The following is a 72,089-nucleotide window of genomic DNA, read 5'->3' as shown; positions in this document are numbered from 1 at the left end:
TGAATTTTGCAGCGAAAAATCTCACTCCAATATGTGGGTTGGAGAGAAGAGATTATGGCACTCTCTATAACTTGAGGTTGTAAACCCCCTCCAGAAACTATTGGGCTTCAGCCCACTCGTCTATTTGGAAAATGTATCCCCTAATATTTAACAATTTGATTCCAAATCCTGAAAGCGCAGATATGTTGTCATTGGAAAGGCTCTATTAGGTCATTTGGATATAGTCTCTCGCCATGAGAGAAATTTTCCCCTTGTTTTGTCTACTTCTAATCATTTCAAGGGATGCTTCTTCTTTAAAAATGTTGGCCACAAGCAATCTCACGACTCCAACCTAAGAAGCAGGTCCAGATCCAGCGAGAAATTATTCTTTTGGCTTTAACCCAAGCTAGATCAGGTCTTACACGAAGTTCAGAAATATAGAACTATGTCATATAAACCAAAATGTGCTTGGCACATGCCAGTAGTATGTTAGTGTATTCTTTGTGCCTTGAATGCAGATTAACGTGAAGGAGATGACTCAATCTCTACTAAAAATAAAATATGAATCTGGGACTAGGATGGCACAGGGACCATCTGCAAACAGGCAGCGGAAGAATAGGAAAGAGTTTTGCTTTACTCATGCTGGCATTGATGCTCTGTCTGTGCCTTAGTCAAGACCAGGCACAAGAATAGCCCTCAGAAATGCACTGCACAGGCCAGGAGAACGCCATCAACTTTACGCTTTGATTGTGAATGCCCAAAGGACTCTTGCTGAAGCAGAATATTCAGCTAGATGGGCCTCAGCTTGATTGGCAAGGCAATTTTTAATTTTCTGGTCTATGTTCTTAGAAGGGACCACACTTATTAGATTGAGAACATACCTGGAGCTCTGATCCTATGCACACTTACAGATTTGTAAAGGATATTCTAGTCTGTGGAGGGAGGAAGCAAGAACATGTGCAAGTCATTCCTATTGCTCCAGGCATACAGAGTATTGAAGGTATCATTCATATTTGGGCACAGGGTCAATGATACTCAACTTAGAAGATGGTTGTTGCAGTCCTACAGATTTGTGGCCTCAGTGAGGTGCCGAACTATTGTCTTTGTACTCTTGCACATTGTTACAACAGACCAGTGTTGGTTGCTTTGCAGACAAGGCCAGCTCAGTTAAACTTACTCTATTTCAAACTTTTATTCTGCATTCTCTGCTGGAAAATTAAAGGGCCCCGAAGCATTGTAAAACAAGCCTTTAAAACAGCAAGGCATCGCAATAATGAAAACTTTAAAATATATAAAACAACGTTGTCTTAAAACTTTGCAGCAGGGTCAAAGCCTAGTCAGGTAAAGTGACAACAGAAGAGCAGAAAATATGTTATATAAACAAAATAACATTTGGGAAGAAGTTGGTTTTTCCCTCCTTCTCTCTTACGTACACATTAAAATATTCAACTAATCACATCACAGTAAGTCTCAGTGCAAGTGATACAACTTTTGCAGGACCTATGTGGGCAAAAACAAAGGTAATAAATGCATTTTTCTTCCTTTTTGTTCAGGGTAGGTGAATTATTTATTTTGCAGGCCACCCTATAACTAAAGTTCTCGTGGTGGCTTACCTGGAAGACGGGAATTGGGGTAGAATTCAAGTCTGTAGAACTTGCGACCCATCAGGCTGAACATGGGCTACCACCCAGTTATGGGAGCCTGCAAGAGACCAGGAACTATTGCCATTGATAAAGTGGGCAGTGATGGGCTACCTTTAGAGCCATAGTAGGGAGGATGGGGAAGGTAAACTTTATATGAGGGGTTATTTCAGTGGAGCCTCACTGGAGAGCCAGTGTGGTATAATGGTTAAGGTGCTGGACTATGTATGACCCGGGAGACCAGGGTTCGAATCCCCACTCATCTATGATGCGCATGGGGTGCCCTTGGGCTAGTCACTGCCTCTCTGCCTAACCTACCTCACAGAGCTGTTGTGAGGATGAAATGGGGAGAAGGAGAACCATGAACTCCTTGGAAGAAGGGGGGGAAAGGTGGTCTATCAATGAAATAAATAAATAAATCCAAAATAAGATATTGGAATTTGATGTGGAAAATGTTTTTGTGTGTTTGTTGTAAAATGGAAAACAATTAATTAATTAAATTTGTAATATATTGGCCATCACCAGTTTGAAAAAAGGTATAACCGAGCTAGGGGAAAGTACAGAAAAGAGCAAAACAAGCCATCAGGGGATTGGAGCACCTTCCCAATGAGGAAAACCTTCTTAGAGGCTTCTTCTTCGAGTGGTTAGAGTGTTGGTCTAATATGGGCACTTCCACGCAACCTGCTTACTGAGCGTCCGTTCTGATTTGTCTCTTATCATGTGACCTCTGACCATGTGACCTCTTCAGGGCACAGGTGGAGAATCTTCAGGCTTAGGGCTGCATATGGCCCCCTGCCTAATTTTGTACGGGTGCAGGGAGGAGGCCAAAAAGCACAGGAGGAAGGAGAGAGCGGGGAAACGGGGCCAAACAGAACCGAACAGATGGAGCAATGGCCAGAGGAGGAGGGGAGAGTCCTCTGCAAGCAATCAGTTCAGGCTTCTGGAAAATGCTATCTGTTCATCTCCGAGAAACCATCTGGGCAGGGAGAAAGAGAGATAGCAGAAAGAGGGAAAGAAAATGAGTTGGGGGGGGGAGAAAGGAGGTAGCAGAGAGCGAGAGAAGGGAGTGGCCTTCCCTAATCCTGGCTTCATTCCTGTCCCCCCTCCCCAGCAGTATGCACTCCTCTCCCCACCAACAGATTGGGAATCCAGCTGTCAATGGAAGAAAAAATATCCCTGCCCCTCTAGAGGCGAAGGTTGCTATGTTGGATGTGGAAATACTGGCTGTATTGCCACCCAATGCTAAAAATGGATCAAGTTTAAAAGCTGTGTATATTTAAATGTATCGCATATGAGCAATGGCTGGGGAGGCCACCTTCCTGAATATAGACAGGCTTTTATAGGGGGCTTATTGCCCCTATCGTGCAGCACAGTAAGCAAAACCTTGCTCTCCAACAGCAAAAACATCGTCTCTCGCTTTATTTTGTGAAGGCTCATTAGCACAGAGGCAAAGTGTAAATATTTACAAGCAACAATCTCATATTACTTCCTTCCTCCTCCTAATGACTATTTAAAGAAAGTCAGGACCTTGTAGAAAATCAGATGCTGTGTCTGAACTGTGTTTTTCTGGGCAAGTAAATATTAATAAAAATAAAAATAAAATTAGCATAAAATTCAGTGTACAATCTCAGCTAAGCAGCATATCACGCTGGGTCTTTGGCACATACAAAATCTCAGAGCATACTAAAGTCATATGAATGAAGAGAAATATAGAAGTTGAAGAATAATTGTTCTAACTAGCAACGCACCACAATTTCCTCCCGCCTTTTAGATTTCAGTCCTATATATCCACTTACTAGGAGTAAACACACTGGAACTTGCTTCCAAGCAAGCATGCGCAGGGCTGAGTTGTTAATGTATATTATATACTTCAGACCCTTTTCTCCTTTGTGAAGCTTAAATATTGCTTCCAGACTGACACTCTCTCACTCCAGCAGTTAAAACGGGACCAGAACCTGCTTAGGTTTAGCAACAAAACTGTGTGATACGCCTTCAGATCACAGACGTTCTACATCTGCTGATGGGGGACGCATGCCTTTGAATATAAGTTGCTGGAAATCACAGGTGAGTTGAGTGCTGTTTTGTGGGTTTCTGGTGAGCATCTGCTTGGCCACTGTGAGAACAGCATGCTGAACTAGATGGACAGACCCTCCAAGTGTCCCTATTTTCCAGGAACAGTCCTGGGTTTACAGAAGCCACCGTGGTTTCTGATTTGATCCCAGAACATCTCGCTTCTCCTTAGGACATCCCTATTTTCATTGGAGAAATGTTGGAGGGTGAAATATACTCTGAGTCCTGTAGTGATTTCATGCTCTTTACTGCAGCTTGTAAAATAGTGACTGAATTTCCCCCCAAACCTCAGGCCTTTATATACATTATTTACACAATCCTGTCTGATTGCCTGATTCTATTTCCCTCCTGTAGCCTAATTGGTCTTCTCCTGCAGACCAATCAGCTGTTGCATTCTACGATCCAACCAGCCTAATAGGCTGATTAACTTCCTCCTGAAGCCTGATTGGTCTTCTCCTACAAGCCAATCAGTTGTTGCATTCTAGGATCCTACCTGCCTATTGTTCTAGGATCCAAGCTTAGTACGTAAGAGAGGGTATGGAATAGGATGTCCCAATGCCTTTCTTTCAGCCAGAACTCACTGAAACTCAGTTCCAGCACCTCTCCATTCTAAGAGAATGAGGGAGGTGTTCATGGTGCGTTCCAGCACCATTTTTTCCTAGAAAAATAGCACATGTCCCTATTTTCATTGGAGAAATGTTGAATGATATGAATGGGCCCTTGACCTGGTGTAGCAAGACTCTGCTTATATTCTGGTGTTCTTTTAGCTGTATTCCAGGACAATGCAAAATGCGTAGCATGATTGCTAGAACTCTCTTTGTAGAGTTTCGCGTGAATATGAGCCTAAGTTCTGAACTACTAGACCATCTCATTGTCATGTTGTTATGAAACCCTGAATATCCTTCCAGTCTGCTGTGGTGTATCAAAAGGGACTTTCCCCCCTTCTGCCACCAAGTTCTTCCTTTACGTCAGTTTCTCAAATTCACTTTTTTCTTCTTCATGCAAGACCTTATAACCTTCGTTGAGGCAGAGAACAACAGCAATACCTTTTTCCAGAAGGCAGACGAGAATGGCAATATTCAAAATAAGGTCTCACGATTCAGAACTCTCTACATTTGACTGTGTTAGTTGCAATTATCATTATTATTTATTCAATCTATATATAGCCCTTCGTCTGAAGATCACAGGGCAGCTTGCAACATTATAATTTTGAATTGTACATTCAACATTTTGAATTGTAAGTCAAAAAACAGCTGGAGACCCAAGTTTGGGAAACACTGGCCTAAAGTATGGGTGGTGAACCTGTAGTGTTCAAGAAGTTGCTGGACTGCAATTCCATCACCCCTGGTCATTGGCCATGCTGGCCGGGGCTTGTGGGAGTTGGAGTCCAACAGCATCTGACAGTCTAGGAAATAAAAATGAGTATTTTGGTGGTGAGAAGCTTTGAAACTTCAACTAGTGAAGAATTCAGCAGCCAAGTTGCTCACTGGGGCAAGGTGGTTTGAGCATGTTACACCAACCCTGCACTGGCTAACAATTAGTTTCTGGGCCCAATTTAAAGTGCTAATTTTGACGTATAAAGTCTTAAATAGCTCAGGATCGCAATACCTCAACAACCACCCCTCCATATGAACCAACCCGGACCTTGAGATCATCCTCTGAGGGCGATTGTTGGTTGTCTTCGCTTTTATTTTATTTTTTTTATTATGTATTTTGTGCCCTTTTTATAATGTAATTTTATGTTGTAAACTGCCCTGAGATCTACACGTATAGGACGGTATAATAAAATCATCATTATCATCTACAGGGATCCAAAAATGCCATAGAGAGGCACCAAGAACAGAGACCAAAAGAATAGATTTGTTTCTATAGCTGCTGTTCCTTACACACAGGATTCTAGGTTAAAGATTAACAAGGGCAAGTGAACAGCAAAAGTCATTGGTGGGAGCAAACGGTTGGGGCACAATTTGCACATGTCACAGGGCAAAGACGGCTTACTCAGCTCTCTCACTACCTGAATGAGTTGACTGCGAAACGCACCTGCACAACCAGAGGTTTTTCTCAATAAGGTGATTTTGTTTTAGGGTATGAAACACAAAGCTCTCACTCATTCGCGGGCTCTCTCTTTCACACACACACACACACACACACACACACACACACACACACACTTCAGTGGATGTGGTTTGGAAAGAACTTTCTACCTACATATGATGTCAGCAGTTACCAAAAGTAAAAGGAAAAGCCCCAGGTAAAGTTAATGGAAATTCTATCCACCAGCTACAGACGTGGTGTTTTTACATTGCCCCACAGAGCTTAAGAGGTTTGAGGTGTGGTATGTGTGGATCTTCCAGAAACCTTTTCTTGGCAATCTTCAGAAATATCTACCTTATCAGCATCTCTCACTCACAGATTCAGTCTGCTGAAAGGAGAGAGAGAGAGAGAGAGAGAGAGAGAGAGAGAGATATGCAATTTATTGGGAATACTGCTATAGAATACTGCTAAGAATACTAGTCAGTAGCATATCGATAACAAGGGTGAGGGGGTGAGGGGGGCAAACTCTCTCTCTCTCTCCGACTCTCTCTTCATGTTCTTTAGGGCTGAACCTTGGAAGCCCAAACAAATTACAAGGCTGAGCCTGTCTGAGAAGAACAGGCTTCCATTTCATTCTGCCAACCTCTTAAAATGTAACATGTTCATGGTCTAGGTCTATCAATCTATGTGAGTGTACTTGAAGTCACTCTCAACTACATTTACTCTTTGAAAGGCTTCCTTGATTTCATTCCTCATCTCAAGATCTTTCTAAGCATTTTGATCAGGGGGACAGCGGTATGTCCCCAGTGCTAAATTACTCATCACCCACAATGACTCTGTGGAGGAGTCTGCGCCTTTGGGGACTTCTATCTTGGTGGACTCGAGGCCGTCGCTGACAGACAGAGAAACACTGCCTCCAGTAAACCCTTCCCTGTCCTTCCAGGGGGAGGATGCTCCAGACAGGTGTGAGATGAAGTCCTCCTGGCTGGAGTAACATTCCCATGTGTGTCCACTCTGGGCAAACAGGAAATGTTGTACTTGATGTCACATTCCACACTATGGCGTTTACATCAGGAGATAACCATGCCCCAGTGGTTCTCTCCATTCCACCAGGTTTCTGCTATGCCCACTATATCACTGTATCTAAATTCATCCATCTTGACTTGGAAGCTTCTAATATTAGTGTCAAACTACAACACCTCTAGCATTCTTTAGAGGTAGTCATGACAGTTAAAACTCGCATAAAACCAAGATTGGTTTCTAATGCAGAGACTAGATGATCCTCAGGGTCCCTTTCAATTCTACAATTCTGTGATCTATGATCTACCCAGGCAGAGGCTGTTTTAACATTCCCCATGTATATGCCTTTTTTCCACCATAAAAGATATCAATGAGCAGAGGTTAAATGCAGCAGCACAGCTAGCCGCTCGGGCATCTGGTACAGAGGTGTGTCCTGCAGCTGGGGGTGGGGTGATCCGCCCATGGGGGCGGAGTGAGCCTCTCCGCCACTTGGAGCCTCTCCGCCGCCTCCCCCTCAGCTGTAGGAAGGCTGAGGGAGAGGCAGTAGGCCAACGCAAGTCCCATGCTGCCGTTTCAGGCAGCGCGGAACCTGCAGGCGCCAAAGAAGAAGAAGAAGAAGAAGAAGAAGAAGAAGAAGAAGAAGAAGAAGAGGAGGTGTTTGGATTTGATATCCTGCTTTATCACTACCCTAAGGAGTCTCAAAGTGGTTAACAATCTCCTTTCCCTTCCTCCCCCACAACACTCTGTGAGGTGAGTGGGGCTGAGAGGCTTCAGAGAAGTGTGACTAGCCCAAGGTCACCCAGCAGCTGCATGTGGAGGAGCGGGGATGAGAACCCAGTTCACCAGATTACGAGTCCATTGCTCTTAACCACTACACCGCGCTAAGCCACCACGTCTCTCCTAAAAAGTTCTGAGAGCCCAATTTTATTTTTTTAAACTCATGTTGTCACACATACCCCAGGGCAGCCCGCATACCCCGTACCCCCCTTCCTCCACCTCTGGTTAAATACCATTTACCATGTGGCTTTTCCCTACTTTTAATTGCATCAGCGTGTTTCTGATTTTTGAGCAATCTACGTCCTATGTCACTTCAGAAGAACGAATGCTCTCTGTGCAAGTGATACAACCTATCTGGCAGGGGTTCGTTTTTTCTTCTGCAGGTGATGTCTATATTGCGGGCACCATGCCACGAGTCACATCCACATAGGAAGTAACCCACAGTCCAGGAAAAAAAGGGAATAAATGAAGTGAAAAGAATATTTTATTATAGCTGCCTTGGTCTTGCAACATGGAAACGCTTTGAGCCTTCTCAAGCATGGTCAAGTTAAAATCTAGGCAACTGAAGAAGCCTAATCGGGAGAGTCAGGCTGGCATCACCCATATCCTCAAAAGAGATTATTCATCCAATGCCAAATAGTTCTGAGGTGGTGTCACCTGCCTTAATAAAGACATTCAGCCCTTGAAAAAGCAGCTGAATGCCTGATTCTGAAAAATTGCTTCACCCATCATTCCACTGCATGACGGGATGTGAATGTGCTGACACATGAGGAAAGAATGAAAAAGCTTACACCTGGGCTTAGCTGAAGAAGTTATCCATTTGATGCAGGAAACATTAACAGAATTAGACAGTGGCTCAATTTGCATGCAACACTAAGCCAAACCGTGGTCTAGTGTGGCCATGCAGATTCTCAAAAAGGAGATTGTAGTTGCTTTGATCCTCCTTAGGTCCATAGTTTAGCTCTTGTTTTTCACCAGAAATAAGTTCAGAGTACCCTCAGCAGCTACAGTGTGATGTGGCAGGCTGTGGGCTGCCTTGGGTGCCTTAATAAGCATGCATTTATTTACCTGTATGCTAGAGACAAAATGTAAACATGACCCACTCAGATATTTCGCTTCCAGAGACTCTGGGTTGGGATCTGAGGCCTCCTGAGGAACAACAATGCTACCAACTCAAACTATTAACAAGGCCTTCTTAACATGTCGAAACTGGGAGAAAATAGGGGTTCGTTTTCCCGAAAATACAGGCACTTTTCTCAAAGACCCTGCAAGATAAGCCTCTTTGCCTAATGTCCCATGAGAATAACCCTAGGCTCATAACCCACCTACTCCTAATGGAGGTTCATTAGATTGGCCTAGACTTTAGGGGGCAGCATTCAAGCATGCACTATGACAAGATAAACTATGACACGGAAGAGACTGGAAGTTCTTGAGCTAAACTCTACAGTTTTTTTCTTATGCTGCTTTGAAGGAATGGGAGTTGTTCAGATTGCACTTTGCTTCAACCAGCCATGCATACTGTGCTGACTCAGGATCAGCTATTAAGAGGAAAGAGCCATGAGGGAACTCCCAGACCTACTGCATCTCTCCCAAGAAGAGCCATTACATCTGTTTCAAGGAGGCCTTAAGTAGGAGGGATGAATAAGTAGAGAAAAGGATTGTGGGAAATACAGGGGAGGGAGAGAGCGAGAGAGACTGAGAATAGCAATACTTGGTGAAAAGCTCCTGTTAGCAATTATCCCATCAGCACCAAAACACTAAAGCCTTTTTTTGAGGGGAAAATAAAATCCCTGCTCCTAACTCTGGTTTCACGTAGATGCGGTGATATGAGATGTCAAGAGTTTAACAATGATCAGCCAGAGAGCGTATTAAACCACAGCAGAACTAGACAGCCTAGAAGCTGTTGTTTTGTTAAGTTCTTATTAATGTTGATGGTGTGTTTTGTACTGCTTTCTTGTTTTAATATTTTATCCATAAATGTCAAAGGCTCAGCTTGAAAGACATGCACAGATCTTAAATCAACAGCAAACACTACGGTCAAAAGTAAATCCAGGCATTTTGCGATGTTAAATTACTTGGTTGCCATTTGCTTCTTGTTACAAGTTTATGGCCAGGTTAGAAACAACTGGAAAAACAAACAGTCACATAGCTATTAACTAACTGTTAAAGGACAGGGGAAGACAAGCTATAGAGTTCAGCCTTTTACTAACCCTCGGCATGGGCAAAGTATTACCTAGAGGTCAGCCTTGGAAAGTGATCGTTCTGAATTGCAGTTATATTATTCCCCACTCACAGAATAAAATGTTTTTACTTGCTATGTAGTAAAGGCTCGCCACATGTCTCCCCGCTCTGAAAAGCTGCAAGGCAGATCTCAGCCATTCATATTTTGTGGATAATAGTTTGTACTGCAGTTATGGAATGTGATGGAAGGAAAACACTTCAGTGCATAGCACTAAGTTATTATGTGGAGGCTGTAGCCATAAACCAGAGATGAGAAACCTGTACCCACCCACCCTGTTGATGGACTACAGCTCCAATTATCCCTGCCCCTTGTCAGAGTGGTACATGCACTGGTTATCCCCGGTTGGACTACTGCAATGCGCTCTACATGGGGCTATCTTTGAAGGTGACCCGGAAACTACAACTAATCCAGAATGCGGCAGCTAGACTGGTGATTGAGAGCAGCCATTAGGACACTATATCACTGGCCCTGAAAGATCTACATTGGCTCCCAGTATGTTTCCAAGCACAATTCAATGTGTTGGTGCTGACCTTTAAAGTCCTAAATGGCCTTGGCCCTGTATACCTGAAGGAGCATCTCTGCTTTTTAAGCAGAGGTTGGATAGCCATCTGTCATGGATGCTTTAGTTGAGATTCCTGCATTACAGGGGGTTGGACTAGTTGCTAGATGAACCTTGGGGTCCCTTCCAACTCTACAGTTCTTTGACTCTATAATCAAAGGTAAAGGTAAAGGGACCCCTGACCATTAGTTCCAGTCGTGACCGACTCTGGGGTTGCGGCGCTCATCTCGCTTTATTGGCCGAGGGAGCCGGCGTACAGCTTCCGGGACATGTGGCCAGCATGACTAAGCCGCTTCTGGCGAACCAGAGCAGCGCATGGAAACGCCGTTTACCTTCCCGCCGGAACGGTACCTATTTATCTACTTGCACTTTGACATGCTTTCGAACTGCTAGGTTGACAGGAGCAGGGACCGATCAATGGGAGCTCACCCCGTTGCGGGGATTCGAACCGCCGACCTTCTGATCGGCAAGTCCTAGGCTTTGTGGTTTAACCCACAGTGCCACCCGCGTCCCTATAATCAAAGGTACCTGGGAATATTTATGGCAAAGTTGCAGGTTTCACAGCAGTAAAGCTGTTCATAAAAAAGCGCCCGATCTTCTCTCTCCGTTTTAAACCGAAAGCAATCCCTGACTTTGCAATCTGTGGTTCTCATATACAAAGTGTTAGTTCAATGTCAGATCTTCAGTATTCTCTTCTTAAAGAGCATCAATGCAGTTTGGTGCTGGAGTGTGACACAAGGGCAAGATAACCACATTCTGCCGAGAAACATAATAGAAATAATGGAAAAGTACTCCGTGCCATTTGTTAGGAATGCAACTTGAACACCAGCAGCCAAAACAAACTAAAAGCAAAGTCAGTATTCTGAAATGATCTGAAAACGCGCTAGAAAACATTACGGCAATGTAAAAGGCCATATTTCCTTCAAAGTATAAGCTGTCCCTGAACCACGTTTTTTGTGTGCGTTCTGACAATCCGTGTTCTTTATTTTCCTCCTTTCCCCCTCCTTTCTTTTCCCTAGAACAAATATTTACCCCTGATTTATGTTTGCATTCAATAAATCCATCTCTCCTTATAGTATACGATATATGCCTACATGAAACATATGTATATAAACAATATTTGTAGACTAGTGTCAATCAAATGATTCACTGAGAATAACAGGAATTAAAAATTTGGCAAGGCTGGGGTTTTCTGAAGGAATTTGCCTGGCTCAAAGCAAGAAACAGCTCTTATTAAGAAAGTTATTCATTTACATACTCCTGGCTGAAGCATAGCTTAAGGTATGCATGCTTGGCATGCTTATTAGGCCTTTTCCCCACAGGAGAAAGAAACCTCAGGCCTGGGGACCAAGTGCAACCCTGCAAGCCCGTCGAACTGACCCCAGGTCATGCCACTCTCTGGCCTGCTTTATACGTTGAGTGTTTTTTCCTCCTGGAGTGTGTCGTTGAACTCTGCTTATGCCTCTTGCTTGTCTGGGTTGAAAAGAAGAGAGGGCTGTGCAAGCATCTGTTGAAACTAGCATTCTGTGCGAAGGTAAAACTCAGGTCCATTTTTGTGTCCAATTTTGCCTCTGCTCCCCCCCCCCACACACACACACACCAAAAGGAACTCAAAAAGTTCCCCACCACCACCGTTTAGAAATATCATGTGGTGCCACTCATCCTGCTCATCTCCCACTCCACTTGGCTTATTCAAATTACCCAGCCTGCCCACCTTGTTATTAACGGGTGAAAAGCTCCAGATTTTGATCATTTGTGTCATGCTAGTTCCTCATAAGAGGTAAAGGGACCCCTGACCATTAGGTCCAGTCGTGACTGATTCTGGGGTTGCGGCGCTCATCTCGCTCTATAGGCCGAGGGAGCCAGCGTTTGTCCGCAGACAGCTTCCAGATCATGTGGCCAGCATGACTAAATCACTTCTGGCAAACCAGAGCAGCATACGGAAACGCTGTTTACCTTCCCGCCGGAGTGGTACCTATTTATCTCCTTGCACTCTGACGTGCTTTTGAACTGCTAGGTTGGCAGGAGCAGGGACCAAGCAACGGGAGCTCACCCCATTGCAGGGATTTGAACCGCCGACCTTCTGATCAGCAAGTCCTAGGCTCTGTGGTTTAACCGACAGAGCCACTCGCGTCCCTTTAGTTCCTCATATTTTGCCTAAACTTACCACCCGCACGTTTCCTCAAATCAAGAGATGCTCCTCAACTTTGGAATTACCGCTCACCCCCTCCAAGAGGCGGGCGGGGTTTGCAACCCAGCGCGGGGCTTCCTGGGACCAGGGTGCCACCCACCTTGGCTACAGGGTGGCCATCACCCTGCCCCCATCCTGGCAGGCCAATGGGCTGCGGGCTGTGCGAGGGCAGGAAATAGGGCCGGTGCTCATACTTTTTCTTTCCAGGTTCTCTCTCCTGACCCTCCCTAAAACATAACATGGTCTTCTTTTGCAAATGAATGTCTTGCTTCCTAGGTCAGCGGGCGCTGCTATGGTCGTAAGATGCTTGCTGTGTTCCAGAACCGAGAAGGAATTTCCCTGCATTGGCAGTTTTTGCCTTCCCTGTAGCAAATCGTCACAACTTTGGCGGTTTTAGGCCTTGGTCAGTATTCTACAGCAGGGGTAGGCAACCTAAGGCCCAGGGGCCGGATGTGGCCCAATCACCTTCTCAATCCGGCCCACAAACGGTCTGGGAATCAGCGTGTTTTTACATGAGTAGAATGTGTCCTTTTATTTAAAATACATCTCTGCTTTATTTGTGGGGCCTGCCTGGTGTTTTTACATGAGTAGAATGTGTCCTTTTATTTAAAATGCATCTCTGGGATATTTGTGGGGCCTGCCTGGTATTTTTACATGAGTATAATGTGTGCTTTTATTTACAATGCATCTCTGGGTTATTTGTGGAGCATAGGAATTCATTAATTTCCCCCCAAAAAATATAGGCCGGCCCACAACATGGTCTGAGGGACGGTGGACCGGCCCACGGCTGAAAAAGGTTGCTGACCCCTGTTCTATAGTCTATCTTTGAGAAGGGGGGGTAGCATCTTTATGCACCCCCATGCAGCGGCGTTTGCAGGGCCCGTCAAAGGGTTGATTGCGGGAGTCACTGGCCCACATTTTGGATTTTAATGGGCTGTTTTAATGCATTGGCATTTCTGAGTTACAAACTTCCCTGGAATTTTTTAATGAAGAGTGCTATAAATAATGTTTTCAATCAGTAAAATTATCAATTGATTTCAAAGTACCAAAAACCATGAGGCCATCATTTGAAGTAGTGCTAGGACAGGCTTACTCAACCTCAGCCTGCCAGATGTTTTTGGCCTACAACTCCCATGATACCTAGCTATCGGGACCAGTGGTCAGGGATGATGGGAACTGTAGTCTCAAAACATCTGGAGGGCAGAGGCTGAGGAAGCCTGTGCTAGGACTTAACTCATCTGGTCACACAGTCATATCTGATTGGTTAACTTTTTTACTTTTTTCTGATTGGTTAATTCTTTTAACATTTGGAGTTAATGGCTTACAGACCTCCTGGTTTTTGAGTATTTGGGGTTCCTGTTATCCAGCACTTTTCTTCTTCCCCGGACTGGAAAATTCTCCTGATAAGAGGGAAATTCAGCCAGCTGACTCCAATAATATGCAGGGTTCTGCAACGCACCAGTTCCTCACATGGTGCTTGTACCCACAGACTGCCTCCTTGCCACTGAGAGCCAGGTGCAGTATATAGCACATCAGTGTGAAACCACCATCATACTGAACTCAGCAAGAGGATATTGGCTTTGGCAGCCATGCAGACCACATGGCTTTGCCCTGAACTTTAAATGACCTTGAAAAAGCTAGTTGTTGATCAAGGATACTGGTGAGAAAATAGATGGCAAGGCTGCCTTTCAGACTTGGCAATTTATGCTCAGCCCCAGGATCTAGTGTAGAGCAATAAAATCTGGAAGGTTCATAGGACAATGTCTAAAATGGAACATTTCGTAACCTGCAGGGTTCCGAACTGGTGACAAATCGTACCTGATTGTGGAGCTGAACTATGATTCATGAGCCGTCCTATCTCTGAGTGACACGGAGGATTTTTACTCAGAAGTGAACTTCAGAGCATTCAAGTGGGCTTGAAATTGTGTAGAAAACAACTTGGTATTTAGAAGCTGCCTCATCTTTAGAAAGTATCTGTCTTATTCACATGGACATCTGTCCTACCCACCCACGATGATCTTTGTTTTCTTCTTCATGGACAAGGAAGAGAGCTGACTGTACTTCAAAACTCAAAACACCACTTCACAATTTCAGACGTCACTTTGCTCTCCTTCCACCATTTGCAAGAATATCAACATTCCGCTGTCGTCATTCTGTCCCTCCACCCACCCTCTTCCCTGCTCCTTCCTTCCCCATTTCCTAAGGCCCATTCATCTCATAAAAATACCTCGCAGAATCGTAGAGTTGGAAGGCATCCCAAGGTTCATCTAGTCCAACCCCCTGCAATGCAGGAATCCTGACCACAGCCATCCCTGGGGGGGCACAAACCACCCACCTTCTGGTGAACAGCCAGGCACAATGACCCCTTGCACCACAGATCAGTTGGGTGTGTGTTTACCCTCACTATAAAAATCACTATCATCTCACATTTAACCTGGCAGAATGCTGTGGCGTGCTGATTATGAGGTTGTTTTCGAAAGCACTGAAACTTCAGCGAACTTGGGTTTTGCAGCGTATATCTCTGTTCCGAGCCCTAGTTTCTCTTTTCATGTCTTTTGTTACTGTTTGCTCTTTTTTTTCCTTTATTCACTCAGCATCGACAACCACAAGAAGAAAGTAGGTACTCTTGCTCTTTGGTTATGTCGCTCCTTGGCATAGCTGTCAACTTTTCCCTTTTCTTGCGAGGAATCCTATTTGGAATAAGGGAATTTCCCTTAAACAAAGGGAAACGTTGACAGCTATGCTCTTTGGTTTGTCTACAGGAAGTTTACAGAGCTTGTCTTAATGGTTCGTTGACCATATTAGCAGTTCCAAACAAGATGTACAGTAGTAGAAGAACACATTGAGGTCATGGAATAGTGTAAGGGAATTATTCAGAGATGTGGACACGAAATCCACAGCCTACCCCATTCTGAAAGCCCCTTCATTTAAATTTTCTGTACTAAGATATGATACCGGAGTGGAGAATACACATGTCATGTATGACATCTGCATTGCACATGTGGGAATTGCATGCCAACTGTCTTATTTCTTACTACACACAAGGAAGGATTAGGTCCCCTATCTGTACACATTCTTAAAGGGCTAAGGGCGGGTGAGAAAATGCACACATGTGTACACATCTGCGGCTCAACTCATATTTTGTCATCAGGTATCATATGCACATCCTATGTACTACATCCTATGTACTATGTACATCCTATGTACTACTATGTGCTACATCCTATGTAGCAGTTCGAAAGCATGCCCACCGCAAAAAAAAGTGCAAGTCGATAAATAGGTACTGCTCCGGCAGGAAAGTAAACAGCATTTCCATGCGCTGCTCTGGTTTCGGTATTCCGTTGTGCAGCTTAGTCATGCTGGCCACATGACCCAGAAAAACTGTCTGAGGACGCTGGCTCCCTCGGCCTGTAAAGCGAGATGAGCGCCGCAACCCCAGAGTCGTCCACAACTGGACTTAACTGTAAGGGTTCCTTTACCTTTTTATGTACAAAAATAAATCTTGCTTGAGGCGGCTCAGAGACTGGCTTCCAGAAAATTAAAGCTGTAGGGTCAACTCTTATTACAAATAATATTTGATTTTTATATATATGGCTCTCCAGGACTTGAACTGGGAATCTCATGGTCTAGGGATGTTCTGGGGGAGAAATGCAACTGGATCTCCCAACATACTTTCCATCTTCTGAAAGAAGCTGTGGGTCCACCAGTTTAAATCAGGGACATGGCCCAAGGAGAAGGGGAGCCCTAAAAGACTTCGGACCCAGATACCTGAAGGAAGCCCTAAAAGGCTTCGGCCCTGTATACCTGAAGGAGCATCTCCACCCCCATCATCCAACCAAGACACTAAGGTCCAGCTCCGAGGGCCTTCTGGTGGTTCCCTCATTGCAAGAGGTGCGGTTACAGGGAACCAGGCAGAGGGCCTTCTTGGCAGTGGGGCCCTTCCTGTGGAACGCCCTCCCATAAGATGTCAAGGAAATAAACAACTATCTGACTGTTAGAAGACAGGTCCAAATCCCATCCCCAAGGTCTATTAGCCATGGGGATGAAAACATACAAGCACCAGTCATGGCTGCCTGTTTCCCATCCATGGTTAACAGCAGTTTGGGGATGGTTTGGATTAGGGCTATAGCATAGGGGTGCCATATTTCAGGAAGTGAAAATCTGGACACAAAAGTTGTTTAACTTCTTTTGTTTTGTTTGGGCCAATGTTGTTGAGCTATTTTTTGGGAAATTCGCCAAAAAGTCAACACTTCCAATATAGACTGCTATACACCTGGACGCTATTTTCAGTGGACAAATCCCAGATGTATGGCAGCCCTACTATAGCATGGAGCAGGAAATTTGGGAGGCATGTGCACAGACCCCTGCCATGCCAGGGATGAGGGGGGGGGATACATTTGCAGGCTTCTTTCAGACTAAGGACCACTTTCCATTCTTGGCAACTTTCCAAGGATGACCTGGCAGTGGTGGGTGGGGCCAGAGGCAAACATGGGAGCAGCAACAAAAGTGGGAGGAGCAAGTGTTTACCTTTGACTATCCTCCATCCATATGAACAAGAAGCATCAACAGAGTTCAAGAACACATTCCAGCCAGGCAAAAGCACATGAACTGCAAAGCAAGGACTAGTGAGGCCTGCAGTGTTATGAGGGCTAGACAGAGAGGTCTGGAAACTGTAGAAACAAAATAAGTGCCGATTCTGTTTGCTTTTCAAGTGCAAAGTTAAAGTGTTTCTATTTTTTCTAGGTATTTCAGTTGTTTACGTTTTTATTGCCTTTTTTAAGCAAAAAAAAAAACCCCACATTGTTTTGCTTGCATTTTATGTTTATATATTATGGTTTCAAGACCGTTTGTTGGGTCTTTTCTTTCATACACTGCCTTCCATATCTGACTGATGAAGGGTGGTTTAAAATATTTTAATAAACGAATTAGTTTAGATTTCAAAAGTGATGTTTTAGGAAGCTAGCACCCCTTGCTTTTCCACAAGCACAAATACACACACACACACACACAAAGATAGGGGAGAAATTTGTTTCAGCTGACATGTGAATATGAAACTCTAATTAACACTTCCTGAAACAATATGCAAACTGAAGTGCAGCTACCCTTTGAAATTCACACTTCTCTGAATTCTGTGGTGCAGTTTTCCAACCAAATAATGCATGCAAAATGTGTATATTAGAGGAAAGGGTGCATAAAAATGTGTGCATCGGTGAAACTAACATACAAAAATGCATGACACGAGACAGTATTGTTTGCAAAAAAAAAATGTGACTGTTGGACAAAATGACACACAAAATGAGTTCATCGGGGGGGGGGGCGGATTCCACTAAATGCTGACAAATTTGTATGTGGCCTTTTCTTTTCTTTTAAATAAAAGCAAACTGGTTCAGAAATGCAGAGAACTGAGTTTAAGACTGGAAACATGAGAAACAGAAAGAAACCCAAACTGGCAGAATGATCCATTTCTCCCACTGAAAGCGACACAGAACCCTTTCCATCATGACTACTCAATCAAAGATACCAGTGCATCTCCAATACTCGCAAATACACCTTGCAAGGGCCGCCCTGAACCTCCTAATGTTTAAAAAAATCCACCCAGGACCACTAGGCTATACAGAGAGAGTGTTGGGGACTATTGTATTTGATGTCTTTTGTCAATTGTTGCTTTATAATTAAACCCGTTAAATGAGTCCCGAGGAGAAAGAACATTCAAAAGAAACAATTCCAGCTGTGTTTTGCCTTCTTGAAGCCGGAAAACAAAGGCCATTAATTCACACCACATTTTTTCCCCCTCTCCCAGCAAAAATCTTTGCAAATTGTATGGAAAATATGATTTGATATCAAGCCATGCAAAACTTTCAACAAAGATCAAATGTTGAGTCTAGCCTATAGTATTTTACTCACTGTTCCAGTATGCTGGGGGGACAGGACACAAAAGCTTTTCGAAACATGTTGACCAGAGACTCTCAATCTCTTCTCCTGTACCTTCCATCCCAGCCTCATAACAATATGTCCATGCCTCTGTGGGTGACAGACTCTCTTCCCTCAGCCTTGCATATATGTTGTCTTCTGCTGGAGAGGGGTCAAAAAGAAAATAATGTAGCAAGGTAAGAAGAGCTCTTCTGGATCATGCCAAAGACCCATCTTGTCCTCTCACTTGTTCCCAAGGGGTCAACCCAATGCCTAAGGGTACAGAGAAAAGGGTTTCTCAGAACTATGCTTTTAGGGAAGAGAGCTGTGCCAGGTATTGCTAAGTTATGTATCTCCAAAGGCCAGAAAGTCATGTTCTAAAACATGGCACACCTAACTTCATTGCAATCATACAAATCCAGGAATTGGGGGGGGGGGAGTGCCCAGATTCTTAATCAATCTGTTCTTTCAAGCATCTGGGAAAGGAGCCAACGTTTTTAGACATTGGGTGATGTCTGAGGACAGGCATCACCTCCATTCAAGTATTCTTTGCAGATATCCTGTGAGCAAGGGATTTGATGGTTTAAGCAGATTCTTTCATATATAAGCAAATAGGTTTGAAAGTAGGAAACAAACTTCCCTGCCCCCTGTTTGGATTAGCACCCAAAGGAGGGCCATATAAGCCACGGATGTCCTCCAAGAATGAGCATACTGTAAAAGCAAATGTGGCTTCTTGGATATCTCTGCACCCTTTGTTTTATATAGTTATAAATATATAAATAATGAATATCTGCTGTATAGTCAAAAGATGAAACCTTGGGAACTGTTTTGGTCTTCAAAAACACTTTTGAATTGCCAAATGCCGGTGTTAAAACAAAATGACTACAACACAAGCTGTAGCCTATTTCCTTCAAAATTGAGCCGGAGAGGGTCTTATAAAACTGTCAGCTTAGATTTGTGTTGCAAAGCCACTGCTAAAACAGAATCGCACTTGATACCACTGATCTACTACATGCTGTATGTAGGTAAATCAATATTAGCCTGATTGCCACCGCCTCTGCCATCACTACCCAGGAGTGCTGGAGTCAGTTGAGGCACAGTAATCAAAGCAGACTGGGATTAATAAAACCTCAGAAATGCTTATGGCTTCCTTAAAGACTCAACAATCTTTAAAAAGTTAGAATGGATGATTCAAGGTGCAACAGCAGCAGCCTGACAGCAGAAGGGGATCTTTCTCACGGAAACAGACTCAAACAACCAAATCTGAGAGGGAACAATATTTCAGCATTTTGCTAGGGCTGCCATACGTCCAGACCTTACCAGGATTTCAAAAGCGGAATTGACATCCATGGAGAATTTCAGGTTTTTCGGGTTGCCCTGGTTTTGGCAAACTTAATTTTGCCTATTTTCTGTGGGTGTGGTAAGTGGTTGCAGGCATGCAAACTATTGTGCCTGTTCCATCCAGTGCATCGTAAAAATATTGCCAGGGAGCAGCAAATGGTACGTCATCTCTGACGTACAGAACAAAGGATGTAGTAAGCTCTTTGGGAGGATTCCAGGTGTTTGGCCATCTTTTAAATTGGGGAAATGCTGCTCAGAAAGCCCAAAGAGATCTTGATGCCAGTTTGGAAACTATGATTAATCCAGAATGCAGATGCTAGACTGGTGACTGGGAACAGCCGCCGGGACCATAGAACATTGGTTCTACATTGGTTCCCAGTATGTTTCCAAGCACAATTCAAAGTGTTGGTGCTGATCTTTGAAGCCCTAAACGGCTTTGGCCCTGTATACCTGAAGGGTGTGTCTCCACCCCCATCATTCAGCCCAGACACTGAGATCGAGCACTGAGGGCCTTCTGTTGGTTGCCTCACTGCGAGAGGTGAGGTTACAGGGAACCAGGCTGGCGGCCTTCTCAGTAGTCGCACCTGCCCAGTGGAACACCCTCCCATCAGATGGCAAGGAAATAAACAACTGTTTGACTTTTAGAAGACATCTGAAGGCAGCCCTGTTTAGTAAAGTTTTTAATATTTGATGTTTTATCAAACTCTGTTGGGAGCCGCCCAGAGTGGCCGAGGCAACCCAGTCAGATGGGTGGCATACAAATTATTATTATTATTATTTCAATGGGGAATTCAAAACATTAATGTTTTTGAATTTTGGGAAGCCTCTGTGGCTATCTATCCAGGTGGTGTTAGCCTCCAAGTCTCATCAGCTCACCCAGCTGAGACAGGAACAAGAAGAGTCATAATTCAGCCAACTCTGAAAGGCCACAGGTTCCCTATCTCTGCATTAAAGGGAGCCTTCCACTGACTACTGCTGTCTGATCCAGTGGATGCACCCCATTTGCGACAACTTCCGCCAGACCATGTGACAAACTTCCTTCTGCTGTGTTGATGCTTTCCCTCTTCCTGTTCACACATACAGTGGTACCTTGGGTTAAGTACTTAATTCGTTCCGGAGGTCCGTACTTAACCTGAAACTGTTCTTAACCTGAAGCACCACTTTAGCTAATGGGACCTCCTGCTGCTGCCGCACCGCCGGAACACGATTTCTGTTCTCATCCTGAAGCAAAGTTCTTAACCTGAAGCGCTATTTCTGGGTTAGCGGAGTCTGTAACCTGAAGCATATGTAACCCGAGGTACCACTGTACTAAGGTTTGCTCCTTAGGGATTCGAGACAGCCATTATAAGAGGCATTTATAAAGATGAAAGAGTAGTACGGCGAACTTTTCCTAGGTGCTCAACAAGAACCGTATTTGGGGGTCCAAATCAACTGAGGTGAAAAGCTCATGCACTGATCTGGGGCCATAATGGCACTTATTTATTCATCACAATTAGGTATATGAGATCCCCAGAGATAGTTCTCTCACGAAAAAGATAGCAAGTTTGTATAAAGTTAAAATTACTTTCCCCTTTTATTTTACTTTTTATTAACTAGTCAGATACTTATTATGCACTCTCTGTGTCACATCAATATAGACCATCTGCCGGGACCATATTTCAATATTTAATAGTTTGCACAAGCAGCCCGATCCTAACTGAAGGTTTGTGATGGCTAGATCTTACTAAAAAGCATTGGCACTTCAGTGAGTTTAGATCTTCAGAGCCACTGTGGTGTAGTGGTTAAGAGCGGTAGACTCGTAATCTGGTGAACCAGGTTCGCGTCCCCGCTCCTCCACATGCAGCTGCTGGGTGACCTTGGGCCAGTCACACTTCTTTGAAGTCTCTCAGCCTCACTCACCTCACAGAGTGTTTGTTGTGGGGGAGGAAGGGAAAGGAGATTGTTAGCCGCTTTGAGACTCCTTCGGGTAGTGATAAAGCAGGATATCAAATCCAAACTCCTCCTCCTCCTCCTCCTCCTCCTCCTCCTCTTCTTCTTCTTCTTCTTCTTTCTTCAATACCATCGGTTTCAATAGGATTTGCAGCACAATCCTACATATTGTTATGAACTGGGGGCGGGGGGCGGAGCCCAGCTTCCTAGTGAGGTAATGACCCTCTAAGTATGGACCATTAAGGTAACAAAGGAAATGGTTCTGTGCCAGAGTTGAGGCAGAGAGAGGGGGAGGAACCCAACATTTGCTAACATGATGCAGTTTCAAATGTGGTATATTACAAACAAATGCTCCAACACAGTGATTACATCACATAACTTGTAACTTTCTACATGCATGTAGAAAGGGCATGTGTGCATATGCACATGTATCTATGCACCAAAACTCATATTGGAGCCAGTCAGGTACTTAAGTGATAATCGGAGAAATCCCTGATCACGTGTCACTGCAGTGCGAGTTTGCCTTGCGAGGATGGAGGCATGCAGATGTTACCCAAACGCTTCTATTAACTTAATCTTCCTCAGAAGAGCCCTTCTGCTGCCAAGTGCTTAAGAGTGACATTCAGGATTTAGATGCCATTTTTGTTCGCTGCCGAGGACTAGTCATGTGTAGGAATCTGCGGGCCAGATAATAGGGCTTAGAAGAGAACGCCATGATAACAGATTACTTGCTGCAGTTGATGAACTACAAGGCAAACGCGAGCCAAAAGAGTGCCTAATCTCAAAGTGCCCTTTCTAACAACTAATTCTTAATTATTTCATTTGTCAGGGGGGCGCTACATGTGTGTTTCTGCTTTTAAAAAGCAAAACTAAAGTCAAGCGAAAGCCTCATATGCTGCTAAACGACATAGAACAATCTGTATTATCATTAATTGGTTGTGCCATATTAATATTGATTGGTTATACTATTAGAAAAAAGACAGAGAAATGCATTAAATCAAACAAGGGGAAGTTTTTCTTTAAAAAAGAAAAAAAAAACCCAGTCAGAAATAAATAAAGTTTTAAAAGATTTATACCTTAACACAAAACTTTAAAACATATTCAGCACAACAAACGTTATCGGGCTCTGTCCAGTTGTCTTGGCATATGGTGTTGTCTAAGTAATGAAGCTTGCCTTTATATGTTTTTAGCTCAGTTGTTACGTGGGAGGAAATAATTGTACAAGGGGAGGAAAATACCCCAAAGAAAGAATGTTAGCAAATTTAACTTGTTATGGTCCAGTCCTCAGTTTTAAGCCTTCATAACTGATATGGTGGGAAGTGGAGCTCTTCACTTCCACCAGTGCGGCGGAGAATTGCAGTGGAGAGTTGCCATGGGGTGGGGCAAGCGCATGTGAAACTGGACAGTGAACATGTGGCCCTCTGGGTGCTGTTGACTCCAAACCCGCCCCCATAAGCTCCAGCCAGCATGGCCAATAGTCAGGGATGATGGGAGTTGTAGTCCAGCCACATCCAGATTCCCCACAGGTTCCCTGCCGCTGCTGTAATGCGACTAGCCGCCTCACTCAGAAACTTTAATGTCATCTCCCCACATAGACCAACAAGGAAGACAAATAGAGAGGAAGACAAATAGAGAAGTGAGAGGGGAGGGGAGTCCAACCACCACCACCCCCAGAATGTTTCTGACACAAGTTTCAGACTCAGTTCTTTTTCCAGAATTAGTTGTAAGGTCACTGCAGTCACACACAGAGGCAACAGAAAAGGTGTGGTTCTCCTATGCCATTTGACTCCTGCTTTTTTAGATCCCTACTTTGATCAGGGTGCATCATTCCTAGTTTACAAATGGGAACTGAGACTGGGGGCTCATCCACACTTAACTTTTGCTTTCTAGGCAGTGTCTGCTGAATCAGTGCAAACAGCAATCAGGATTCTCTGTGGAATTGTTTTCAGCAGTAAAGAGCAGGTTTTTGTGGGGAAAGTGCCAGGGCACTCAGACACAGCGCTTTGAAGCACAGACCTGCACCTAGAAAGTGTGGATAAGCCCTGGCTTTGAATCAAATCATGGGTGAAATATGAGTTTAATTCAGTTGTCCAATGCCTCTCTTTTTTAAAAATAAAAAAATCCCAATGGACTACCAAGCTGAACCATACAGGTATGTAGCTATGGTCCCCCTAACTCCATAATAAAAGACATCAGGTTATCTGGATGATCTTTTATCCCCTGCTGAAGACTGTAAATAGTTTTTTTTTGGGGGGGGGGGTTAAGTGCACTTTGCCACATGCTTTTCTCATCTCAACATCTACAAGCAAATTTAGATTTCCAAAGCTAACATAAAGTAGAATCCAGTTTCCCCACCTGTGAATGATCCTAATGTTTTGTGAATGGGTCTTCCATGTGCACCCCATCTGTGCTGTTGTGGGAGGCTTTTAGGCAAAACTGTGCAATAACAAAACAAAAGTGAAGATATAGGCTATACACTAACTGGCATATCTTCAAGTTACCATATAGTCCCAGTCCCAGTCCTGCAACTGTTTTCGCATAGTACCAATTTCATGCATGCAGGTATGAGTGTTAAACTCTGACCACACACGTTATTCTCCATTCACAGGCTCTCCCTGATCAGATAGGACTTTTTGCTGCAGGGGGTGGGGTGGGGAGGACAAGATTGTGCTCCCCATTCCACTCAGGGTAGCCAACCAGACTGGCTATTTGATATTACTTCAACACAGGCAACAGGAAGCTTTCTCTGCCACACCTGAGCTCCACAGACTACCTAAGGAAGACAGCTATGTTCTCCTAGTGCCTTGATTCCATTTTCTGCTCTCCAACTTATGCTGCCTGAGACAGTTACGTACCTCACTCTTCCTAACGGTAGGGCTGGCTCTGCTTCCTGACACATGTTTCACAGAATACAAGTGTTAAGTTGTGGGTGAACATATCAGACGACACAGCGATTCTTCAAACAGCTCTTATTTATTCGGAGGCCAGAGCAGAACTGAACTGAAGGGCTCAGTCAGCCTGCTTATATAGAGCTCCACTACAACGTTACTGTAGCAACTTTCTAAAACTATCCAATCACTGAACGTCACTTCCGATCCTTCATTTGCATAACTATCTACAGTATCCCCCTGCTGGCCCAGGGTGAGAACTTCAGTACATAACACCAAGGAAACTAATGGAACCATGAATATTTCTTTTAAGGCCCCTCAACAATCTGGGTTGGGTGGATGGCCTTATCTCTTCTTAAGGTTCTGCAGGGCCCTGAAAACTGGGACTGAGAATGCCTTTTTCATAAGGAAGTGGGGAAATAAATATAAAAGCCAAAGCATGTCTTTAAGCCTGTGTTTACACTTGCAGAGTGACCATCCAATTTCTTTGGCACAGGGCAACTGTACATCGGCAGCACCTGGAAAGGAAAAGGGTGGGAGGGAGGAACATTGAATTCTATGTTCCTTTCCATACATTTCCCCCTGCATAATAAATTCTCTATAATATATTCTTGGTAAGCCATCTTGAATCAAAATGGTGTCCGGTTGTAACCGAACAGAGAGGAAAAACCCTGCTCACAGTAACCCTCGCAGAAAATTTGGTCAAAATATCTTCAGAGGTGCGCAAATGCATAGCAAACAGGCAGCTTTCCACAATATATAGTAGATGAACGTATGAATACCTTTGGTTGGGTGGATTCTAGCAGCAGGGTTGTCCCATTCCTTCGTCTTGGCAGGACCCTTCTGTCCTTAAAAGTTGCATGAAAAGCAGAAAGTGAAGCATGAGGATTACTCCTACTACTACAATTTATTACCTGCTCTTCACCTAAGGTCCCAGGCCAGGTTGCAACAATTAAAATACAAAATCAATATTAAAACACAATAATACACAATATTAAAAAAAGCTTAAAACAACTTTAAAATGGGAGGGTCTTAAAAATATAGATCTTAAGTGTCAAAAACTAGGAATAAAGAGGTGAATCTTCAGCTGTTTCCCAAGCTGCACCTGCCTGGTGAATTTCAAGCTATATCATACCTGTTAAAGGCACAAGAGCACTATCAGAAAAGTTGCCAACACCTGTCAGGGAATTTGTGCCAGTTGTATATCATGAACAACCCACATGAAGCCATCATGCTGATTTTATGAAAGCTTTAAGGGGTGGGGTATGAGCTGCAATTCTATTTTTTTTTTTTTAAATAATTTTTATTAGTTTTCCAAACATGTATTATACACAAACAACAATACAAAACAAAACATACACACAAATAAACATGTATAATTTCATAAACTCATGAGCTGCAATTCTATGCACATTTATGGGGAGTGAATCTCAGCAAGGCTTTTTTTAAAAAAAAGTTAGGATGTTAGGCTTCACAATGGTATAGTATATCTTTGGTATAATGTTCACTATCATAGCAATTTCAAAACTGCAACCCTGGATGAAATTCTGCATTATTCCGAGTTTAAGGCATTGTAAAAAGGAGCAATCCTTAATACAAATTGTACCTATAATATAGGGCAGCCTATTCCTCTCCCTGCTTGCCCTATAATATTTAATCACCATCTTTCATTGGTGTATCAGTTTGATGTCCTCCAGAGATTTTGGGCTACAACTCCCATCATCCTTGTCCATTGACTGATGGGCACTGAAGTCTGAAACATCTGGAAGACACCAAGTTGAAGAAAGTTGGTTTACTGTGGAAATAATATACCAGCTGAGCCTCTATAATATAGTCTATATTTAAAAAAAATCAAACTAGCATCATATTGGGAATTTTTATCTTCTGCTGATTTTTCTAAATTAATAACTTTTATAATTAAAAAAAAGAGGAAGGATATAATGGGAACAGTCTGTTGCATTTCGTCGACCTCAGCGTGAGAGTTGATTTAACATTAGCAGTATACAGAGCATCCACACACACACACAGGAAGAAAATATCATACAGGCTGAATCCTGAATTCCAGTTTAATTCAAAACGACTTGGCAGAAAATCTCTAGGCCACCAAATGCTATTATAAAGCACTGCATTCTCATTAAAGGTCTGAGTCTCTCTCCCCGCCCCCCTCCCCGAGGGCAGGCTCCTCGTGAGGCTGTCCCTCTGGCATAACATGTGACAGAGCTAATCTGTCTTCACTTGGACAGCACTGCAGATATGCAAACCCAGGTGGCACTAATAGGTTTATGGAATTGGATACAGTATGTTACACTGTGAGAAATTCCCATAGATCAATTCTGCAGTGAAGGTTAACCGACAAACAAGGGACCGTAATATTCTCCCCTCCCCTCCCTCTCTCCCTTTTCATGGGCCTGCTAACAATTTTATGCTTTTAAAAATAAAAGCAGGGAGATTCTCCCATTCTAGAATAGGGTGGGGGTGGGGATTATTCGCTAGCTTTTGTGTGTGCGTATGAAGAAACTCGGAGAGAGAGGGAAATCCTGCTTTCAGGTATTGTAATTCTAGGACACATTCGCCCCCAGTTAAGTTGACTAGCAATACAACTGTTCTCTCTGTTCTCTAGGATTGCTGGAAAGGGATAGATAGGGTCACTTGGAAATCTCCCCTCTTTCAGAGCGGAATCGGGATTTTTGCTGCTGTTCCGTGGCACAGAGATGCTACTGAGAACAAAAAGAGTGCTGGTCACATTCTGCTACAATGCAGGCAATCTCCTGGACCAGGAAGGCACCTGATAAGCAAGGAACAGTGAGATCTTCTTATTTCTTATGCACATGTGTGAGAGAGCGGGGGTGAGCGGGTTGTGGACTATGTAGCATCCTATAGGAAAGAGCCATAGCTGAATGACAGCACTGCACAAAATAAACAAAAGCTCTGACTCATTACAAGGCCACGCTTTATTGTCGTGATCACCACATATGGATTGGTGCTTTCTATACATGGCTAATGGGAGGGGCATTGTTAGTGTGAAACCACGGAATCGTAGGACTGTAGGGTTGGAAGTTGACCCCCCCAGGGGTCATCTAGCCTAACCCCCTGAACACAGGAATCACAGCTGAAGAATCCATGGGAGATGGCTATCCAACTTCTATTTAAAAACCTCCAGGGACGGAGAGTCCACCACCTTTCAAGGTGGTCCATTCCACTGTTGAACAGCTTTTACCGTCAGAAAGTTCTTCCTAACATTTAGTCAGGATCTCTTTTCTTGTAATGTGAATCCACTGGTTCAGATCCTACCCTCTGGAGTAGCAGAAAACAAACTACCATGTGGTACTCCTTTAGATACCTGAAGATGGCTATCTCAGTGGTTTACTAACCCCCCCTAGAACATCTTCACATGCACTGGTGTCAAGCCAGGTGTCTCCCACCCTACATTTGTGCATCTGGTTATTCCTGCCTAAGTGTAGAAGGAGGAGTTAGCACATTGTTGTTGTTGTTGTTGTTGTTGTTGTTGTTGTTGTTACCCTAGCCACTCTTTGCAGCTTCCAACATATATAAAAACATTATAAAACATTACACGTTAAAAAGCTTCCCTATACAAGGCAGCCTTCAGATGTCTTCTAAAGGTTGCATTATCTCTTTGACATCTGATACCAGGGTGGGTGCCACTACTGAGAAGGCCTGGTTCCCTGTAGCTTCACTTCTCACCATGAGGGAACCACCAGAAGGCCCTCGGTGTTGGATCTCAGTGTCCCGGCTGAACAATGGGGATGGAGATACTCCTTCAGCTATCTTGTCTCTTGTTCCCATAACTGTTCCTGTGCTTTTTTCTTTGCTGCGGGAAGTACCGAAGATCATGACTATGCTATGCTAGTTTGAGACCAGCCTAACAGCAGCTGGCACAGAGGAACTATAGGCTTGGCCTGCCTGTTTATCCTGATGTAAACTCAGACGACATCAATAAGAGACCCACAGACAAAGGCAACAGGTGAACAATATATGAAACACCTCAGTGGGAAATCTGAATGAGGGCCTTATCTAATTAAAGAGGGCATTGCCATGATTACCTGAATATCAGTCTAATTATTATTAGAAAGTGCATATTCACAGTGGAGGATTTTAGGCTAAAAAGTTGATGAGCTGATCATTTGCGGTCATTTAAAAATCCCAAGGCACCCTTTGTATGATGAGTGGTTTTAATCTCAGTATCTTGGCTGGTTTCCAAACATTGGTAATAAATTACATTCCTCTCTTCCTAAATTCCCTGTATTTTACCCCAGAGATGGACAAACTTCCACTGACAGACGAAGGCTTTCATCCACATGAATTGCAAACCTTTAATATTGGTGTTGCGGGAAATGCAAAAAAATATTCATGGCTTTGGGGGAAGGGTAGCAACTCAATAGTCTAAGAGTTCAATCCTTCAATTCAGTGTGGGAATTCAAAACTGGGCATAGAGTTTACACTCCCCACAGTCATTGCCCTGTTTATTTAAATAGAAAAAGTTGTTCTACACACAGGTAAATTTGCATACAATATTGAGCTGCCCCCTCTACTGGAGTTAATGAGGCAGTTTCTGTGCACATATATTCTTGTGTTCTGGGCTAGGGGGTTGGCCTAGGAATTGTAGAATTGTACAGTTGGAAGGAACCCACTAAGGGACATCTAGCCCAACCCCCTTCAATGCAGGAATCTCAGCTAGATCATACATGACAGACAGCCACTCAACCTCTGCTTGAAAGCCTCCAAAGAAGGAGAGTCCCGCCACCTCTCACGGGAGTCTCTTCCACTGTTGAACAGACTCACTGTCAGAAAGTTCTTCCCCATGTTTAGTCAAAATCTCCTTTCTTGTAACTTGAATCCATTGGTTCGGGTCCCATCCTCCAGAGCAGGAGAAAACAAACTTGCTCCATCTTTCATTTGACAGCCCTTTAGATATTTGAAAATGGGTATCGTATCTCCTCTCAGTCTCTTCTTATCCAGGCTAAACATACCCAACTCTTTCGACTGTTCCTCATAAGGCTTGTTTTCCAGACCCCTCATCATCCTGATCACCCTCCTCTGTGCATATTCTAGCTTGTCGACATCCTTCTTAAATTGTGGCACCCAGAACTGGACACAATTCTCCAGGTGTGGTCTGACCAAGACTCTTTACAAGATTTCAAATGGACAGGTCACCTGACACATGGGCAGAGCAGTAAGATTGCGGTCTTCAGTTTTCAAGTACACAAGGGTATGAGAGAAGCGGGAAATCTGGGTTCTCAAAAGAAGTGAAGAACCCGCTGTGGTGATAATTGTTGAAGGGGACTGTCTTTCTTCATCCCTAGTTACACTTTGAGAATGGCTGAACAATGAAGACTGTTTCCCTCTTTCAAGGCTAACAATGCCACTGTTGGAGAATGTCCTTTTCTTTAAAAAAAAAAAAATGAGGGGGAAGGACAAAATTAAAATGTGGGGGAAACAACAAGTGACTATGCCGCCATTCAAGGACTGTTATTAATCTGAGAGATAACTACAGAGACCACAGTGTCACAAGCTTCCCGCTCACCCTATTTCCCACAAGATGGAACCACACTGCCCAGTCATACACAAGGCCAAAACGATGCACTTCTCGCTGTAAAATTCTCCCTGTTTTGTCATTCCACAGAAGGGAATGTGCCCACCAGCTTCAGCCAAAAACATGTGCCTCTTCTGTAGACAAACAAGTTAAGATTTTTCAGTCCTATTACCAAGAGGAAGCTGGAGAAAACAATAACAAGAAGAAGAAGGCAATGTGAAAACGCCACACACAAATGTAAAGACTTCATAACAGGGTGTAACAGCTACAGCTGCTCAGAGACTGAAGGGTCCCTGCCATCCTGGATCATGAACTTCTCTTACACAATTTTCCTTCCATTGTGATGCCTCCCACTTTGAAAGCCTACTCATCTTCACATTCGAAGGATGGCATATGGGAAGAGGGAAGTGGGACAACGAGCTCAGAATAACTTATGTGGCAGCAACTGATGCAAGATGAAGTCTCTCATAGAGCGATCGTTATTCCCCCCCTCCAGGTTGTCCTGCAGCCGGCGCCTCAGAAAATATTTATGGGGCTTTGCCACAGCTGCTGTTTCTGCCCTCTGGTAACTTATCACTGGCAGCTTTGCTCTGAAAAACACCTTTGGTTTCAATCTTCTGAGGCATGGTCTACACCAGGGATAGGGAAACCTCAGTGATGCTCAGCGTTGGGGAACACAGGTGCACAACAAACCTTACTTATGACACCCCACTCAAGAGAGAGCATAAAGCCACACAACCAAACACCAAATTGCCAGCAGGGCTGCGAGTCGGGGCAGAATGTAATGGGAACAGTCAAATGGCCTACTAAGAACTGGATTTGCTGTGAGGGAATTCTATGAGCGATGTCAGATGTTGTGGGGCATAGAAGCTGCCTCAGTATGATTGTATTTCATTTCCTGTAGGATTTGGGGGTCCTTCTGAATTAAAAGGCAGGATAGGGATCGAATGAGCAATAACAAAATAGGCTGTTCAATGTATCAGGACTCTATCACCTCATTTACGTGTGTGTTTGTGTGTGTGTGTGTGTGTGTAAGAGGGGGGGAGTGAATTTAGCATGAGGCCTATGGAGAAGTTGTTGATTTCTAGTCTCTTTTGTGTGGAGATGAACAACGTGAATTAGATTTTAGGATAAGAAAGATTTACCTTAAAAGAAGAAGCAAAACAAGCAAAGCAAAGCAAGAATAGCCTAAAACCATCCCAAGTAAAAGATATATTTTTTTATTTTCTTACTGGGGTGCCATCTTGATTTTCCTCCTCAAGCACCACAATGTATTGGACCATCTGTGGATATATGGAGGTACCCTATGCTAGCCCTCTGCAGATAAACAATCTCCGCCAATTTGATCCATCTCTCTCCGAAAGATGCTGACAGAGAACATTAAACAAAATATCAGAAGAAGAAAAGGCAACTGAAGAAAAAAGACAGGCTTGCTTCACATCAGCATCAATTGGCCATGCTCCTTTGACACTTTCTTATTTTCCAACAAGCAATTTGATTTCGCTCTACCTCAAAGCAAAGTCATGGGGTTTCTTGAAAAGAAAAAAGAACAACAAAGATTAGTTATTTTAATGTATTTAACAATGATTTCAGTGAACAAATGAAACAATGAATTCTGACTTTCCATGTCACTGTTGCCACACACTTCCATTTATGCATCGGAGGCTCTCTCTTTTTTCCAATTTATGTGGGAAGGATGGGGCAGAACAACATCCATAGTCTCTGCTTCCAACCCTACAGAAAGATCACAGGTCTGTGGGTCAGGTGAGACCCCTATCTGGACTGAATGAGACCCCCTATCTGAAATCCTGGAGAGCTGTAGCCAGTCTGTATATACAGACAATATGGAGATAGATGGACCAACAGCCTCACTTAGTATTCCAGCCTTCTTATTTGTTTTATTTAACAAAACTAATATGCTGCTAATATGCTGTGAATAAACCTCTAAGTGGCTGCAGCCTCCCCATGTTCAGCTGAAGGTGGTCTGACTGCAGCCTAAATTGGGGACCCCAAACACACAGCCTACACATGTACTTTCTCTGCTTGGGAGTCTTACGGTGCAGAGTAAATTTCATTAAGCTCAATGGGGATTGCTTCTAGTAGACAACTATAGGATTGCACTCTTAATTCATCAAAATGCACTGATCTGAGAGGCAGGGAGAGCATGCATAACCCCAATGCCACACACATTCCATGCACACAGTATTGTGATGTGCAGAGAGCCTGATTGCTAGTATTTTCAAAGTTTTTTGCTTCAGTGGAATGAATGTGGCAAACTGAAGATGCCACTACCAAAACAGGGTAGCAGAGTCCAACTCAGGGGTCAGCAAACTTTCTCAGCTATGGGCCGGTCCACCGTCCCTCAGACCATGTGGGGGGGCGGAATATATTTGGGGGGGGGATGAACAAATTCCCATGCCCCACAAATAACCCAGACATGCATTTTAAATAAAAGGACACATTCTACTCATGTAAAAACATGCTGATTCCCAGACCGTCCTTGGGCCGGATTGAAAAGGCGAATGGGCTGCATCCCCCGGCGCTTAGGTTGACTACCCCTGGTCCAGCCCTATATAAGAAGACACAAAATAAATACAGTGGTACCTCGGGTTACAGACGCTTCAGGTTAGACTCCACTAACCCAGAAATAGTACCTTGGGTTAAGAACTTTACCTCAGGATGAGAACAGAAATCGTGCTCCGGCGGAACAGCAGCAGCGGGAGGCCCCATTAGCTAAAGTGGTGCTTCAGGTTAAGAACAGTTTCAGGTTAAGAACGGACCTCCAGAACGAATTATGTTATTAACCCGAGGTACCACTGTATTTGCAGCTTTTAAAAAAAGTATTTATGCAAAAGTGTTAGTCAATAAGCTTTTTTGTCCACATTCCAAAACAGGAAGGCTCATAAGAATTATAAAGCCACCATTTAAATTTTCCACAATGTCCCTGATGCCACACCTCTCAGTGATATTGTGGGAGATTAAAACAGCGGTTAGGCTCAGCTGCCGAGTGCTGCATGAAGCACTGCCACCATCACGAGGGAAACCCACCAGGCCCACTGACTGAGTTAACACCAGCCATCGCTTTGCCTATCAAACCTTGTCCATCAAACTCAGAGCTGAAACCCTGAATAGTATAAGGAGTACCATGAAATAACACTTGCTCTTGAGGAAGACACACTTGTTATGCAGTTTATCTGTTGACCTGAGATTCCTTTTTAATTGATATGTTTTAATGGGATTAGGGGACGTGAGTGGCGCTATGGGTTAAACCACAAAGCCTAGGACTTGCCGATCAGAAGGTCAGCGGTTCGAATCACCGCGACGGGGTGAGCTCCCATTGCTCGGTCCCTGCTCCTGCCAACCTAGCAGTTCAAAAGCACGAAGTGCAAGTAGATAAATAGGTACCGCTCCAGCGGAAAGGTAAACGGCGTTTCCATGCGCTGCTCTGGTTTGCCAGAAGCGGCTTAGTCATGCTGGTCACGTGACCCAGAAGCTGTACGCCGGCTCCCTCGGCCAATAAAGCGAGATGAGCGCCGCAACCCCAGAGTCGGCCACAACTGGACCTAAAGGTCACGGGTCCCTTTAATGGAATTATTTCATTGAGTGTTTTAATTAGGGAAGTTTACATGAGATTGTTTTATCGTGTATTCTAACCATGGTATATTTTACTATTATTCTTTGTTTTAATAAGAAGCCATTAAACAATACATACATTTCTAGCAACAACAACACCAACTTTCCCTGAGGTTTTTATTATTATTTTTTAAAAATGGGGGACTACTCAGTCTCCCATCTGCATTCTTAAGAGACTGCAGTGGGGACAGGGGTGCTAACTTGAATAAAATATGGGGGGGCAGGTAAACCAGGTGAGCCCAGCGCCGCATAATCTATCACATGCACACCACTTGAATGTCAATGCCCATCAAATTTGGGGGGGAGCAGTCCCCTCAAATATTTTATTGGGGAGAGGGCAAAGACCCCCCAGGCCCTAGGAGTTGTCTACTATGAGTGGAGGGTATTCAATGTGCTTTTTCAGAATGTGCAAACTCATCTTCAGTGAGTTTCACAAGGTCAGGAGGAAGTGTGACACAGAAAGAGGTGCGGAATAAGCCAGGTCGCCATCCTACAGGTCGACACACAATCACCTTTGTCTCTGAGTAATTTCCCTCCACTGACCTTTACATCTCTGAAGGGACAATTGTGAAAAGCAAATATTTGGGACAGATTTGTTCCAAGGACGTAAGATGCCTTGCTTTGCTTTCTGTATTCTTCACTCAAGCTTTTATCAACATAATCTGAAGGAACATGAAAGTTTCGCAAAGGCTCAGACTGTGCCAGATTTGGTAAGGATTTTATCTGAAAATGGAAAAGACAATGGCGTGTAACCAGTAAGGTAATTTCCTAAAGGTGGTCTGATTCTAGCAGGAGATTTCCCGCCCAGGCGTTCCATTTAAGGGAAGAGTTAGGGCACCCACATGGGTGGGCTCTAGATATGTGGGGCCCTTAGCCCTCCCTATCCCTCTCCTATGTCAGTGCTTCCTGGGTAAACTTCAGGCTTAGCAACTGGCCTGGGCTAACCTACCATTGTAAATTTCCCACAATCCCCTGGGGCGATGCTATGATGAACATTCCAGGGCATTGTGGGAAATTTTAAATGATGGCTTGAAACCACCCAATGCAGGAGCCCTAGAGAACCTATTGCCGGTCGACCCTACCAGGGCGACAGAGCCCAGGCAGTTGCGCAAAACTGCCAGGTAGCATCAGCAGTCTCGATACCCACTTAACTTCCATGCCACATAAGCAGTAAACACATTCTTCAACAGTCTTCCACAACCTGGCACCCACAAAAGTTGTTTGAGGCCATCCACACAAGCCAGAATGACTTGGGTTACCATATTTCAAAAAGTGAAAATCTGGGCACAAGAGTTGTTGAACTTTTTCTGCCCAGACGCTGTTTATGGGGGGCAAATCCCGGCTATGTCTGGGACATTCCAGACGTATGGCAGCCCTAATGACCAATCAGGGATGATAGGAGAAAGTTTGACCTCCAAGCACCCATGCATTACCTTAGCCTTTCCATTTCACTTTCTCTGGACCCTGAAGTTGGGGGTCAAAGGCATGCCAACCTTTAAAAAGGTATATACTTTTAAAATTCTGAACTGATACACCCTAGACAGTGCTCACAGTTCTTAAACCTGCAAATGAGAAAGTTCCAACAGTTCATCTGAGCTTTCATAATCATACCAAACAAATGTGTAGGGTACAAATAAATGTTGTTGTTGTTGTTGTTGTTGTTGTTGTTGTTGTTGTTGTTGTTGTTTTGTTGTTGTTATTATTATTATTATTATTATTATTATTATTATTATTACCTACTGCAACCTTGACACCAGTGTCACAACAGCAACACCAGTGACTAAAGCATGAAAAATAGGGACCTGGTTTCATATAAATGAATATGAAAATGAAAGATTTAAAATTGTAGATAAAGGAAAATTTGTGCATTTCCCCACCTCCCCACACCGACCTCCCAATATAGTCTTAAGGGGCCAGATATGAAGCCCTACACATTACTTTATAACAGAAAATGATACTTTTTTTAAAAAAATCAACTTTTAAAAATACCTTATGCATAATGATTTCATTTGACATCTACAAGCCACCATCATAAACATTTAAATACTCATATAATCATAGCCATATGTGGAGCTATTCTCTTTGCAGCTACTTGGGAGACATTTTACAGAAGTCCCTACACATTATTTGCATTAACGTCAATTAGGTGAACAACCATAAAAGCAAGTGACATTTTGAGAAAATACACAGAAGCCTAAATTAATAACACGGGGCACAATACAGCTTGAGTTAGCAGCATGGTACATGAGGCCCATTGGAAAGGATCAGAAGGCACTGCCTTGTGCTGAGTTAGTCCATTGGCCCAGCTCAGTAGTACCAACACAGGCTGGCAGCAGCTCTCCAAGGTATTCCCCAGCTTTACCTGGAGATTCCAAGGAATGGACCTGGGACTTATGTCCTACCTCTGACCCTTTCGATGGGAGAGATTCAAGCATATAGAACATAGAATTGTAGAGTTGGAAGGGACCATGCCATCTAGACCAGGCATCCCCAATTGACAGCCCTCCAGATGTTTTGGCCTACAACTCCCATGATCCCTAGCTAACAGGACCAGTAGTCAGGGATGATGGGAATTGTAGTCCAAAACATCTGGAGGGCCCAAGGTTGGGGATGCCTGATCTATTCTAGACCCCACCATGCAGGAATATGCAGCCGTCCCTTACAGGGATCGAACCTGCAACCGTGGCGTTATCAGCACCATGCTCTAACCAGCTGAGCTATCCAGGCTGGTTTAGCTCTTCCTTTTTTTATTAGTGGGACTTTAAAGTGCACAATTCTAGCCGCATCACACTGAAACATTAAATTAACTTACAAAATGTTGTAGGCTGATCCAGCCTCAGAGAGGCACAAAGGGAAGGCTAGCTAGATGTATTGATATTATTTTGTGCCCTGGGCCTTATTCCTGACGTGTTGTGAATGATACATGAATTGCTTATTACAGGCAACAACTACTATTATTCTTATTTATTTGATATATATACCCTGCCCTTCCTCCACAAGAAGTCTAGGGCATCACCCAGAGCAACTATAGGTTAAGGAAGAGAGACAACCTCATCCCTAAATGATAGTGTGCGGGGGCTGTCCCCCACATTTTTTCCAACGCATTTCGTTCCCTCCCGCCTTGTTCCCTCTGATTTTCACTCATCTTCCCAACATTCCTGTCTTTTTCTTTCGTTCCTTCTCCGTTATTTCCCTGCCTGCCTGTTCCTGATTTCTCTTGGTTTCTGAAAGTCCAGGGGCAGGTGAGGGACAAACTGCTTGTGCAATAAGAGAGGGGCAAGAGAAAATAAACCCTGCATTGAAGGCTCACTGTTGAGTAGCCCTTGCTTGTCCCCCCCCCCCCCCCAGCTGTAAACGGATGCTTAATCCACTGGGATTAGGAAATCAAAAGGCGACTTCACGCGGTGAGCCTCAGTATACTGCCTTGTGTTCTGCTACAAAGTCGTAGAAACTGTCTACCTTAAAACAAATTTGCCTCATGAGCTGGAAAGCATTGACCTTTGGTCTGATGATATAAGGAAGAGCACATAGGTTTCAGGGTAAAAGATATTCACATGGGAAGTCACGTCGTCTGAAGGCTGCAATCCTAAACACTTACTGTTTGGTTTGCAATCTGTTTATTAGCCTGCAACAACGCCTTTGGACTTTAACCCAAGATCTTACAAGTTTTTAAATATCGAGAGCCTTCGGTTCATCAGTTTTAATGGGTGTACTCTTGAGTGTGACATGTGGGTGGGTGTATATTATTGCCCTGCCTTCAACCCACATCAACTGTTTTCAGTTCCTCCTGCAGTGCGGCACCCAAGGCCAGTCCACATACGTTTTTATGGTTGTTTACAAGCCATTGAATCACCCTCGGTTTCTACTTGGAACAGCTTTCCTCTCCTCAGCTACGCCCTGCTCTAAATTATTCTCAGCTCCTTCATATGTACTATTTCAGTGGCGAATGGGAATGTTCTTTTAAACATTTTTACCAAGGCAATTTTGTAATAGTAAACAAGCAAGATACTTTTGCTGTCGCCGCAAAAGCTACCCACCATGGCCTTGCAGACAGTCCTTGCATTCCAGCTCAGCTCTGCATTTACTAGCAACTTCAAAACAATCCTTGAACCATTCGAAGAGTTCCCATTTATATGGCTTTTGAAAAATGTCAGCCGAGCCCTTGTCTGGTGTCACCCAAGAATGCCAGTCTTTCTATTACGAGTAGCCTTTACTCATTTCCAGGAAAGTCGCCATGTTAGGGCCCTTCCACATAAGAGGATGATTGTGGAATTAATTGGTGTCACTCATGGACTTGAGTTTTTTGCACCATCTAAATGATGCTGCCATCCTCAAGATGCCAGTCATTACTTTTTAAAAAAAGTAATCTGCCTCTGAAAATTATAAGAATTACCACTCCTTCTCCACGTACACACACAACTGTCAATGCTGGAAAAAGTCCAAGACAGCGGCTTTAGCCCAATACATGAGTTAACAGTCATTCCATCTTCTCAGATATATTGTTCCATGAGCTGTCAAGACCAGACCTTCCAAGTGTCCCTATTTGCCAGTGACGGTCTCAGAGTTACAGAAGCTGTCCCAGTTTCTGATTTCATCCCATAATGTCCTGCTTTTCCTCTGTTGTTGTTTAGTCGTTGTTTTGTCCGACTCTTCGTGACCCCATGGACTAGAGCACGCCAGGCACTCCTGTCTTCCACTGCGTCCCGCAATTTGGTCAGACTCATGCTGGTAGCTTCGAAGACACTATCCAACCATCTCGTCCTCTGTTGTCCCCTTCTCCTTGTGCCCTCCATCTTTCCCAACATCAGGGTCTTTTCCAGGAAGTCTTCTCTTCTCATGAGGTGGCCAAAGTATTGGAGCCTCAGCTTCAGGATCTGTCCTTCCAGTGAGCATTCAGGGCTGATTTCCTTAAGAATGGATAGGTTTGATCTTCTTGCAGTCCAGGAGTCTCCTCCAGCACCATAATTCAAAAGCATCAATTCTTTGGCAATCAGCCTTCTTTATGGTCCAGCTCTCACTTCCATACATCACTACTGGGAAGTCCGTATTTTCATCAGAGAAATGTTGGAGGGCATTGTGTTGTGTGACACACACACCCCAAATCAAGGAGATAAGTAACTTTACAACCTTTAAAAGGCAACTGAAGGCAGCCCTGTATAGGGAAGGTTTTTTTTAATGTTTAATGTTTTATTAAGTTTAATATATGTTGGAAGCAGCCCAGAGCGGCAGGGGCAACCCAGTCAGATGTGTGGGTTATAAATATTGTAATAATAGTAACAGTAGTAGTTGTAATAACAATAATAGCAATAATAATAATTGAATAGGGTGTCCTTATTTCCATCAGAGAAATGTTAGAGGGTATGCGAGACTCAGGAGACATAACTGAAAACCTGATGATCTCTGGCACATATGCATGCTTGCTTACAACATTAAAGGAAGAAACCTCAGTAGCTCTCCAAAAAAGCAAAATGAAAACCCTCCCAAAATACCTCACCAGCACTTTAGCGGTGGAACGCACCAGGGATAATGACTGCTCTTGGTAAATAAGGATGGTTGGGACATATGTCAAATAGCATTTCAATATACACGTCACCTCACCCTTAAAAACGACAACAAACATTTCGTTTAGTTTTCATGAGCAATTTACATTTCAGTTGAAGTTTCTGAAGAGGAGCCCTTTGGCACAGAATTTGCAAGAGAAACGCTGCAAAAGGTATTTCTCCCTCTCTCAGGGAACAGAGGTACAGGAGCCTCCTCTGTTCTGCCACTCCAGAGACATATGTTCTGCTATCCCACCAGTTATGAAGTGATTATTAGAGTGGCACAAACAGATTTTTTTTTTAACTAAGTGAAGGTGCTATTTTCTCAGGTTCTGCGAGAACACACACACTAATTCTTACCCATCCAATCTGTTCTCTAGGAGCTCAATGTCCGCAGGGTTTATGAGGCCATTTTAGGTGTTGGAGTTTTAGCAACTTTTATAGGGTGCTACCTAACAGCAGAAGTTTGAAGGGTGGGGGGAGAAGTGGAAGAGAACAATACAAGTTTTAAAGTCTGCGGGGGAAATAATTTTAATACGAATTCAAAGTTATTCACCCAGACTTTGCCTTGATAACACAAACAAAGCCATACTTTAAAAGATAACTCTCTGAGGAAACCATGAATGGTCAACTGAAGCAGGGCCTCAGGTTTATTATTTCAGATACAGTGGTATCCGTTGACGAACATTTCGGTTTTCGAACACCGTAAACCCGGAAGTAAATGCTTTGGTTTTCGAACACGCCTCGGAAGTCGAACATGTCATGCGGCTTCTGCATTGAGTTTTCCATACTGAGGCTTCCATATTGAGTTTTTGGTTTTCGAATGTTTCAGAACTCAAACGGTCTTCCAGAACGGGTTGCGTTCGAAAACCGAGGTACCACACTGTATTTGTATAAACCTTAATATTCAGAATTTCTAAGCAGTGTGTCTAAAATCGTTTTTTATAAGAAAGATGTTGACTGAGAATTTTTGACATAAAATCCAGTAAGAATCAGACTAGTCTACAGAACAAGAATAGAAAAAGCAAGAGGAGAAAGAGAAAGAGAGAAAAAAGGAGAAAAAATTGTAAGGCCCTTTATCATATTTTTATCATATATATCCTATCATTTAACCACACACAGAGACCCTCCCATCTCCCACCTGGGACCCTACATCTTCTCGCTGGGAGACCCTTTCTATCCTGCATTTCATGCTAGGACCCCCCTTCTCTCTCTGACTGTTCCCTTCCCGTGTGTGTCCTCTTCAGTCCAATTTAAAGGACTCCTCTCTCCCACCCAAAAAAGCTTTTTATAAATGTTTAATACAGAGAATATGAACAATTAAAATTCATCATGCCAACAAAACTGAACTACCTTAACATGCCTGTTGAAATAAAGTCTTTGTCATGCACCAGAGGTTCAGCAAGGAGGGTGCCTGTTTAATCTCAGGTGGGTGGGAGTTCCACAGGCTTGGGCCCGCTATACTGAATGTACAGCTTCAGGTGCCATGCAGCTGAACTGGGGGGAGGGGAGGGGACCCACCAACAGAGACCCAGAAAACCTCAGAGTTTGGGAAGGGGTGTTAATTCAACTGTTAATGAATTTCACATTGACCAAATGAATTAAACAACTATTTGTTAAGAAGCTGTGGAATGAGTTAAAGAGGCTTGTTTTGTTTCTATGTGATCTGGTAGTTTATGAGGGCGCAGGAGCAGAGTAAGTAAATAATAATAAAAAAGTTGGCAACATCATTTTTAAATGCATGCTTTGACCTGTCACAAAGGTTTGGTTGGAGTGGTTAACAAATGTGTCCTATAGCTGTAAGACCACCACAAACCACCTTTCTCTGGACACCCTAGCATTTGTAAATTTGGTGCATGGACCCCTTCAGAAATGTTAGAAAGGAATCCGTTGTTTAAATGGGCATTGGCAAAAGTCTCTCAAAGTTCTCAGAGGCCCTACTGCACCATATTTGATGAGCCGTAGGGAAATGTGCCCCAAATTGATTTTTCGCTGGGTCGCAAAGTTAAAAGTCTTGTCGTTTGCTCGTTTCTGTCTCCAGAGAAAAGACAAAAGTTGTTCCAGGGGAGGGGGACACACACCTAACTTTCTGACTTTTTAAGAAAACAGTGTCAGTGCGTCTGAGAACCGTCTATAGAATGAAACATCCTCTCTGCTAGAGGAAAAAGTATTAAACCAATGTTTCCAGAAATAGGTATTGGTTTGCACTGAGACAAATATACTTACCACTTCCTAATAAAGAATGTGCAAGGAGCCATTCTCTCTCTCTTCTGTTGAAACACCTCCGCAACATCTTCTTAGAAAATGTAACCACATGTGCTATCAAGCTTCTTGAACTGGGGTTTTAAATACAGTGATGGAGCGGTAAGTTCTGAAGTGCAGAAGCTCATCGTGACGCCCCCATAGCCACGTTCCCAAAGAGAGTCCAAAAGATGCAGGCAGCTGTGTTGATCCAAATACACACACACACATATATGTATACATACATACATACACACAAATATACACCCACCAAAAAGCAGCAGTACGAAGCATAATAGGATCAGCTCACAATCACCGAATAGATGTTTATAGAAGAAATTCAACTCGAAAGACAAATGGAGCTTTAACAAAAGCTGAAATGAAACCTTTTGATTTTAATTAGAAATGGAGACAATCTTGCAGAGCGGTGTTGCCATTTAAACAGATAGCCTGAAGTAGGGACCCCATCAAAGGAAAGGAAAAAGTATCTAGCCTCTGCATTAATGTTTTCCTCATTCTCTGGCTTCCCTCCATTCTGAAATTTACTAGACTAGTCTAGCAAACCGCTGTGACTTGGTGCAACTGTGTGAAAGAGAAGGATCCAATGGAAATACTTTTCATGAAGGTCATGCTGTGGGCACATTTAGCATTCTTAGATAACAAATGTTATAGCGCTGGGCTCTTGCTAAGCCCTCAGCATGCTTGCTGAAGACGAGAGCCCATGAAGTTATTAGCTGCTATCACTGATCAATGACCAGTGGTGGTACAGTGGTGGAGACTTGGGCAGGCATGAACCTTGAGATTGTTCAATGGGATTTTCTACATCAGCATAGTGCCTGAGGATCCCCTGGGACCTCTTGAGATGGCTGGAAGTTATTGTGTGTGACACTGATGTTGGAGAGAATGGCCTGCTAATCTAGGCACTGTGAAAGCAGAACCCCAAACAACAGAATAGGCAATTTGTCCCAGAAACTATTTGGATGGGTGCTGCAATATCAGCCCATCATTTACTGAACTTCATGAAGGTAAAAAATAAAATGAAATCCAGCATTATAGCCACAGGTAGTTTCTTGTTCTACTAGCAATCCTAGGGATGGCAGTGGCTTTTGGATAGGTTCACAGGCAGACAGTGGCCATGTGCATAAAGTCAGTATGTTTGTGGAGGGTCAGTTCCAACAGCCAAGTGGACATGGGGTCAAGAACAAGGGTTGCTGCCACAATCCTGCTCCTTCAGGTGTGTTCAGTGTGCCTACAGTCAGTGCTTAAAGAAGGCTTAGCATGTGCACCTTTAAAATACTGTGATGTGTTTGTGGATGCTAGACTATTCCTAAATCCCTAGGACCAATAGGTGCTAGAATTCAATTAAGGCTTGGGTGTCAAAAGCTAATTGGGAGAGGCTAGTCTCCTCTGTGAGATGATAGCTAGACCTGTGTGTATTTGGGCTGTGTGTTAAGCCTTTTTAACCCTCCAGAATTAGCACGTGTGAAAAGCTAACTTACCAAACTGTGTATTAAAGGTAAAGGGACCCCTGACCAGTCGTGACCGACTCTGGACTTGCAGCGCTCATCTCACTTTATTGGCCGAGGGAGCCGGCGTACAGCTTCCGGGTCATGTGGCCGGCATGACTAAGCCGCTTCTGGCGAACCAGAGCAGCACATGGAAATGCCATTTACCTTCCCGCTGGAGCGGTACCTATTTATCTACTTGCACTTTGACGTGCTTTCGAACTGCTAGGTTGGCAGGAGCAGGGACCGAGCAACGGGAGCTCACCCCGTTGCGGGGATTTGAACTGCCAACCTTCTGATTGGCATGTCCTAGGCTCTGTGGTTTAACCCACAGCACCACCCGCGTCCCAAACTGTGTATTAGGCACTTCTAAATCTTAGGGAATCAGCATGGCTTAAGAACTGATCAAGACAGATTAATTTCCTTGTAGGTGGTTGCCTGGAGGTAATGACCCATCAGCACACAGTAATGATATATGTGTAAATAAACCATATGTTATTAAGACATCAGTCTCTGCTGTGCCTCACTTTCCAAAAAGAAACATAAACCCGGGTAGGCGTGCCTGGTATCCCTGGAATCTTGCACTGCTGTCGATATTGGGGTGGCATGTAACAATACTTTTGCGGGAAATTTATTGTACTTAATTTCACTTTCCCCAGTATCTTCCCTGTAACTTTAGAAATATTTCTGTCACAGCAAACATTTTCGACTGAAATTTACCTGTTGTACAATCTGAGGAATAATATGCACGGTCCTTCATTTCAGACACTGAACAATGGAACCAAACTTGTTCTCTGGGAAGTCTGTAAGAAAACAGAGAGTGGTTTTTCAAGCCAGTCAGCATTGTGCTTTGATGTCTGAGAGCACACAGGCGCTGAACAGGAGCTCAGCATCACTGATATTAAGCGAGTGCGGTGTCTCTGGTGGGTTCTTTTCGTGGAATCAAACAGACTCCTCCTCAATCTGCCAGGACTTTAAATACGGAACAGCCTGGCCTGCAAAGGATGCTTAGCCAGTCTTGAATTATCAGATTGCTGAAAGAAACAAGACTGCAAAGAATTGGAATATTGAGTAGGAGAGACGGGGGGGGGGGGCAACCCACTGAGCTGTTTCACTGTGTGTGTCCTCTGTGCAATAAGAAGGGGGTAAAACATATTTGCAGATTCAACAGAGCTATGATACATGTACGTCGTATCTTATCAAAAAATGTTCAGCAGTTTGTGCGTATGTGTGTTTGCAGGAGATTGCTAGAGAGAGATCTGTCTCTGCACCACTAAACGTGCTTTGCTGTTGAAGCAGCAGATATCCATGATTAATAACAAAAGGGTTTTCTCTTCTCTTCCCCCTGCCTCCCCCCCCTCCGCCTCTTAGGGATCAGAGCCGTTTCCCACCCTCTATATGCAAACCCAGCAACACAAACTGTGTCCATTAGCATTTCAAGGAACTTCCTACTAAAGAGCGGCAATAAAGCTCCTCTCCGTGGGTAAAATCCATTTTGTCCTCTCTGGTGACATCTGTTCTAACTTCTCAAGCCAAAAAGGAAACCAGATAATGCCACAGAGTCTTTTGATTTACTGTATTGGCACTTGCAGCAATGTGTCGAACTCTTAAGGCATGTAACCCTACTGGACGTACATGGCTGTGTCAATGGGAACATCTGCATATTCCCACCACATAGTGTGAACGGAAGGAATTCCAGAACTCCCTTCCCCGGCTTTTTTACTGTCACATTTCCATTCTTGCTTGGTCTGCTGTTGGTCAAAGTGCATTTTAAAACACCACCACCACCACTTTTGCTGTGTATAGGCTGCTGGTGGTTTCCATACCCTTCAACATTTATCCAATGAAAATAGGGACATCTATTATTATTATTTAGTAGTAGTAGTAGTAGTAGTAGTAGTAGTATACCCCGCCCATCTGACTGGGTTGCCCCAATCACTCTGGATGGCTTATAAAAACATAATAAAACATTAAACATTAAAAAAACTTCTCTATACAGGGCTGCATTCAGATGTCTTCTAAATGTTAGACATTGGTACCTCAGGTTAAGTACTTAATTCGTTCCGGAGGTCCGTTCTTAACCTGAAACTGTTCTTAACCTGAAGCACCACTTTAGCTAATGGGGCCTCCCACTGCCGCCGCACGATTTCTGTTCTCATCCTGAAGCAAAGTTCTTAACCCGAGGTACTATTTCTGGGTTAGCAGAGTCTGTAAGCTGAAGCGTATGTAAGCTGAAGCGTATGTAACCCGAGGTACCACTGGATAGTTACTTATCTCCTTGGCTTGTGGGGTTGTATAAGAAGAGGAGGAGGAGTTTGGATTTGATATCCTGCTTTATCACTACCCGAAGGAGTCTCAAAGCGGCTAACATTCTCCTTTCCCTTCCTCTCCCACAACAAACACTCTGTGAGGTGAGTGGGGCTGAGAGACTTCGGAGAAGTGTGACTAGCCCAAGGTCACCCAGCAGCTGCAGGTGGAGGAGTGGGGAAGCGAACCCGGTTCACCAGATTACGAGTCCACCGCTCTTAACCACTACACCACACTGGCTCGCCATACCATCCAACATTTCTCTGATGAAAATATGGATGTTCTACCATTTCTCCAATGAAAACAGGGACGTCCTGAGGAAAGTGGGACATTCTGGGATCAAATCAGAAACCAGGACGCCGTCTGAAAATCTAGGACTGTCCCTGGAAAATAGGGGCACTTGGATGGTCTGGCTCTGAACCCCTCTTTTCCCACAAGTTGGCTTTCATTCATAATACTAGTCAAGCAGACAATCAGCCCAGATGACCAATTACCAAATGGTAACTTGCTACAATACGTATGCAGATTTTACAACATGTTGGGCTTGAATGGTAGCCTGCACCAACCCAGAATTATTATTTTTTGGTGGGGGGGGCGGGGGCAGAGAGACATGGGAATCTTGGTATTTATACTTCAGTTACAGACGCCCGAACAATGCAGGATAAAAGACCAAATTTAAAACGTGCAGGATTCTTACTCCTTTATACCATCTGTGCTGTATAGGCCTTAGCTCTTTTACATTGGTCATCCTGGGAACAAAAAGCTGAAAGCAGATTCCAGCAGTTTTTCCATTCACTATTCATTCAGAGGTTCATCAGCTCCATATGGATTCAGCCAACTGCTGTGTTAAATCAGAGGCCTTTCCCAGAATTGACATGGTAATGAAGTCATGGTATTGCTTGCAGAAAAGGCCTCTATAGGTATTCTACTCTTGAACAAACCCAGCCTTTTCACCCTATTCAGTCCCCAAAATAGACTCAAACCGTTCCAACATCTGTGAACTGGGTTCTGGCCGTTGGGTGAGCGATATGTTTTATGACACCAACATGTTTTAAGCGCTGGTTAACACGACTCCTACATGGTCCTCGGAAAACGCAACAGATTCCAATATATGGGGCACTTGCTAATACGTACTGCATCCCCTTTTTATTCATTTGCACTCAAAAACATATTTAAAGCTCGCGCTTGATCTGTAACCCGAGATATTCGGTGTGAGTCTTATAAACATTGTCTTTGCTAAAGAACACGCTGAGGGTTAAAAAAATAAAGCTGCCAAATAGTTTAAAGAACAAATAGTTTGAATGACCTTCTAATAGCTAATGAACCAGTGCCTTTTTCATAGCTGTCAACGTTTCCCTTTTTTTTAAGGGAAATTCCCTTATTCCGAATAGAATTCCTCGAAAGAAAAGGGAAAAGTTGACAGCTATGGCCTTTTTATCAAGTTGCAAAAAAAGTTTGCATTCAGAGTGATCAAGGAAAAGGGAAATGCCGTACATGATTTCGTAGTACACCATCTACAGATCAAGCAGACCCTGATCAAGAGATAGTGATTATTAGCTTGTGAAAGCACATTTCTGCTTATCCATCACCCGCTGGATTAGTAGCGGCACATGCAATAGCCACATGCGCAAAACCATGTGAATGTGGTCCACAATGCTAGATCTCTCCCAAGAGTCAAGCAGGTGCCTGGGTCTTAAGGCACTCGGGATTTTAAAAGGTGAGCACCGGCACTTTTGAACCGAGCCCAAATACTATGCAACAATTGCAAAAATGCAAATGTAACATACAGGCAGCTGCAGATTATGACAACTGCTTACTGCTGCACAAGTAAGGGCTAATAAGCACAGACGTTTCTCTCTCCACCCCAACTTCTTTTTCTTTGCTTTTACAAAGTCAGTGAGAGGTTGGGAGGAAATGCTCTGGCATTCATGAAAGGAAAGACACATGCACACAGGTGTGGTCGACAGATGGATCTTGCATAGTAGATTACTCAGAAAAGTTTACTTCCCATGATGTAATTCTACTGCCTGAACATTAAGATGACAACTGCTGAGTCACACAGAACTGGCCGGTCCCATGTGATCCTGCGCTTGCAAATTCTTTGAAGTTTAAAGCACAACCGGATAGAAAACTCAAAAGAACTTTGCTTTAAAAACACAGCAAGGGACAGAAGAGATGGTCTGCGTGTCACGTTAAACCACAGTTTACTCTAAAGCAGCCTTGGCTTCCCCAACTGTGGTTTGCTTGAAAGAAACAAATCACAAATGCTGCATCATGCGCCATGCTAAGCCAGCCTCTGTTTTTCCTCTTCATCCACCTTACTTTCTGGTATAGCACAAGCTGGAGCAGGGAAGGAGCGAATCAGGACACTGCTCTCACACATTACACTATAATTTAAAATAAATTCTGGTTTAATGTGACATCTGAAGCTGGTCTCTGTCTTAAATATAATGAATTATACTGTATAGCTGTTTTCCTTATTAAAAGAGGAGAGGAGAGAGGGAGAGATTACATATCAGAGACAACAGTTGCATACTAGTACATAGATTTACCCTGCATAGTTAAACATTCAAAACAATTCTGTAAATTTTTGTGCGGACCACATAAAAGTTGTCTGCAATACTCATTCCTGGCTTTGGTGCCAAGAAAATCGTGATGAAGGGCGAGTAAAGATATTGGGTCTACAGCAGGAGATTCTTTCATGCAGTCTTGGTGTGTGTGGCAAGAAAAAACCTTCTCAACCATAGTTTCTTAAGGGGCTTAAAAAAAATAATCCTATTGTACAATGTTGGCTGAATTTTCTTTCGAGTGTTAATAATGCTACCTTTACATAGCTAAAAAATAATAATTGCCACTGCCGTATTTGGAATTAGTGAATTAGCCAACTGAGGGCATCAGAGACTGTTTGTTTAAGTCCCGTACAATATTCTGGGAGTTTAGCTTCTTTCAGCAGCTATATTTTAAACATGAACCAACCAAATGACCTTTGTTGCTGTGCCCCAACTTTTACCTCTGGCTGTACCCACCAATGCAAAGTGGCCCCTGAAAGGCTGATCAGAAAGAAATGTGGCCCTCAGGATGAAAATTTCTACCATAACCCAATTCCTGAAAAGCAGGAGTCTCCATTATGCCAACTGCCCATGAAATATGTTGCAGATGGCATTGTATGAGATCTTCAGACATCACAAGAGGTGAACACAGTGTGGATTTGAAACAGGAGCGTGGCATCCCAATGGTTGGTCTCCTATTAACTGTGGGAAGAGAGAATGAGGTTCCTGTGTCCTCACCCACATCCTTGAGAAGAAACCAGGATCTTCCGTGTCATCACCAGTTTTCGTAGCCTTTGTCAATATATAAAAACACTCGGGTCAAACTTTACAGGCTCCTTTGATAAACAGCAAGGCGGCTCTTTCATAGAGCGTTGCAAGTTTCCAGGGATTAGGGTGAGTAATTCTCCTATTGTTGTTGAAAGCCGCCATCAGTCATACTCAACGTTAGTCAACTGGTCCAAGCACATTGCAGAGCAAGAGCTGGGATAGCGGTTTGATCATAAAGAACCCAAATAGAGGCTGAAAGAAAGAGAAACAAGGTAGTATTCATAGGCAATATATATATAAGCTTCTCCTCCCCCAATTTTGCTTAATTTATTGCATTGTTTTTTGAGTTAGGGTACATTTTCCATCCATTTTCTTTCGGCATTCTTCGTCTCCCTGATGGCCGACCCCTGCAGTACCTCCCATGCAGATCTTTTTAAAATGCTAGACATTGACTTAACAGAGAAGGATGTTTGAGAGTTATTAAATGGAACAGTCTCCAGGATCAGGAAAGGAGTTGGATCTGACAGAGTTCCCAAGCTGCTTATACATGTCCGTGTGAATAACATTCTTATTAATCTGTTAATTCTAGACTCAAGATGCATTAGCACGGAGACAAAGAAAAAGGTTAGCCCTCTCCTCGCGCAGCCTCGGGCCTTGTTTGCTTATCACAGTTCGCTGCACCACCTCCGTGAAGACAGACCAGTGTGTCTTCATCTACCGCAAACATAAATAATCACTTGGTTTCGGACTTGGTTGTTAAGAGAGTTTGGATTCTCTGCTACAAATTGATGCTGGTTGAATCCACGTCCATCATGCATCTCACGTGCATTGCCTGCTTTTTGAAGGCAAAGGAAGCTCATCTAGCTCAGTACTGACTACACTGACTGAGAGAGGCACTTCTCCAGATTTTCAGGCATGGTTCAATCCCAGCCCGACCTGGAGATGTTGGAGATTGAGCATAGGGTTTTTCCAAGCAAGGGAGATGGTCTGCTGCTGAGCTAGTCCTTCCCAGGAAGGCATGGCTTCCTGAAGCATAGCATGTCAAGGTTGAAGGTTCGATCCCCCTAATGGGACAACTGCACGGCAGGGGGTTGGACTAGATGATCCTCAGGGTCCCTTCCGACTCAACAGTTCTATGATTCTATTATCTCTCTCTTTCAAGAGAAATAAAGTGTCTCGAGGTTTTTATTTTTTTAGGTGTAGAAACAAAGCTCATGAAAAATGATGCTGTTCCCTATCCCGTCCTTTTTGCCACATTTGCTTCATTGTACGTGCCTAATCTAATAGCTGGGCAATATCCATTCAGTGGTAGACACACATTCAGAAGGGAAACTTTTTTGCCAAGGGGATTTAAGACCTAACTTCCCCATGGAATTCCTGCCTTTTCTTCCACAGTTATGTATCGCTCTGTGGAACTCTCGGCGACCAGATGGAGAGGCTGTGGCCTCAAATTAATTTGCAGTGGTGCTTATTCTTCTTGGGTTACACAAGCGCAAAAAGAAGGTCTTGTTCTGCATCTGAAAGATTCTGGGGCTTTGGCAAGCCACCTAAGGAAGAGAACATCAGGAGCATGGCACAAGGATGTGCACAGGAGTTAACAACAACAACAACAATTTATTATTTATACCCCGGCCATCTGGCTGGGCTTCCCCAGTGACTCTGGGCGGCTTCCAACAAAATATTAAAATATCGTAATGCATCAAACATTAAAAGATTCCCTAAACAGGGCTGCCTTCAGATGTCTTCTAAAAGTCTGGTAGTTGTTGTTCTCTTTGACATCTGGTGGGAGGGTGTTCCACAGGGCAGGTGCCACTACCAAGAAGGCCCTCTGCCTGGTTCACTGTAACTTGGCTTCTCGCCGGGAGGGAACCGCCAGAAGGCCCTCAGCGCTTCTCCTGCAGGTCTTGCCCCCATTGAAGTACAGTGGTACCTCGGGTTACATACGCTTCAGGTTACATACCTTTCAGGTTACAGACTCCGCTAACCCGGAAATAGTGCTTCAGGTTAAGAACTTTGCTTCAGGATGAGAACAGAAATGGTGCTCCAGCGGCGCGGCGCGGCAGCAGCAGAAGGCCCCATTAGCTAAAGTGGTGCTTCAGGTTAAGTACAGTTTCAGGTTAAGTACGGACCTCCGGAACGAATTAAGTACTTAACCCGAGGTACCACTGTAGTTACTGAGACTGAAGGTTTTGCAGTCATCGTCCCCCAATAATGAAGAAAAAACCTTGTTTACCAGAGAAGTAGGCCAGTCACTAGGAGCAGTGGCAGCTCTTTCAAATCTCCTTAACCTCCCCGCCCCAAGAAAAATATATATATATATGTATATGTGTATATATATATATATATGTAAATGTTTATGCATCTATCAAAAAATGGTGATTGGATACTGACAAAAAGAGCCTAATTGATCTTTTGCAACTATTGTACATTTAAAAAAACAAAAACTCTGCCATTCCCAGCAGACTACATACTGAATTAACTTCAACTTTCCATCGGTCTAGCCTGGAAGGATCAACTGAAAAAAACAACACATTAAAGTAGACTACTGCATTGTTCCATTTCTGCAAATAATCCAGTTATTCCACATCTAAGACAGGAATCGTTTCGAATTTGTAAGCCCGAGTTTTAAACCTCCTGGAAATAATTGTTTCCTACAGAGCACCCCTGAGCTGTGCAAGCATGTTGCCATGAGCCAGGATTGTTGAAATTATATGGGAACCCTGCAGGCAACAGCTGGGTCCTGCTACATATTCGAAAATGACCGATAATAAGCACCATGGAGATTCCCTTAATACCAGTAATAGCAGTGTCAGTTAAGTCACCCCGCAGAAAGCATGTGTTTTACGTTACTCTCCATTCCTGACTTGGTGGGTCAGAATGGGGAGCAAGCAATGCCAGTACAACAAACTTCCAAGTTTACTGAGAATTAGCTCATATATATAATCTGGAGATCTCAAACTTCCCCTAAAACTTTAAGCTGTGATGATGATGATGATGATGGTGATGACAGCGACATAAATAATGCAGGGCACTTCATGCAAATCCGTCTTAACCCCACCCCTGCTGCTAAGAAAGAAAGGCTGGCTCCCCGCTCAAACAGTCACCTGGAACATATTTCTGAGATCTCCTTGCTAATCCAATTTCCCATCCGCCACCCCAAAACCCTCCAACGAAATTGAAACGGCATTCTATGATCCTCATTCACTGGGGTCCTGCCCCTTGAAATCTGTCACTGAGGCTGTGGTGAACGGCACAGAAAGATGCTTTTCGAAAGAATCGGGAGGTATTATTTTCAATTTAGTTTGTCCTATAATTCCACGAGCTGGTATCTGCAAGCAATTTTCCAACAGACTATTCCCCTGCCTAAAAAGCAGAGACATCACCTTGCCAACAAAGGTCCGTATAGTTAAAGCTATGGTTTTCCCAGTAGTGATGTATGGAAGTGAGAGCTGGACCATAAAGAAGGCTGATCGCCGAAGAATTGATGCTTTTGAATTATGGTGCTGGAGGAGACTCTTGAGAGTCCCATGGACTGCAAGAAGATCAAACTTATGCCTTTAAATGCCTGCAGCAAAACCTCAGAATTGAGTCAGTAGCTAAAAGGAAGCCAATGCAGATTTTTCTCAATACGATGTAATATGTGTAAAAGCTCAGCATCCTGAGTTGGTAGAGCACAAGACTCTTAATCTCAGGGCCACCGGTTTGAGCCCCACATTAGGCAAAAATATCCCTGCATTGCAAGGGGTTGGACTAGATTGATGACTCTAGAACTGTGAGATTCTGTCCTCGCAACTGCATATTATTGCTATTACAGTTTTTGCCATACGGTTGGTATGTGGGTCAATCTTAAGGAACAATTTGATGCATTTCAACAGACAAAGATCTTGTCCATCATCTCTTTTAGACTGGTCTCTGCCAGCATGTTGGAGAATTCTTTAAAAGTCATCCATTGGTGGTATTTTTTCGCCAGTGTGTTTGGTTCTTATTGCAAGATCAGGATCTCCCTTGTGCTGGTGGGGCTGTGGAGACACATGGTGGAGTCCATTTTGGAAACAAATTATTGCAGAAATCAGTCCACTTAATGTGATTCTAGGCCCTACTCTATGTGTTTTATCTGTTTTTGGTAAAGGCAATGTGGATCTTATATGTAAACAGTTAATTGTATATCTGGCAGCTGCTCATTTATTAATCGCTCAGGCCTGGAAAGATGCTTCGTGTCATGCCTAGATAACTGGTTCAAGAAAGTTATGTTCTCTGCTATTTCACAGACATTGACATGTAATCTTTGTGTTGCTAGGGGTTACGCCAGGTCAGGCATAGGCAAACTCGGCCCTCCGGATGTTTTAAGACTACAACTCCCATCACCCCTAGCTAACAGGACCAGTGGTCAGGAATGATGGGAATTGTAGTCCCAAAACATCTGGAGGGCAGAGTTTGAGGAAGCCTGGGTTACGCTGACCCTTCTGATTTCACCTCTGTTTTGGGGGTTATTTATTAAATGTATGACATCTGCAGTGACACAGTTGGCAAATTCCTTCAAAATATGATAGTTTGGCAGCATTTGTAAACAGGCAAGACCCTTCTTCCCACCCCCCTATTTTCTTCATTGTAATTTGTGTTTTTATACCCTATTTATAATTTTATAGTTTTATAATTTCATAATTGTACCCAGTTGATTTACTTCCTGGTTGTTGTTTTTTTAAAAAAAATCTTTTTACTTTATCATCAAAATTTCATTGTGTTGTATACATATGATTTTTTGTTAATGTCCATTTTTCTTTTTGTGTATATCGTCTTTAGAAAAACAATGTAATGTAATATATAGATCACTGTCACAATGTGTCAGGCCTCAGGGAATCCGATCCCCCTCTCCCCACCCCCATGGCAGGCTGCCAGGGATTATAGAATAGAATCATAGAGTTGGAATAGACCACAAGGGCCATCGAGTCCAACCCCCTGCCAAGCAGGAAACACCATCAGAGCATTCCTGACTTATGGTTGTCAAGCCTCTGCTTAAAGACCTCCAAAGAAGGAGACTCCACCACACTCCTTGGCAGCAAATTCCACTGTCGAACAGCTCTTACTGTCAGGAAGTTCTTCCTAATGTTTAGGTGGAATCTTCTTTCTTGTAGTTTGGATCCATTGCTCCGTGTCCGCTTCTCTGGAGCAGCAGAAAACAACCTTTCTCCCTCCTCTATATGACATCCTTTTATATATTTGAACATGGCTATCATATCACCCCTTAACCTCCTCTTCTCCAGGCTAAACATGCCCAGATCCCTTAGCCGTTCCTCATAAGGCATCGTTTCCAGGCCTTTAACCATTTTGGTTGCCCTCCTCTGGACACGTTCCAGTTTGTCAGTGTCCCTCTTGAACTGTGGTGCCCAGAACTGGACACAGTACTCCAGGTGAGGTCTGACCAGAGCAGAATACAGTGGCACTATTACTTCCCTTGATCTAGATGCTATACTCCTATTGATGCAGCCCAGAATTGCATTGGCTTTTTTAGCTGCCGCGTCACACTGTTGGCTCATGTCAAGTTTGTGGTCAACCAAGACTCTGGGCGGCTTCCAAAAAAATATTAAAATACTATAATACATCAAACATTAAAAGCTTCCCTAAACAGGGCTGCCTTCAGATGTCTTCTAAAAGTCTGGTAGTTGTTGTTCTCTTTGACATCTGGTGGGAGGGTGTTCCACAGGGCAGGTGCCACTACCGAGAAGGCCCTCTGCCTGGTTCCCTGTAACTTGGCTTCTCGCAGGGAGGGAAGCGCCAGAAGGCCCTCGGCGCTGGACCTCAGCGTCCGGGCAGAATGATGGGGGTGGAGACGCTCCTTCAGATATACTGGACCAAGGCCATTTAGGGTTTTAAAGGTCAGCACCAACACTTTGAACTGTGCTCGGAAATGTACCATTTAAATGGCAATGCCCATCAACTGGGGGGGGCTGGCCCCCTCAAATGCTTTATTGGGGGGGAGGTGAAGGGACCTTGGCCCTTATGATAGGAAGGTTTTTCGTTTTGGTATCCATTTTCTAAAGCGTTCTGGTAAAGTACTGGTTCACTCTGCCTCGAATAAAGATTGTCTATGATAAATGGGGAGGGGGGGAAACATTGGAGATCTCAAGTTACCGCAAATAGCAGTAACAAAACATCAACATATTCTGCATCTGAACCTTGCTTCTTTTTCTGCAGGGCAGCCAAACCTTTAGAAACGAAAAGCGCCGCGGTTTAATACGAAACCCAGGGTTTCTCTTGCAAATTTACACACACACCCCCTGCACACACATCTGGCTCTTCTCTGCCCGTCAGCCTTGCATCCGCTCGGGCGACGCAGGCGTCTGCTGCCCGCCGAGGAAGCCGCGGCCTGGTCCGCCTCCCCTCCCCGTCGCGGAACTGGAGCCACCGGCAAAGTTTACGCAGAGCAGCACGCGACCGGCGTGTGGCGGAGAGTTCGCAACAGCGGCGCCTGGTGTTCCGCAGAACCGGGCGCAGAGGCGGAGGGAGGAGACACAGAGGGCGGGGAAACCGGGGGGGGTGACGTGGGGGGTGGGCGGTTGGCGCGCTTGTTACCTCGGGGATAGGCGGCGTGGAGGAGTCCAGAAAGCTCGAGCAGAGGCTTTGCTGTGCGGGGGCAAAAGGGGAGCTGGAAAGTTGGGGGGGATCAGCCGTGAGCATAGTAAGCGAAGGTGTAAAAATTGAAATGGAATATAAAGAGAGGAAATGAGTCAGCAGCAAACTTCGAGGGAGACGAGCGTGAACGAGTTTGCACATCTAAGATCACCAAAGTGAAGCGGGGCGAGGGGGGAGATACCATTTGTGCATGTAACTTGGTAGCGACGCAGTATTTCTATCACCACCCCTTAAAAAAAATTAAAGCAATTAAGTTGATGGTGAGAATTCTGAACTGTTTCCGATGGCGAAGTTTTCGAAGGTGCCTTTGCGCCCCTTCCCCACTACTCTGCGCCCAGTTACAAGAGGCGGCGGCGAACAGCAAAGAGCACAATGTGTTTCTTGTTACGCAGCCCGGCCCGGCTTTCCCCTTTCTCTTTTTCTGTATGGGTTACATCGTAATATTAAGCTGCAAGTTTAAGTTCTGGACAAACAATCTCTTGTTGCATCTCTAGGGCGCGGGGGGGTTGATGAATTCCCACAGATGATGTTGCCCAAACAGTGATCGGCTTGTGACTTGATTTCAAGCATGATGATGGCTGGTTGGTGCGTATGTATGTGTGTTTGTGTGAGTGTGTGGAAATGGAAGGAGGGAAGTGGGGCGGGGAGGGGGAGGGAGGAGAGGTCAGTACAGAGAAGAGCTTTGAAGGGAAAAGGCTGCCTACAGGATTGTTTCTACAAGCTAATTGTACTGAGTGCAGCTGCACAAAGCTGGATCAACAGTAATAGAAGGCGGCGCAGACTTCCTGACGCCAGCCCTGCAGAGCTCCCACCAACACTGGCAATTCCAGATTGTTTTCCAGACCTTATCTCTCCCTAGTTAATTTCTTTCGCTCGCTCCAGTTTTGTGACCGGAACAAAAGTAACAGCAGGATCCTTTGTGGAAGCAGGAATAAGAAAAAGAAAAAAAGGGGGGGGGGAATGCTGTTCGAGATCAGTGCACTTCACAGATTTCTGCAGCAATATTTCGCAGGCATCCCTCTCTCTCTCTCTCCTTCCCCAGCCAGAGTGCGCGCGCCTCCATGAGCTGTCCTCCCCCCGTTTTCTAAAACTTTTCTCTCTTTGAACAGATGAGCAATGCGATGGGCAAACAACAGTTTAAAAAAAAACCCAGTTTGCAAGCCACTGCCCTGGTTATAAGTCGGACAGGGTTCACCCAACCCCTGCCCTGTGCAATTCTCGATCTACTGTATTTACAGTGCAAATTCTATGGCATGTATACATGCGCAAGCAAACCTTTCTCCAGGTAAGCGCGTGTAGCGACTCGAAACACAAGCATGTGGGATTCTGTCAAGAACCAGAAAATGCTGGGATCCTGCAGGTTCTAATAACAACACCTTTGCATTGCATTGTTGCGGCACTATAAGAACTGGTTTTGAGTTTGCAACCCCCCACCCCGCTTTTTTAAAAAAATTGAGTGCTTCATCCCCGTCATTCGGCTGTTTCCACATTAAAGCCACTCCCATAGAGGTTTGTGAACCCCGCGAAGCAACGACTTCAACCTTAACCGTTCATCCAGGTAACATGTTCCTAAGAAAGCAGAACCCCTTGTGGCAGCCTTGCAATTAAATCTATAGGTAGCTGGTTAACAGCACGGTGCTGATAACGCCTGCCTTGTGGGGGGCTGCGCTAGATGATCCTCAGGCTCCCTTCCGACTCTACAATTCTATTATTCCATGTAACCTTAAGGACATAGACCTGCTTTTAATACCCCTCCCTTTCTTTTGAGTGTCTTTAGGATTTTGGAGAGTGCGCCCAAAATGGATTGGGGAAACAGGAAACTTTTCAAACATCCGCGAAAGTCACCATTATTCAACTCCCCACCCCACGCACGCGAAAAAAATACATTTCCATGATCCTTATATTGGACACATATATATACACACGCAAATGCCTGTGTAACCTGTGCCAGAAATTATCACGGGACTAGGAAAATAGCCCAGCCACAGAAGCAGTTTAGGGGTGCAACCGTGTTGCGGCGGTGCAGAGTAGCGGCGAGCGCTGTCTCTCTCTGCGCGCTGCGTCCGCAGAAGGAAAGCCTCCCGGGCCCGCTTCGCTCCTTCCGCGCGCGCGCACCAACACACCGTTGCAAAGAACAAGCAAGAGAAGGCGGGGGGGGGGTGGGAAGGAGAGCGCGAGCTGCACTGCAGGTGCGGGTGAGAAAAAAGCGCGCCGCGGCTGCCAAAGCCTGGGCCGGGCCGGGCCCCGCCTTTCGCAGCCTCCCCCAGCCCCGGGCCGAGCCCCGGTCTCCATGGCAGCCGCCTGAGAGGCGCCGCCGGCCTGGACCGGGAGGGAGGGCAGGCAGCGGGGGAGCGACGTCACGGGGCTGGCGCCGCCGAGTCGGGCCCGGCCTCTGGGTGGGAAGGAAGGAGGGAGGGAGGGAAGGCAGGCGGTGGGAGGCCTGCCCGGAGGAGCGGGAAGGGAGCAGCAGGAGGAAGGAGGCGCTCGGCTGGGGCGCGCACGGCGGCGCTAGGGGAAGCCCCTTCTGCAGCCGCCGCTTGCTGCCCGTGCCAGCCCAGGTGCAAGAGGCATGGATTCGGAGGGAGGGAGGGGGCGGGGCGTCCTTTTTATTGCACACTTATGGGGGGGTGAAAGGAAGTGGGTCGTGAAGAGAGAGGCCGGGCTGAGGGGCTTTCCCCCGCCACCCCTTTTTTGAGGCGCAGGAGCTCCTAACCGAGATTCTTTGCACACTTAGCCCTCTCCCCCCCTTGCAAGAAACAGGAGAAACAGCCTCTCTTTTTTCTCACCCCCCCTCCAATTGTGTACCTCCGCCGCTTCCCTGTAAAAGGAACCAGAGGCGGGTATTTGAGTTGGAAGGGACCCCAAGAGTCATCTATACCGACCCATAGCTGTCAACGTTTCCCTTTTTTCAAAGGGAAATTCCCTTATTCCGAATAGGATTCCTCGCAAGAAAAGGGAAAAATTGACAGCTATGTACCAACCCCGTGCTAGGCTGGGATCTCTTTGCCTGCGTGAACCCGCGACCCTGAGGTTAAGAGTCATGGCCACACACTCCTCACGCCCCGGTGAAAGAGGAAGAAGATGGGCACCCATTCATACATAGACGGCTCCCTCGCCTCGCCCTCGCCCTCAAACACTTTTTCCTCAAGCGGACTGTTCTCTTTCCTGCGACAGAAGAAGAGCCGAGAGGGGAAATGTTGCCAGGCTCTGAAACTTGGATGGGCGGCTTTTACATCAGGCCCTAAACAAACTGTATGAATTCCCAACCAATTTAACTCTGAAGCCATTATTAGAAAGGACTTCTTATTCCAGCTTCCAATACGTTTCAGAGCCCTAAAGAGGACGTTCTCAGAATGCACTGATTTTAGTCTTCAGGACACCACACAAGGATTTGGGGGCTTTTTCCATCTCTTCCATCTCAGCAGTCTCCTGAGTATGGGAAGCCAGCACGAATAACTCTGGCTTAAAAGTTAAACTAGTGCAAACCTCCGGATCTGATCCAGGTCAGGGCTATTGCCATTTGCGTTGGCCTAAACCTGGCAGAGGAAAACAAGCCTTTAACAGAGTTTGACTTACACCACACTTTTTGCCAGGCTCCTAAATTCTGGCAGGTTGCCACGCCACATGACCAAGCTGAACAGAGTTAGGATACAGCTTAAAAAAATCCGGCACGATCCCACTCTCCTGGAACGGCCATTTTTCAGAGCTTACTCCAGCAGAAGTTTCACTGGTCTCAGCTCAGTTGACTTGAGGCTGGCAAATCTCCAACTGAGTTGGGGTTGGGGACTTGCTGCCAGCATAGCCCAGCTGAGCTGGGATTTAGTATGCTGAGCCAAATATCCGCTGCATCTTAACTCATCCCAGCAGACCTATGGCTAGGATTGTACCCAACCTAGCTTGATGAGGTAGAAACAATTGAGCATTGAACCGGAGCACTGGAATGCAAATAGGCTTGCAGAGCTGTACAATCCAGTTTAGATTTAGGTTGCAATGAGAATAAACCCCTCTGAATACACCACGACTTCTGAATAAGCATGCATGTGACAGCTTAGTTTCTGGAGAACACTAGTGCACAGTTTCTCAATAAAATACAATTGGATATTAAAGTGGCTTCCAACGGAAAAGAAAATGCTGGAGAAGATAACATAGCCCATGGTTCGCCTCAAGCACAGCAACACTTCAAAAGTATTTATAGCAATGAATTGCTTACAAAGGTTAATACAATAGTAATTGTGTACATTTGGTAGTGGAAGTGGTAAATGTATACTAAAGTAATTTTTATCAAAGAGTGTCCATCCACAATTAAGTTCTTCTCTAGCACTGATTTCAGTGGAAGAGATTTAAGCATCAGTGGAAGAGATTTAAGCATCATAAATGTCATGTGCCAAATTAGTATGGCTTTAACAATGGTTTTGGCCTTCTGTTTAAGATGCTTTCCTCTGTATTTCAAAGTGACTGCAGTATATCCTGCCAGCCTACCTGTTGTTTTTTTTATCTTTCCCTACCTATGAATGTTCTTGGTTATTATTTTTTTCCTTGAGCATACAGTAACAAACCAGTGATAAATGTCTGTTCAATTTGCATACAGTCTTGTCTGAAATAAAAACATGAAGTGATGAAGTCTGACATAGCCAGAAAAATGTATCTCAGAAGACCTCAAACATAGGCTAAGAAATCAGCTAATCATAAAGAAGTATTGTGGGGGTTAAGTCATTGGGGCAAAATCATGTGTTTTGGTGTGTTTTTTTACTAGCCATCATACGTATTTAAGAAATAAAATTGTCATGAACATTATTTTGTTGCTAAAAGATACGGCTGTGATCTTGCATGTTGCTTAAGGCTGAAGTCTCAAAAGCACTCTTGTTAAGTAGCAACTCTCACTGAGCTCATTTACTTCTGAGTAAGCATACTTAGGGGTCATGCTGCATGGATCATGGCCTTCCACTGGATTTAAGTAGCCTAACAGCTGGATTGCAGTTTTAAAGTGCAGCCCTGTACTTTGTTACTGAGAAATCTTCGGTAGAACTTCCATATTATCTGCGTAGCATTACAGGGTCAATTAATCTTTTCTTTAGCATAAGGCATAGTAAAGCTTCAATTAAATGAGTGGCGAAGTACACAGGAAACACTACCAGGTCAGTTCCTTAGTCCACCTTGTCCTGCATTGTCTACTGGCAGCCATCCTCCAAGGTTTTTCAGCCTTGGATAGGGATGCTAAACACTGAACCTGTGCTATAACTCGGCATTATGGGCGTAGATGGGGGGGCACGTGCCCCCCTAAATCAAGTAAATAAATAAAAATACTTCATCATTGGCCAATTGTGTTGCAGATAACTCAATTCTGCCCCCCCCAACAAAAAGCCTGTCCCCCTGGCCACACCCATGCTCTGTACCCAGGTACCCTGATTAGGAATGTAAGTGTAGTCTTGTGGGGAGGAGGAAGAAGTGGGGAAAGGGTTGAGCGAGAGCAAGTCCAGGGTCATATCTTGGTTGGTTGGTGGAAGCAGCTACTGCCCTTCAACCTATTATATTCCTTTCCAAGAACATGTAAGCTGGCACTCAGTGATTACAGCCACTTGCGTGGAGTGCAATTTTATTTCCCTTGCAGGGTGGGAAAAGAACGTTTACAAACAATAACGCCACATGAGGAAATGTCTTTGGGATGTTAACAATCCACATCTTTTTTTTAACAACAACAAAAAAGATATATAGGGGAGGAGCACCACCTGTACTCATTATGGGAGAGAGTTGCTCACAAATTATGAGCTGGATCGAAAGGCAAAAAAGTGGGAGAGAGGAACATGAGGGATAGCAAAACCTGAAGACCTTCCAGTAGCCCAGAGAGGTCAAAAGGCAGAGGTGCCAATGTCTGATCTTACCTGCGCAAGTAATCTCCCTCAAAGCTAATTTCAAAGTACAGTATATATAGTTGTGTATGTGTATACACACACACACACACACACACACACACACTGCATTATAGGCAGCATAGAAATTGCAAATAACCTCAAAACCACCCATGCACCCCTGAATCTAATGTTTACTGGAGGTATATTTATTTTCAGTGACAACCCGCCATGTCATAATTAAGTATAATGATCTATATGGTGTAGTGATTTGTTTTGAGCAGGCTTCCGCCATAGTTATCTTCAAGAAAAGCTTCCCACATCCAAATAAAGTAAGGCATTCATATTTGTCCTGTGATTCATTTATATCTATTTAAATGCCATGTGTACATTAAAGGGGCACAAGCAGGAGTCTTACATGAACAATATATGTCTATGGGTACTACATATGCACGTTAGCCTAACGCTCTGAAATTTATAGCGTCGCTTAGCTAGCGTACTTGCGAAACTAAACAACTCCATCACCTCGAAAACTTCTGGATTTCTGCACCGCTGGCAGAGAGGGAACAGTTCCATTTAAGCCTTGCATGTTTGACAGATGTGCTTGACTAGGTTACAGTTACCCCCCCCCCCCCGCGGTGCCTCGGCTTCCAGTATCCAATAATGTCTTTTCACTAAAATAGCCACAAATAAACTATTCAGTTGTTTTAGCCAAATAATTACAGTATCTGACCGTGAGTGAGATCACACACACACACTCACATATCTCAAGGGAACTGCTTCAAAATAAGTAATCTGTGATTGCAAGTCTTGGGCCAATCAGGCTTGAAACAGACTGCCAGAGAAGACTGGAAGTTACTATCACTGGTTTGCTTATAAAAAAGAACTTGTATGTTCCCTTTTTGGTAGGCATTGCATCTAAAAACCACTCTTGCAGGTTCTTTAAAAATATATATTATCATACTAACTCTGTGGCCCGTACATGGAAGAAAACTAACTTGTTACACTCATGGTGACAACTGTATATGATGCATCTTATGTCCAGTTGACACGCAGGAAGAGTGAGGTAGCCACAGCCACTGTGAGAGCAGGATGGAATCTTGTTGGCCTGATCCTGCAGGGCTCTTCTTGCGTTCTTTTCTCAGGCCTGCCTCTTGGGAACCAAGCTGCAAAGAGCAGCCCTTTCCGCGCCTTCCTCTCCCTCGGAATGCTCTCGGTTTGACTCCAGGCTCGGCTCTTGCCTGTGCAGTATTTACTACCCACAGCTGTGCTCAGGGCCCACCCCCGCTCTGCCAGGATTGGCTGCGAACGCGGAAGACCCGAGCCTTCTCTTCAGCTGCCTTGGCGCCAGTGAGAAGTGCCTGCGCGCCTGACGGACGTGTCCAGGGTGCCCAATCGCAGCGCGCCCAGCCTGGATTTGTCAGCTGCTGGACGTGCGGTATAAAAGCAGGGACGAGGTGCCTTCGGCTTCATTCTGAGCGCAGATCGGGCAGCTGCAAAGAGCAGGAGGAGGAGGAGGAGGAGGAGGCGGCAGCGCGGAGAGAAGAGACGCGAGAGCCATTTCCTCCCTGCGGCGCGTGCGTTTTTGCGTTTCGTCTCCAAAAAGGCAAAGCCGGCTCTCTTGCTCTCTCCTTTCCACCAACATGAAAGCGTTCAGTCCGGTGCGGTCCGTGCAGAAAAACAGCCTCTCGGAGCACAGCTTGGGGATATCCCGGAGCAAAACCCCGGTGGACGACCCGATGAGTTTGCTGTACAACATGAACGACTGCTACTCCAAGCTCAAAGAGCTGGTGCCCAGCATCCCGCAGAACAAGAAAGTCAGCAAGATGGAAATCCTGCAGCACGTTATCGACTATATTCTAGACCTGCAGATCGCTCTGGACACGCACCCCAGCATCGTCAGCCTCCATCACCAGAGACCGGGACAAAACCCTTCCTCCAGGACCCCGCTGACCACCTTAAACACAGACATCAGCATCCTGTCATTACAGGTAAGCAGTGGCGTAGCGTGGGGGGTGCAGGGGAGGCCGGCCACACCGGGCGCAACTTCTGGGGGGGGGGGGCGCTCGCTGCCTCTGGAGTCGCCGAAGAGCCTCGGGCGCAGGCTGTAGCAGAGCCCCGACGAGCTGGCAGCGGCTCTCAGCGCTCGCCGCGGTCCCCGCGCATCCGGGCCGCGGAGGGCGCGCCAGGCAGCCCCTCCTCACCGACGGGCAGCGTTCGCCTGCGGGGCTCGGCCAGCGCGCTGGGCTGGCCGCGTGGAGCCGCCTGCCATGCCGCCCTGGCTGCTTCAGCCGCGTCGGACAGCCGGCTCGAGGCTCCTTCCGGCCGGGTCTCCCGACGGGGCGCTGCGGGCGGAGGCTCCGGCACCAAGCGCCGCGCCGCCCAGGCTCGGGTCGCTGTCTGGACGCGCGCAGCCCGCCAAACGCGCCACCGGCGGCGAAGGAAGCGCCCAGCCGGAGCCACCTGCGCTCCAGTGCCTGCGCGCCAAGACCGCCCACCCGCCCCGACGGGGCCCGCCCACCCGCGCCGGAGGCCGGCCGACGCACTGGCCCCAGAGGCGCCCCCTCCCCGCGCCAGAAAGAAGCCCCCGCGTCGGGGCTAGCCGGGCCGGGGAGGGAGACCGAGAAGGCTGCGCCGCGACGCGCGTCTTGGCGCAAAGGGGCCCGCGGCACCCAGACGCGGAAGGGACCCTCTCCCCCTGACCCGCCACTGAACTGCAATTCCCAGCTCCCTTAGCAAATCCCAGTCCCCAATCCCCAAGATGCCTTATTTGAGGCAGGGGTCCTTTAATTGCAAAAACAACACCACGGAGGGCAGTAGTCACCACGAAGTTTGCCCCAGAGTAGAGCCGTCTGCAGGTAAGCGCCCTGACCTTGGCTTACTTCTTCCTCCCCGGCGATTTCGTGTATCGCATCTTTAATAGGATTTGAGAAAGCGACATTGTTCTGAACCTGCGCGGTTTTAGATCTCTATTTTTTAAAAAAAAAAAGTGGTTGGATTCAAAGGGAATGCATAATGAGTTGGGGTTCCTTCTCCATTCTAATGTCCCCCATTGTGGTCAAATCGGAATCCTTGCCCGTCACGTTTAGTGCCTTTTGTAATCTGGAGTGTACTTCATTTGCTTTCTTGAACTGTTAAGCATCTTAACACCACACTGCCTTCCCCCTTCCCTCCCCCGTTGCAGGCAGCTGAATTCCCCTCAGAGTTAATGTCAAATGACAGCAAAGCACTTTGTGGCTAAAGGAATTGGTAAGTTGTTCAGGTTTCTTTCTGTTTTTTAAGTATATGATTTAACAGTGTCGCCCATCAGAAATGTGGGAGGGTGTGTGTGTTCAGAATTGCCCTTGGAACTGTCTTAAAATTACACAGAACCGAGGATCCTATGAAGTGGCAGTTTAAGTCATAAAATGCATGTTGGCTTCTGCATATTCTGTACCCAAAACGTGGATGCTGTAAATTCAGGGACAACCTCCAGAAAGCTTAAGCAAATGGGGCAGTGAAACTTAACATGGAGATACAGAATCGTTCCTTGTTAAAGAACTTGTAATCAAAGGATAATTGCTCAGAGAAGTCTCTTGTCACCGCAAATAGAGATTCAAATAGTTATTATATAGAGAATTTGGGGGCAGGGGGGAGGGTGTTACCAGGAGTCTCTTCATACTCAAACCCCAGACAATTTTTAAATTTCCTATGTGGTGTCTGTATCAGAGTGTGTGTTTGTGTGCGCATATGCTGCATCTGGGCGCCAGGGTTTGCCCAATCTTTGAGTGTTTGGTTAAATGTTCAAACTGTGGCTTCCTCTCTGGCGCCAGTCTGTCCGGATCTCTGCCCTGTTAGCATTCTTCTAAATATGCCTCTCTTCAATCTTTTGCAGGTGTTTGCTGGCTTTTTTTTTTTTTTTTTTTTTGCACAAGAAGACAGCCTCTTTTTCCCCCTTTTTTTTGGGCGAGCTGCTGAATCTGATTTTCAGCTGTATCTGGAGGGGGAGAATCCATATCCAGTTAAATGGACATTTTAAACGAAATTGTGGACACCCATCTCCCCTCTTCTGCAACATGGACTAATCTTAATTATTTATGAAGAGACTTTAAAAAATGCCCTTTCTCTAGTTGGAAGGCTTCATTTATATAATATCCCCACAACGGGGAGCAAAATGAAATGTAAAAAACGAAACAAAAACTCATAAGGAATTGCCCGTTTTAAATGCAGACTTTGCCTTTTTTCCTCCAAAGGTGGAGCGTGAGTACTAGAAGGATTTAAGTGTTCAGTTTTTCGGTGAAGTCTTTGTCAAAAATTATCCTCTTTTGACACAAACGTAGGACTGAATGCTATGTATATATTTATATATAAATATGGGAATGAAACTTTGAACTCTTTAATTAGAGTTTTCTTGTATAGTAGCAGAAATGTGCATTTCTGCAAAAAGTGTAATGATGTACGTAATCATGCTAAACTTTTTATAAAAGTTTAGTTGTAAACTTAACCTTTTTATACAAAATCAAAATAAATAATGTGTGTTTATTGAACAGTAGTTTGCTTGCTTTATTCATAGGGACCCAACAGTTTTCTGGGTGTGATGTGGGGGGGGGGGGATTTGTAAAACCTACACAATAAAAAAGTACCTGAAATAAATGTATGTTCCTAGGTTGCTTTTAAAAAGAGGGGAGGGGGTACAGTAGATATCGGATAATCAGCTTATGAAATCGCCGTAGGAGAAACTGCTTAAGTTGTTCATTACCTAGAGAATGATGTTAAGCTCTGGCAAAATCAAATTCAGTTTAGCCAGAGAAATTCCTCTGGTCTGTTTGCTCTTCATCCTGGGTTGATTGACTTCCATTAACTTCTCGCAGGAACTACCTCAACTCCAAGCAAACTTGCCCTTTTGGATAATTATGCCTAACTAAGATTAGCATAGAGCTGTTACATTTCCCCAGCCACCCAGCTTCTGCAACACATTTTAACGGAGAAGCTGATCTGTAGCACTAAACTGAAAACTTTACCTAAATCCATGCAATATTTCAAGGCAAAAGGGTATTAGTTAATCAGTTGCAGCAGCTTCCCTATATGACTAAGCTGTTGAGAAATGAAAGTCACCCCTCATGTTATTGATTAAACTTTGGCTGCTCTAAGCATCACCCTCTCCCTGCAAAAGAAATTGAGTTGTATTTGTAGTACTGCCTTAAGGCAGGCAGCAATCCTGCACAAAGTTCGGATGTTGCAATACAGTGATTCACATGGAATTCAGGCGACGTAAATATGTGTAGGTTTCTCCTGCTTCCCCCCCAAAAAAATTATGCACCTTTTTTCCTGTTCTGCATGCAACCCCAACTTTCTAGTGCAGAAATACTCGTTTGTAGCAGCTATACTGTACCTGCCTATTGGAAATTAATGGGATGTTTCTACCACCAGCAACAGCCAGTTCTCAGCACACTACGTTAATTTCTGACTTTTGGCAAAGCTGCTCAGCAGAAGCATCTGCAGCAGACTGCACAAAGTTTTGGGGAAAGAGTCCTGCTGAAGAATGCCTCCGTTTGGCACCTGGGCGTGAGCCTGGGTATTCTGTGCTCTGGGGACTCTTACACTGAAATGCAGAAGCCTCACCTGGGGCCTGTAACACTTTCACCAAAGAGAACAGGTGTGTGGGTGGCGCCGCACAGTCTGCCGCAGCTGTCTTTCCTCGCCCTTGACATCAAATCTATCCACAGAGACCGGGGGGGGGGGGGGGGGATGGAGCCAGCTCAGATCAGTTTAGTACAGAAGCTGCCCCAACCAATCAGCGGCCCAGCCTTCTCAAAAGGGATCAGAGCAATCTAAGCGGGAAGAGAGCTCATCTTCTCTGCCTCCTGTGTTCCGTCACTATTTCCGTCAAATTAATGAGGACCTCAAGCCTTAAATATACGATAAATATGATTTGATCTTTCACCAAACAGGCAAAGTTCTGTCGACAGCAGATCGCTAGGAGTTTAGAGTCGCATATCTGAAGTTTCCACGTGCTCTGGGATGCATATCTGCAAACTGGAATTTAATTTGCAGAGGGTTTTATTCTGTAGAGTATTTTGGCTGCTCCCAAGAGCAACCCGTATGACTCACTATCCTGCTTCCTCTTTCAAGGCATTTCATCTTAATATTCAAATTCGGGCTCTTTGGCATAGGCAGAACAATGTGTCATTCATGCCACTAATGTATTTGACTCCTCCCCAGGAGTAAAGTAATAAGAACACTGAAAACTTTCCACAGTTACTTACAACTTCATTTTTTAACGCTTGGGCATCAGCGGACACTACAGAATCTAAACCCATAGCTGCCTCCTCCCTACCAGTCAGTTTTAGTGTTTGCATGTAACAAATGAGGGAACGGCAGAGAATTAATTAAACCTAAATGACAAATAATTGCCTTAAACTGCAATAACTGTCACACAAATTGTGTATCTACCCCTTTTTGTATTATGGGCTTCGTTAGTTGCATGATTCTGTCAAACAATTCCTCAGCATTTCAACGGAAACAACAGATTTTACATCAAATTTAGTTTTGCTGTTAAGACGGATTCCACTGTAGTGTGACAAACCCAACACTTTACAAGAAGGTACAAGTGTTATAAAGATGGCAACATACTCTCAAGCCTGTATCAGATTGTGAGAATGGATCAGGAATAATCTATCATTAACATGGTTCATAAATACAATTTAGATGGAAGTGAATTTGACGGAACAGCCAGTCTCAATATTTTATTTTCCAGATTAACTGATCTGTGGGGCTTGCTCTCAGTCACTGATATAGAACAGCTCCCAGAGCAAGCTTCTGAAAAGCTCTTCACTATACAGTGGATGCTCGGGTTGCGAACGTGATCCATGCGGGAAGCACGTTTGCAACCTGCAGCGTCCGCAACCCGCAGCGCCGCATCTGCGCACACACGGGTTGCGATTTGGCACTTCGCATGCACAAAGTGCGATTTAGCGCTTTGTGCATGCGCAAGTGCCAAAACCAGGAAGTAACCCGTTCCAGTACTTCCAGGTTTGGGGCGCTGTGCACAACCCAAAATCACACAACCCGAAGCTGTAACCTGAGGTATAACTGTATTCAATATGATCATACTTCTGCTTATATAAACAGCTTGATGAAAAGGTAGAATACCCTGTTGACTCACTAGTGAACAATTCCAATGTGTGTAGTGTACATCTGACTCCATTCACCAAGAGTATGGTAATTTAAAAGCCTTTTGCAAGAGTGGTAAAAAATACTGCATTTCGTCCTGCTGTGTAGAAAAAGAAACGCAGTAAAGATTAAATGAACTGTTTGGCAAAAGTTTGCTAAGGAACAAACATCAGCATGCCAATAGTTCTCTCTTTGGGGGCCTAATCTAATGCAAAACAGGACTGAAATAGCACATTTGCAGATACAGCACTGAACAAAAAGATGGCCAATACAGAGAAGGACAGTTTATGGTCAGAGGTGTGTCAGCTAAGGATAGCTGACAAAAATGATTCCATGTGGCAACATTCACACAGTGTAAGCCAGCCTTGTAAGATGCATCACTGTCAAGTTCAAATTACAAGAATGTCAAAAAAAAGTTAAGGGAACTGTCCAATCACAATTTGGGGTTGCTAAGAATTTACCAAAGTGCTTTACAAATCCTCTGTCCAATCACAATTTGGGGTTGCTAAGAATTTACCAAAGTGCTTTACAAATCCTCTGTCCAATCACAATTTGGGGTTGCTAAGAATTTACCAAAGTGCTTTACAAATCCTCTCTCTCTCTCTTACCTAAAGAAGCCTGCCATTCTGAAATGTAACTGTGAGGAAATGCATGCAAATATTGAATATTCCTATTTTTGAGAAGCATTCCATTCGTGCCAAACATTACTGTTTCTGTCTGTGGACAGTGAGCACCACCTTGCGGCCTAGACAAAGATGACAACTTCCACTTAAAAAAAACAAAACAGGCTTCCTGCTGTATTTACAAATAGATCAGAAATATTTATTTGAAAGAGATATTGATAGAAGTAAATTTGGAAGTCTGAACTTAGAATCATAGAATCATAGAGTTGGAAGAGACCACAAGGGCCATCGAGTCCAACCCCCTGCCAAGCAGGAAACACCATCAGAGCACTCCTGACATATGGTTGTCAAGCCTCTGCTTAAAGACCTCCAAAGAAGGAGACTCCACCACACTCCTTGGCAGCCAATTCCACTGTTGAACAGCTCTTACTGTCAGGAAGTTCTTCCTAATGTTTAGGTGGAATCTTCTTTCTTGTAGTTTGGATCCATTGCTCTGTGTCCGCTTCTCTGGAGCAGCAGAAAACAACCTTTCTCCCTCCTCTATATGACATCCTTTTATATATTTGAACATGGCTATCATATCACCCCTTAACCTCCTCTTCTCCAGGCTAAACATGCCCAGCTCCCTTAGCCACTTATTTGCTTTATTAAGTTTATATCCCACATTTCCTCCAAAAGAAGCCCATTTTAATGATTCGAGCCACACAAATGTCCTTGGGCATTTTCTCAAAAAGTTGGCTTGTGATTCTGTTATAACTCATTTCGGCTGCCAAATAAACAAACACAAACTCTTTCCTGTCAAAAAAGGCCAGAGAGTCCAATGAAATATGGGACACCCATTGCATTCTATAGGACAAGATATTCTAATTCAAGTTCTCCATTAATCACAAGTCTCTCCACAACATTTAAGTAGCCCTGCTTAGCATTCCATCCAACTGCATCTGAGAGATGAGACACAAAAGCCCTCCCACACCACAATTCGGGCTGGGACTGGCTCCTTTCATTTATTTCTTTAATTGTAAGATTTTTCCAGTGCCCACTGCAAGGTCCCAGGGCGGGCTGTAGCAATACTTTTATACAATAAAAAGCAAATGAAAGTCCAGCTGTTTATACAAAAAAACCCAGCAGAACTAATTCAAGCAAAAACAGCAGAGCATAAATTAACCAAAACAGAAAAGTTGGGTCCCACAATACCATAACTCATCAAAGGGCAGGCTAAAAGGGGGTGCATCTTCAGCGTGACATGGAAGCTATACAATGAATATGCTAGATGCACTTCTGTGATCTTTTCTGGACCAGTGTACTTGAGGGTGGTGGAATATCAAAAGGGCCCTCTTTGCTCATAACACCCAAGAGGGTTGGTAGGGATGGAGGTGGTTTTTCAGATATTTGGGCACTAAGTTGTTTCGGGCTTTCCGCCCCAATAGGAACACCTTGAACTGGGCCTGGAAACCAACCAGAAACCCGTGCTTTTGAAACAGGGCTTATATGAGCTCTAAATGAAATCCCAGCCAGTAACCTGGCTGTTGCATTTTGGAACAGCTGGATTGCTGGAGTCTCCATGTAGAGCGCATTGCAGTAGTCCAATATGGCAGTTTCCTGAACATGGAGGACAGTGGCCACATCATCTCTGTCCATGAGGAGCCATAGCTAGAAATGAAGGCACTCCCAGCCACGGAGTGCTAGTGCTAGATCCAGGAGCACCCCTAAACTGGCAGGACAACAGGGAGAAGGAAGAGGAGGAAAAGGATCCCTGCGAGGGGTGTAGCTGGGACTAGGACACACTGGGGCAGGCTTGGGCTGGGGAAGGAGAGAATGGTGTAGAAAGTACTCACAGGGTGATGGAGGATGACAAGATGAGGGTCAGTGCACAGGAACCAGAGCAGCAGGGCCCATCACCAGGGTGGCCCCTGTCTTCACAAATGCAGCGGGCTCTGAGGCCTAGGGAGCAGTGGGCAGTGTGCTCCATGAGGCTGAGGCAGGCAAGAGCCCACAGCCCAGCTCCCTAGCTGGCCAGGTGGGGCTTGCTAGCTCTGGGAGGATGTGTGTGATTCCTCAGCAGCAGCAGGTTTGGAACAGGTGAGGGTCATCTTGCCTCATCAAGCCCAGATGCTGCAATCAGCAGAGCAGAGGTCCCGAGTCTGCTCACCTGACCACGTTGATAGCTCTCAACTTGAGTGCTCCAGGATCTCTGCGGGGCTGTGCTTTGGTTTGGACTTTGGAAATGTGGATTAACCCCAGACTGGGAACTTGACATGCTGACTTGTCGCCGGACAGGCCAGGGGTTCAGGACAGGGTCCTGATTTTTCCTAGGGGGGTGCAGTCCTGTTCAGAACAAGCAGTCTCACCCCTCCCCCCAGACTCAAGAACTCAGAACACCTCTGTCTTCTCAGGATTCAGCATCCCATTTCTCCCAGAATGCATTTCCAACAGCAGCCATTCCAGTCAGCAGAAGAACAACGATGCAACTACTATACTGTATATATGAAACAACCAATGGCATGGTTCGGTGGCTAACTGAATGCCTTCAGGAAGGTAGGAGGCAGAAAGGAAGGAAGGAAGGCAAAAGCCTTCTAATACAAATTGTTGGTATTCAGCGACTTAGGTGCTTGGTATTCAGAGACTAGCAACAGAATGTGAGAATGTGAAATGACAGCGTGCAAGAGTTATAGCCAGCCATGCCATCTTCCAGGGTGGAAAAATTTCCATCTTTCCCCCTCTCACAACACTCTGCTTTCTGCAGCCACTGAGCATTCAGAGTTCTCATTTTGCTGTTTGGGGGTTCTTCCTTAGGATGTTTCTCTAAAAGTACTTCCGCAAATGTTGGGAGTTCCCTAATTTCTGCTACATAAGGATTGTCAGAGAACGAATGCTTTATTAGTATACAGAATACAGTCTTTGAACATAGCAAGCAGGCTCAAATTGGTGCCATTGCACCCGCAGAATGACACACTAGAGGTGTCTGATAATGGAAGAGGCAGATTCTGCCTTTCCTGTTGTTCCCTGAAGCTGATTTTCTGGCGATGCTGAGGGTGAAGGGAAGAGGGGGGACATGCAAAAAGAAGAAGAAGAAGAAGAAGAAGAAGAAGAAGAAGAAGAAGAAGAAGAAGAAGAAGAAGAAGAAGAAGAAGGAGAAGGAGGAGGAGGAGGAGGAGGAGGAGGAG

General features: G+C 44.6%; 1 protein-coding gene and 1 long non-coding RNA gene across 3 annotated transcripts; one reads left to right on the top strand and one right to left on the bottom strand.

Annotated features, from left to right (window-relative positions):
* Positions 1 to 31,319: 31,319 nt before the first annotated feature.
* LOC114593773 (uncharacterized) lies at positions 31,320 to 62,475 on the bottom strand. Of its 2 annotated transcripts, none has more exons than XR_013392357.1 (4): positions 62,149 to 62,475; positions 43,771 to 43,853; positions 41,531 to 41,746; positions 31,320 to 31,663 (listed from the first exon to the last, which is right to left on the bottom strand). It is a non-coding gene; the product is annotated as an uncharacterized LOC114593773 (long non-coding RNA). The 2 variants fall into 2 exon arrangements; XR_013392358.1 differs by lacking the exon at positions 31,320 to 31,663 and adding an exon at positions 39,929 to 40,306.
* Positions 62,476 to 62,646: 171 nt separating this feature from the next.
* ID2 (inhibitor of DNA binding 2) lies at positions 62,647 to 65,676 on the top strand. Its single transcript, XM_028722485.2, has 3 exons — positions 62,647 to 63,141; positions 64,335 to 64,399; positions 65,025 to 65,676. Exons 1-2 carry the CDS (start codon positions 62,794 to 62,796, stop codon positions 64,389 to 64,391), a joined length of 405 nt encoding a protein of 134 aa, XP_028578318.1. The 5' UTR covers positions 62,647 to 62,793; the 3' UTR covers positions 64,392 to 64,399; positions 65,025 to 65,676.
* The last annotated feature ends 6,413 nt before the right edge of the window (positions 65,677 to 72,089 follow it).

This window comes from Podarcis muralis, chromosome 3 (genome assembly GCF_964188315.1).
Source record: "Podarcis muralis chromosome 3, rPodMur119.hap1.1, whole genome shotgun sequence".
Taxonomy (NCBI): domain Eukaryota; kingdom Metazoa; phylum Chordata; class Lepidosauria; order Squamata; family Lacertidae; genus Podarcis; species Podarcis muralis.
This window is presented reverse-complemented; position numbering and strand designations above follow the sequence as displayed.

Excerpts from the sequence above, each read along its gene's own strand:
- ID2 (XM_028722485.2), top strand. The coding sequence starts at position 62,794 with ATGAAAGCGTTCAGTCCGGTGCGGTCCGTGCAGAAAAACAGCCTCTCG. Across the intron at positions 63,142-64,334 it reads TCAGCATCCTGTCATTACAG|GCAGCTGAATTCCCCTCAGA; the intron begins GTAAGCAGTGGC and ends CCCCCGTTGCAG.